The following is a 71,019-nucleotide window of genomic DNA, read 5'->3' as shown; positions in this document are numbered from 1 at the left end:
CACACACAGGCCCCACATCACACACACACACACCCCCCATACCTGCCATTCAAGGCTACTCAGCCGGCCCCGCACTCCCACCAGCACCGTGGAGAGCTCTGCCCCTCCCGTTCCCTCCCACCCAGCATCTGCCTCCTCCAGGAAGCCCCCCAAGTCCTCCCTGGATGGTGCTCCTCCTACCCATCTGACATCGATCCACATCCCTCCCAGCCCCCCACTCCTCCAGCGGTGTATCCCTGGGCTGTGCTTGCAAGGATTTATCAATTGAAAAATTTTCACACCTAACAGCAGGATAAGCCGAACAATAAGACCCCTCTTTCCACACCTGATGAGGAGCCTAGTGGGATGTGCTGAGAGGGCAGGGCCAGAACCACCATCCAGGAACAAAGCCTGGCTCTGCCCCTCCTGCCCTTTACTTCCCTGCTCCTCAGTTTCCCCATCCATGAAATGGGGACAATGGGAGCTATTATGAGGATGAATGAGCTAATTCTTGCAAAGGCTCAGAAAAGGGATGGGCCCTCAGTACTCTTATTCCTGTTGTGGGGGTGGGTGTTATTTCCCTCACCAGAACAGCTAGTATTTCCAGTATTTTCACCCGGGATCCTCAATCTGGGCTTCCCCTGTTGAACTTCTGAGTTCCCCGCGGGCAGTGAGGTGTCTGTCTTGTTCTTCACTGTTCCAGCTCAGCAAATGCTGGTGGAATGAGTGAATATGTGAATGAAGGAATGAACGAACCAGCCCCAGGCTCAGTTACAGCCAGCCCGACTCAGAAAGGCAGCCACAAGACAGGTTGGCAAGATAGCCCCAAATAAAAGGTTTGGACCAGAATGCCAGCAGACACATCTCAGGTGGTGGGGGGTTTGCTGCTAAATCTGATGGCAAAGGCAAAAATATTCTCAGCAATCCTTAAGTTGTTCGAAATGCACAGAACACGTGTCTTCCCATTCCATCTCTCCTACTGTCCCCCTTGGTTATCTGCTCCAGTCATACTGGCCTCCTGGGCCATTCTTGAACACACCAGGTACATTCCAGCCTCAGGGCCTTTGCACTTGCTGTTCCCTCTGCCTGGAATGCTCTTCCTGGTCCCCAGAAAGCTGCATGCCTCCCTCCCTCACCTCCTTTGGTCTCTGCTCAAACATCAGTGAGGCCATTCCTGACCCCACCCCACCCACTGCTGAAAGGAGAGCACCCTCTCCCCATTCAGCTGCAGTCTGTGACCTTTTCGCTGCCACTGTCCTCACCACTATCTGGTATTGTTCTTTTGTTTGGCGCAAGTCTCCCTATGAGCTCCCCGGGGCAGGGATCTCATTTTATCACAAGTTTGAACTCTAGAACCTAGAACATTGCCTGGCAAATAGTAGCAGTAGTCAACAAATATCAGTTGACCTGGTGCTCATAACACCAAGGTCCAGGGGTTTGATCCCTGTTACTAGCCATCTACCAAAAAAAGAAAAAAAAAAGTAATAATAATAAAACAGAGGCATGTTTTCAAAAAAATTTTTAATAAAATAAATATTGGTTGAATTAATAAATAAACAGAATAGAAAAAAGGATGGCCGGTTAGCTCGCTTGGTTAGAGCACAGTGCTGATAACACCAAGGTCAAGGGTTCAGATCCCCATACCAGCCAGATGCCAAAACTAGAAAAAAAAAAAAAAGAATGGAAGACTCTAGAACAGCCTAGAACACACAATAGAACAGAAACAATACAATGGAATAGACATAATACACCATGGCAACCCAGTACAACCCAGCAAAGCCAGGCTGGTCCTCAAGGCTTCAACAGGACTGAACAGAACAGCCAAGAAGCCCCTCCTCAAACCATGACCTAGACCCCAGGGGCACTGTGGGGGCAGGTGGCTGAGAGCTACATTCGGACCAGAGGTCTTCCTACATCCCATCTCCCCCAGCAGGCCTGGTCCAGCTCTCCTGGTTGAGGACTCTTCTGCCCACTCTGTCCCTGTTTCTGCCCAGCCGGACAGGTCAGGGGTGGTTTCTGATCTGGACACCGGAACACTGGTTCCCGTCTGGGGTGATTCTTGCTGAGTCACTGGCCCCGGCTCTGGCCAGGATCCCGTGGGCCTGTTCATGTTGAAGGTGGAGGAACACGGCCAGGGTATGAGACACGAAGTCTATGAGTGTGCGGGAGGTGGGGGGTGCAGGGCTGGCCACAGGCTGCTTCCCCCAGTCACCGGTGGCTTCTGAGTCGCCTGTCCCATGGTCAGCTGGCCCCTGCTCTGTTGCTCTGAAAGGCCAGCCTCTGCCCCACCAGCCACCTCCCAGGCCTGACCAAGGCCCCGGCTAGGCTGATGGCTATGAAAGAGAGGAAGAAAGAGAAAGAAGACTTGGGGGAACCTCCCCCCAAAAAGCCCTCCAAGGGGGAAGGCTGACCAGTGAGAAGCTGCCCCCTGGCCTTGGGACCCCCAACCCACCTCTGGAGCAGGTTCCTGGTCCAAGGCCTTGCCCTCATCTCAGGGCAGGGGCAAGAAGGGGAGCCCTGCCTGTCTGCCAGGAAGATTTGGGGGGCCCCGGTCTCAATGTGAACATTATCCTGGTGTCTCCCTTTCCACTTACCCTCACCCCGATCCGTCACTGAGACAGGTCAATTCTCCCCCTAACTCTCCCTGAATCTGATCGTGTTGCCACCTGTTGTTCCTCTGCTCAGGACCCTCCAGGGGCTCCCACTTCACTCGGAGCAAAAGCCAAATCCTCCTCAAGGCCTGCTGCTCCTGCCCACCCACTCGCTCCCACTCTCATCTCCTCACCTTGCCCACTCTGCTGCAGACACACTGGCCTCCTGGCTGCTCCTTGACTAGGGCAGCCATATCCCTGCCTCAGGGCCTTTGCATCTGCCATCCCCTCTGCCTGGAACTCTCTTTCTGCAGATGCTCATGTGGCTCTCTCCCTTGCCTCCTTCAGGTCTTAGCTAGTACGGGCATCTGAACCAGTGACCTTGGCATTATAAGGCTGCACTATAGCTACGCTCTAAGCAACCGAGCTAACTGGCCAGCCCAAGAGAAACATCTTCCTTAACCCATCATGGAATCCACTCCCTCTGGTGTCCCAACTCCCCCAACTGTTCTTGATTCTTCCCTGCCAACCAATATCATGGTGCATTGTACTATGTATTTGTTGCACTGTCTCCCTTGGTAGAATGACAGCTCCCTGAGGGCAGGGAGGTTGTCTGCTCTGTTCACTGTTCCATCCTATGTGCCCAGAGCAGGGTCCAGCCCACACTAGGTGCTCACTACATTTGGGGCAAATAAATGAATGAATGGGTGAGCTAGAGGAATGGCGGGGTGGGGTAAGAAGAGCACACTTTAAAGTTCAGGTGGTCAGGAACTTCTTTGAAGAAGTGACATTAAAGCCAAAGCCTGAGGTTGAGAAAGAGCCAGTCCCTTGAAGTATTCCAGGCAGGGCTGGCCGGCCGATTGGTTCAGTTGGTTAGAGCATGGTGCCGTAACACCAAGGTCAAGGGTTCAGATCCCCGTGCCAGCCAGCCACAAAAAAAAAAAAAAGAAAAAGAAAAAGAAGTAAAAAAGAAACAAAATGCTCCAGGCAGAAGACACAGCAAGTGCAAAAGCCCTGAGGCTGGCACCTGGTCAACGAACTCAAGAAGATGGTCAAGCTGAGTGCAGTGTCAAAATGCTCCAGGCAGAAGACACAGCAAGTGCAAAAGCCCTGAGGCTGGCACCTGGTCAACAAACTCAAGAAGATGGTCAAGCTGAGTGCAGTGTGTGTGTGTGTGTGTGGCCCTCTGGGAGGGGCTAGGAGACTGGGGGTTGAGTTTGCAGCCTGTAACCCAGGGAGTGCAAGGACTTCACTCTGACACCCCAGGACCCACTTCATGTCTGAGCTCCTGACAGGTGGTTATCTGTCTGCCTGGCCCAACAACGGCTACAACTGGGATCTCAGCTCTCCACCCACTCCCCCCTCCCTTTGCCTCCTCCCCACTTTCCCGCCTGGAGTGGCAGAAGCGGGAAACAGTGACTCAGGAGTCTGGCGGCTCAAGCCTCCCTCCCCCACTCCACGTCCAGGCGGCTGGGCTGGAGCCAGCCTTGGCCTAATGTCCAACCTCCTGCCCGAGGTCCAACCGGGCTCCAGCCAGGGGCGCCCTCTCCTCAGCTCAGCAGACACTCCCCAGGGAATTTTACTGGCAGCAGTGGAGGGAATCAGAGCAGCAGCCTGAACTGTGTAAATGTAACCATCTCATCGTGGTTATCCCCACGTTCCAGGGGAGGAAACTGAGGCTCGGAGAGGCCGCAACACTTTCCCAGGACACACAACAGAACTGGCAGCCTGGGGATGCGGTGCTGGAGGTGGCGGTGCCCAGTTGGCACATCCAGGGCAGCAGGCTGGGGGTCAGGGGCAAGTCTTCCTCACTGTAGACAGACCACACGCTTCCCCAGGCACCTCCCAGGCAGGAGGGACACCAGGCTGTACACCTGGCCTTGGATCCTAACACCATCCAGCCCCAGAGCTGGGGTCTCCCTTCTCTCACTGACTCCCAACCCCTACATACTCACCAAGTGCTATGGGTCAAATGTGTCCCCCAAGAGTTTATGTATTGAAAACCTAATCCCACTGTAACAGAGCTAAGAGGGTGGGAAATCCGATTATGGTATTTGAAAGTTGGGGCTTTTAAGAGGTAATTAGATTGTGAAGACTGTGCCCTTGTGAATGGGTTGATCCATTCATGGAGTAAGGGACATGGTTCTGATGGCTTTGAAAGAAGGGCACGTGAGGTTAGCTCTCTTGCTCAGCCCATTCTCACCATGTGACACCCTGGTTGCCATGGGATCCTGTAAGGAGTTCCCACCAAGAAGAAGGCCCTCACCAGATGCATTCCCTGAATATTGAACCAGTGCCCCAAACTGGAAGAAATAAATTTCATTCCTGTATAAATTACCCAGTTTCAGGTATTCAGAAAACAGACTAATACACCAAGAAAGAACCAGGCCAAGAGTCCAGAAAGGAAATACCCAGCAAAAGGGGACACGGGATGCTTCCCGTGGTACCCGTACCCTCCCTCTCCCTGTTTCCTCCATCAGCAACTCTTTTCCCACAGCTCCACCCACCCAACAGCCAGTGACCTCAGCTGGTCACAGTCACTTAATTCTGCAGAACACTAAACAACCTTTTTCTGATCTTCCTTGAAGAATGCACACAGCGGTTCCCAGTGTGGGCACCATCTGGATCTTGTCTGGGTTCAAGCCCCAGCTCAGCCACTTAGCTGTTCAACCCTGGGCAAGTGTCTCCACCTCACTGAGCCTTGGTTTCCCCATCTGTGCAGCAGGGCTTATAATAGTGCAGCCTTCCGGGGTTGTTCTGCGTGCTGATTGAGTCAGCGTGCAAATCTCAGCACCCCACTTGGCACACAACAAGGGCTCAGAAAATGTCCCTGTTCTCCACAAGCCCTGAGTTTGCACCAAGTCCCAGCAAAGAGGCTTGGGAACTGCCACCCCCATGCCCACACTGAAAGTTTGCCTGTGGAACTTCTCGGTCACCCTGTCCCTCCCATAAAGGAGGTACATATCCAGGTTAGATTTTTATTCTCTGGTGCCCATTTAACAGGCCATGGTTATTATTTCTGGCCTAAAATGTAGTGTAGTTCTGGTGAATGAACAGGCCCAAGCTACTTTCCATTCTGATGAGGTGGTGTCCAAGCACTCCTGGAAGAGTATGCACTGTTTCTGAACCAAAATGTCCAGTTGCCACATGGACACAGGACTTTGGAGGTAGACGCCACTTTACCCCTGGGCTGCCCACCCTTTCCAACCCTGTGGTCTGTGCTCCCCAAGCCTCTCTGGAGAGGAGATGATTCTGGGGATCCCTGACTCCCTTCAGCCCTCCAGCCCTACCTAAACCAAGAGCCTGGGATCCCAGGGCAGAGCAACTTGTGTCAGGAAAACATAATAACAATGCTGACCTGATAGCCACAGGGCAGCCTTCTTTTTCATCCTTTTAACAACCAGTTGAGAGCTTCCTCAGCACCAATTAATGAGAAATGGAGGCCCAGAGAGGTGAACCAGCTTGCCCAGGGTCACACAGCCAGAAAGGGGCAGAAGAGGGACTTGGAAGCCAAGCAAGCCTGATAGAGAATCACTGGCTCTTACCTCTCCCTCAGCTTCCTCCACAGACGGCAGCTCGAGAGGCCGAGCATGGACTGAAGCCCCCTTGTTCTCTCTCTCCCTTTCTTTTTTTTTTTTTTGTCTTTTTGTCTTTTTTCGTGACCGGCAGCAGGATCACAACCCTCGGCGTTGCCCCCGCTCGTCGCTCAGCCAGTGAGCGGCCGGTCTGTATGTGGGATCCGAACCCTCGGCAGGAGCGCCGCCGCGCTTCCCAAGCGGCGCACTGTAGCAGTGTGCCACCGGGCCGGCCCTCTCTCTCTCCCTTTCCAGCTTGGTTTCTAGGTGGCTTGGAATCCAACGGACCCAGCATCATCATTTCTTCCCAGTGTGACCTTGGCTCATGAATTCTACTTTCTGAGCCTCAGTTGCCTCATCTGCAGAATGGGGGCAATGCAGACCCTCCCTCGTTAGCTTGTTGTTGAGAATCTTGCAAGATCATGGATGCTTTACAAAGTGCTCAGCCGGCGATTCCTCAATAAGTTAAACAGAATTACCATACGATCCAACAATTCCACTCCTAGGTGTGTACCCAAAAGAACTGAAAACAGACATTCAGACAAATGCTTGTACACAAAAGTTTACAGCACCATTATTGACAATAGCCCAAAAGGAGAAACAACCCAAATGTTCATCAGCTGATGAATGAATAATCAAAATGTGGTATAGCCATACAATGGAATATTACTCAGGAATAATAAAGAATTCCAGATACCTGCATACCACATACATACTATGGCATGGATGAACATGTGAATGAAGCCAGACACAAAAGGCCACAGATTGCAGGATTCCATTAATATGAAATATCCAGAAAAGGCAAATTCACAGAGACAGAAAGTAGGTTTGTGGTCGCCAGAGGCTGGAGGGAGGGGGCAGTGGGGAGTGACTGCTTAATGGGAAAGGGTTTCCTTCTGCAGTGATGGAAATGTTCTGGAACTAGATAGTGGTGATGGTTGCATAACACGGTGAATGTACTAAATGCCACTGAATTGCACACTTTAAGTCGGTTAAAATGGTAAATTTTATGTGTGTTTTACCACAATAGGAAAAAAGTGCTTGCGTAGTGCCTGGCACACAGCAAGCATCCTTGAAAGCTGGCCATGATTATCATTATTACAGGGGAATTTGTCATACTCAGGGCTTGGGTCCAGAGTTGGCTTGTGAGGTTTAAGTCGAGTCAAAGCTGGGCCAGCCCGTGGCTCACTCGGGAGAGTGTGGTGCTGATAACACCAAGGCCACGGGTTCGGATCCTATATAGGGATGGCCGGTTTGCTCACTGGCTGAGCGTGGTGCTGACAACACCAAGTCAAGGGTTAAGATCCCCTTACCGGTCATCTTTAAAAAAAAAAAAAAAGATAAGTCGAGTCAAAGCTGCAATCCACAAAATACAGCACCTATCTTCCTTGCCATCCCCCATGGCACCCATGCTTCGGTCCTTGGGGCTATACTTTCCACACCACATGAGAGTCAGGAGGTAGCTCTTGGTAGCTCCCCTGGGCTGACATTGCAATTGTGGGGAAAGAAAGACAATATATTCCCACACCCCCAGTGCACAGAGACTCTGATGCCAGGTAGCGGTGAGTGTTAAGAGGTAGAGTAAAGCAGTGGCTGGTTTAGCCAGAGTCATCAGGGATGGCTCAGAGGAGGAGGTGACGCAGAATGGGAAGAGAGGGAGCGAGGAGCATAGTGGACCTCTAACTGTGACCCATGCAGCCCCACATGATGCACCCCTACCCACCTCTGTCCCCTCAGCTCCAGCAGGCTGCCCCTTGTCACTACCTTCTAACAACACCTTCTTGCCCAGGCACCAGCTGGCTCTATCCCAGGGCCTTTGCACTTGCTGTTCACGTTGCCAGGAACACTTTCCCCACATCTCTTCAGGATCAGCTTCTTCCCACCATTTGGGTCTCTGCTCAAACATCACCTCCTCAGGGAGGCCCTCCTGGACTGCCCTGTCTCAAGGGGCCCCCATGTAGTCATACTATGTCACCTCCCCTGGCTTTATTTCCATGTTAGTACTTTTCCCACCCCAAATTACCTTCCTTGTATGTCTATTATCTTTCTCCCCCATTAGGCCATCAGCTCCATGGGAGCAAGACTTTTAGCCTGTCTTGTCTCTGGTGTATCCCCTGTGCCCCATGCCTAGAACAGTACCTGGCAAATACTAGGTGCTCAAGAAATAATGTAGAAATAAAGCACAAATAAATTGAGTGAATGTATGAGTAAGTGAATGAATGAACACTTCTTTGTAGAGAGGAGGGGGTTCAGGCCCAGAGAGGGGCCAAAATGTCCCCAAGGGCACACAGGTGGGGAGAGGAGAGACTCCAGGGCCCCCCTCTCCATCCAGGCCTCACCCTGGGGTGTCAGCGAGCCCTGCATGTTGATGAGGGGCTATGGGGCAGGCAGGAAGCCACATGGCCAAGACCACCGGCCCACCCATCTCCCTTCCTCTTGATGCTGCTCCATCCGCCCACCTCCCCAGACCGCATCCTGCCTGGGCCTCCAGCCCAGCCTCCAGCCCTGGGTGACCCATAGGGACTTTCCCCGACAGGTGAGGGTGAGGGCACGGGGAAAGTGCCAGGTGGCTGCCAGGATGGCCCTGTGTTCCCGAAATTGCCATCCAGGAAGTGAGCAGAGGTGACAGAGCACCCATGTCACCTGGCACTTGAGCCCCGGCCCTCAGTCAGGGCACCTGCCTGAGTGATCCTGGGCAGGTGGACCCACATCTGTGAGACCCTGTTCCCTCCTGGGCCATCATTCTCGCCTCACGGGGCTGTGTGAGAAGATGGGGCAGCGCGAGCAACACACATCACACAGTGCTGCCATAGGGTCGCACGGGTGTGCTTACACTCACAGATACGGCATGGGACACACTTATACTAGAAAGGAATTTGTTACTTGTCTGAAATGAAAATTTTACTGGGCATTCTGGTGTTTTTCATTGTTGATGTTGTTGTTTTTGTTTTTGCTAAATCTGGCAATCGTACTCTGGCGTGAAATAAATGTTCAGTAAAGTCTGCTATATGAATGAGTGAAACTAAAAAGCATTAGCTGAAGGAATAAACGAATGAGTGACTGAAAACCCTTTTATATAGGCATTATTAGGGCATTCTGGTGTTTTTCATTGTTGATGTTGTTGTTTTTGTTTTTGCTAAATCTGGCAATCATACTCTGGCGTGAAATAAATGTTCAGTAAAGTCTGCTATATGAATGAATGAAACTAAAAAGCATTAGCTGAAGGAATAAACGAACGAGTGACTGAAAACCCTTTTATATAGGCATTATTGTTACAGTTATTGTTGTCTTCTCACTTATGGTTCAAAAGTTCCTGCTTCCGAGAACATTCTTTGTCCTATCTCAGGTTCACAACTGCCCGCTGGGGGAAGCCAAGGCTTGCCAAGGGAAGTGACTCACCCAAGGCCCTCCAGGCCTGTCTGCACCTTTCAGGCAGCTCCTGCCCTCTGCACAACAACAAAACCTGCCCCAGCTTTGCACACATGACCCCTTTAAATCCCAGAACAGCCCCACAAAGCTGGGGCAGCTGCCAATGAAGAAACTGAGGCTCAGAGAGGCGATGTGACTCATCCAAGCTGATGGAGGCACCTCTGGAACACTGCCCCTCGTCCTGGAGCCCAAGTGCTGCAGCTGGCAGAGCTCCAGACTCAGTTAACAACTGCTGAGTCCCCCAGCCCCACACCTGCCCACCACAGCCACCGCTGGAGCAGGACCCAGTGAGGAATTACTCAGCCTGGGCTTAATTTCATAAAGGAAATTCCTCCCCTGGCAGCGTCTCCGTGAGTCCGGGCTCCACAGCCGGGAACTACCTCCCCCAAGGCCCCTTCACCTCCTGGCAGGGCCAGTAGATGTGGAAACCCAGGCTTGGCTCTGAGCTGGCAGACGGTGGGCGGTGGGCGGGGCTTCTCCCAGATGCACCCCGTCAACGCAGCCAGCACTGTGTTTCATTCAGTCATTCAACAAACATTTGTGGAGGGTCTGCTGGGCCAGGCACTGGGCCCCTTCCTTGTTGATTGTTGGAAGAAGTAGATCAGATGACACGTGTTTTAAAAGAGCCCAGCACACATCAAGTGCTCTTGCATCCATCCTTCTCCCCTGAGCCTACTCTGTATACTTGGCACCACGGGTGACCCTGTTTGTCCTGTGAGGGAGACAGGATCATGCCAGGAAACCAGAGTGAAGAAGAGACCAGGAGGTTGATCAAACCAGCTAACACTTATGGCGCACAACCTGTGGTGCCAGGTGTTGTCCCATGTTTCTCTCACTTAATGCTCATAACGACACTAAGTGTAGGACCATTACTACTCCCGTTACACAGAGCTGGGAGAGAAGGCCAAGGCTCCACCATGAGCATTAGCATCGGCTTTAACATCTCCCATATTTAGGGGAAATGAGCAATTATGTAACACCTACTAATTGAGTCAGCCCCCTTCAATGCACAGTCATTTCTTTCATCCATTCATTCATTCATTCCACCAATCTTTATTAAGACCTACCACAGGCCAGGCACTGAGGACGCAGCAATGAATAAAACAAAGCTAAAACTTTACAGTACTGGTAAGAAGAACACAGGGTCTGGAGCCTGGTGCCTGAGTTCAAGTCCCAGCTCTGCCACCTACCAGCTGTGTGACCTAGGCAAGTACCTTGATCACTCTGAGCCTCAGTTTTATCTTCTTTTTTTCTCTCAGTTTTATCCTCTGAAAAATTAACAATAATAACAGCACCCACCTTGTGGGGTTGTGAGGATTCAATACATTTCTCCAAGCAAAGTGTTGAGCACAGAGCCTGGTAGATGCTAGGAGCTCAACGCCCGTAGGGCATTTTTCTTTTTAAGCTCCACTTTTCAGATGAGTAAACCGAGCTTCAGAGAAGTTATGGCACCTGCCCAGTGACTTGAATCTAAATGTCTAAGTGACTGAGAGGTCCCTTCCTTCAGGGCTTCCATCCTCAGTCCCTTCCAGCTTAGAGGGGCTCAGGTCCCCCAACCCCCTCCACTTGGACACAACTTTTAACCTTAGTTGAGGCCCTACAAGACCCTAGACACCCTCACGCAGTGTTCCAAGGACCACCTGCATCCAAATTTCCACTGGGTGTTCATCTCCACTAGCTCTGAGTGCATCTGTCAGTGCAGGGCCCTGGGATCTGCATTTTAATAGGTGTCACTGGTGATTGTTCTACTGGGGCCCAGCACAGCCAACTAAGCCTGGAATGGGGGGCTGAGATGCAGGGCACCTGGGCAGGGTAACAGCAGGATGCAGGGTGTGAGGCGGACTGGGGTAAGCTCTGTTTTATTTCAGACAGGAAGTGCAGGGGTGTAGGAGGAAGGAAGGAGGGAGGGAGAAGGGAAGAGGAGGAAGGAAGGGAGGGAGGAAGGAAAGAAAGGGGAGAAGGAAGAAAGAAAGAGAAAGAAAAGGAAAGAAAGAAGAGAGAGAAAAAGAAAGGAAGGAAGGAAGAAAAAGAAAGCTAATTTAAAGCGTGGTGCTGATAATACCAAGGTCCAGGGTTGGATCCTTATACCAGACAGCAAAAAATATACATGTACATACAAATATATATATAAATATACACACATATAAAAATATATATATATACATATATATATGTATAGAGAGAGAGAGAGAGAGAGAGAGAAAGAGAAAGAGGAAAAAGGAAAGAATTCTCATCTGTCCCAACATTGCCCAAACAGTTCAGAGCCAGACCACAGAGCTCTCATTTTCTCTCCTGATTTTTCTGCCAGAGGCAGGAAACCTTCTCCCTTGGGAAGCTCAGAAATAGCTGAGCTCAAAAACTAGGCTGGGAGAGGAGGATTCCAGGCTAGAGGGAGGGATTTACACCAAAGGGCTCTGTAGTGTCTAGAGGTTAAGGGCACAGCCACTGGCGCCAGTCGGCCTGGGTTCAAATCCCAGTTCTGCCCCTTCCTGGCTCTGTGACCTTGGATTTGGCCTCAATTTCTCACCCACAAAGCTGGAATCAATAACAGTAGCAGGGATGGCTGCATCTAGGTATTCACATTTCTTCATCAGGATTCTCTCTCTCTCCATCTTTGCTGGCTCCACTCAGTCAGGCTCCCCCTCATCCAGGCAAGATGAACCCCACAGTCCAGGTTTCCAGCAGCCCGCTTAGCAACCCCAATAGAAAGAAAGTGCCTCATTCCTCATTGGTCCAGCTAAAATCCCAGGCCTGGCTCTCATTGGCTGAGAGGATGCAGTGCTCTCTCTGATTGGTCAGTCCTGAGTCACATGCCCCCCCCCAAGATGGAGTGGGCCCCACCCAAAACCCTTGGACAGAGACCTAGAGAAGTGTGGGGGTATGCTGGGTGGGAGCCAACGAGAGACGTCCCCTGCAGGCACCCACAAGGGACAAGAATAGGAAGGAGGGCTGACAGCATTTGTTGAGCACCTAGCATGCGCCAAACACTTTATTTACATGATCCTGTTAAGCCTCCTGACAACCTTGCCCAGCAATGTTCTTTTGGGAAACAGGAAAGGGGGTCTTGGAGGAGGTGAACAGACTAGGCCAAGGCCACCCAGAGCCGGCCTCTGCCCCTGCCCTTGTCTGATCCCAACCTCCAAGAGCAGGGAAACCGCAGGGATGGTTTATAAGACACTTGCTGTGGGAAGGACAGTTGCCTCCATTTCCTCATCCCGAGGCCTTGCTGAACCTGTCCCTCTGAGCCCCTGGGAAAAGAGCTCCAGGCACATGCCCAGGCCCACACAGCAGGGACAGCAGAGCCAGGGTCTGGATCTGGAGCTGCCTGAGTCCACCCAGAACCTGGAAGGCAGGTCCAGCTCCCACTGATAGGGCCAAGGAAAGGGTGCGGGGAGCTGGATCCCTGGCCAGGCCATCTTCCAGGTGACCTCTGGGACCTTGTCTCAGCATAACATGGACCCAAGACAAAGCCTCAGCCTCTAGTTTCATCCAGATGTGACAAGAAACAGCCCAACAGCTCACCCCAAACAGGGCAGGTGCAAGGCTGTGGGCTGGGTGCTCCAGCTGTGCCCCCAAGAGGTGTCGAGGAGAGTGGGCTCTAGGGTCAGGAGGCCTCAGTTGGAACCAAGCTCTGTCCCTTAATCCTGTATGAAGCCAGCGAGGGTGAGTGCCTGGCCTCTCTCGGTGTCATCTGCCAAGTAAGCTCATGAGCTACCTACCGGTTGGGTTGTTGAGAGGCTCCTAGGAGCTAACGCTGGTAGCTGACACCTATTGAGCAGACGTGCCTCAACTCTGGGGCCTCAAACCTGGCTCTACAGCCAGATGGCCACCAGTGAGCATCTTCCGCAGATGAACTCGCTTAACCACCTCCTGCAGGCAGGAAGGTGCTGTTCTTTTTTTTTTTTTTTTTAAAAAGATGACCGGTAAGGGGATCTTAACCCTTGACTTGGTGTTGTCAGCACCACGCTCGCCCAGTGAGCGAACCGGCCATCCCTATGTGGGATCCGAACCCGTGGCCTTGGTCTTATCAGCACCGCACTCTCCCGAGTGAGCCATGGGCCGGCCCGAGGTGCTGTTCTTATTACCTCCATTTTACCAGAAGAAACTGAGGCAGAGAAGTGACTTACCCAACATCACACAGTCAGGAAGTGGCAGAGCAGGGACTAGAACCCAGGCCAGTCTGTTTCCAGAGCCCGCCTCCTGTGCCCTGCAGGCAATCGAGGTTAGCCGCCACAGCTGCTATTGATCCCGTTGCCAGCTGCCAGGCTTTCTGGAGATTGGTCCTACCCTGGGTCTGGAAACAAGGTGGGCCCCAACTTCCCAGTGTTCCACCTGAAACAGCCATCCTGTTGTGACCCTGCGGGGAAACTGAGGCCCAGAGTGGGCTGGGCGCTGCCCAAGGTTGCAGAACCCTGGGTCAGCTGTGGCTTCTCAGGGCAGCGTCCCACCCAGCCGGCATCTCCTGGACGCCCCCCTGCCCCCAACACACACACACTCCCGGGTGGGGCAGGGGCTGCCTTCCCGGCGGCTCCACGCTGGCTGCGAGACATTTGTTACTGTGTCAGTTCCAGCTCCCACCCTGACGGGGGGCCGGCAGGCAGGGGGCTTCCTGCGGCTCTGGGAGGGAGGAATGCGCCCGCCCCCGGCTCCATATGGCCTCCATCCCGGCCCATCTGCTTCCCATTGCCCGCCGCGGCCGCTGCGGGGCCGCCCGGGCCCGCCCGCAGGGGTGTGAAGTTTATGTGGCCGGGCCTGGAGCCGGCGGTGACAGGGCCACACACGCACACACAGACACACACCAGACACCCCCACCGGCCCTGGTGCCTGTGCACACACGCGTGCACATGCACACACGCAAACACGCACATCCGCCCACCCCCCCATGGGCCCCAAAATACACCTATATTCTCACATTGTCACCAGACTGAATAACACCAGAGACCTTCAACTTGAACACAGACATACCTCCAGAGACCCAACTCAGACACACACCAGTAAACACATCAAACCCTCACACACGCACACTCGCTGCCTTCCCCACAGGTACCTCCCACATTCACACCTGCACACACACACACATCTCTGCCCCAACACACAAATACACACAAGCTCACCCAGATGATACAAACACAAAATGGTGACTTACACACAGGCCTGGGACTCAGATAGGCCACCAGTTGGGGAAGGGGCCTCCTCATCCTGGGCACAGGACAGCCACTCCCCCTCTCTCCCTGCTGCTTGCCCTGTTCTGGCCCCTGCATCTCCCAAACCTGGGTGCTGCTATCAGGGGCCCAGACCCCTGTGCCAACAACACACCACACAGGCCTTCCTGCCTCCTCCTCGTCCCGTCCTAGAGGCCAAAAACAGAAGGCCAGGAGACCAGTAGCCACCGCCTAAGGTCGCCTAGGGAGTGCGGGCAGGGTCACATTCAAACCCAGTCCCCCTGGACTCTGTATCCAGTGCTCTCCCTAAACCCCTGAGGGAATCTCCATCTGACTCGCCTCCCCTCCTGGAAACCGGGACCATTCCAGAGAGACCCTGTCACTCGCCATCACCTCCAGGGGCCTAGGGTGGACTTCAGAGATCTATGAACTTGGACTAGGGAAAGTACATCTTACATTTCACTAACCTCCAACTGGAATTTGGCATTTCCTTTTCTTACACGCAGATGTGGAAAACGAACCACGGCGGCAGTCACTGGACTGTGGCTTTGTCACTCAGATCCCAGCCACTTTCATGTCTCTCTACAGTGTTGCAGAAAGAGCGTTTATCCTCTTCCCAACTTCAAAATTACCGTGGTTATCAGACCCCCTGCTAGACCTTGTTAGCAAGTGTGTTAAAGGAGCACAGTTGTCACCATTAGGCTACTCAGTAACTCTAGCTCAATATAATTGGTTTTCCTTTAATCCTATAAACTCTCACTTACAAGTTTAAATCTAAATCTATAAACAGAAAAGGGGTCCATGGCACAAAAGCAGATAAGAGCCCCTGCTCTAGGCCCAAGTGCTACATTCTTACACACTTTTACTGTTATTATACCTTTGACAGTGAGGACCACAGTGAGGTGGGATAGCTTGCCCAGGGTCGCACAGCTCTAAATGGCTGAGCCAAAACCGGAACCCAGGCAGCTGGCTCACCCTTGAGCTCTAGACTACCCTGTCTGTGGGAACCCAGTGCCTGTGCCTGCCTCCAGAAAGAGGATCCCAGGGTCTAGGAGGCCCTACCACATACACCATCCAGCCTGGGGACCTGGGAACCTCCTGGCTGGTGTAGGGCGGATCCTGCCGGCTGCCCCGTCAGAAGGGAGCCGGAGCTGGTTTACAATGTGTGAGAATTCTCACCAGTGGCAGCGGCAGGCAGAGCAGGCTCCCACTCCCAGGCCCCCTTCCCTGCTGGGGGCTCTGCACAAAGTTGAAAATGAGCTTCCCTCTGTGGGGCCCCAGGAGGCGAGAACAGCTGGTGGGCCCTGGAGTCCTCTGTCCCCTGTCCCTCTATTCACCTGACCTTCTCTGTCTGCTTGTCTGTAGCTCAGGAAACCTGTCCCCTACTAGCCAGAAACCAAGTCACCAGAAAGAAAGGGGAAGCTTTCTTTGTTCTCCACTGCCTGGCTTTGTCCATTCATCCCTTCATTCCTTGATCATTTATTGAGCGCCTACTGTGTGCCGGGTTGGGAGCAGGACTTTAGCTATGAACAAGGTCCCCGCCCTCACTGAGTTCACAGGCAGGTGGAGGAGGCAGACGGGAAACAAGCAGACACAAGGTATATAATATCGTAAAGAGAAATGCCAGGGCCAGGGGCAAAGAGAAAGGCCAGGGGCAGGGGGTGTTTAGACAAGTGGTCTGAGAAGTCCTGCCTAAGAAGGGGGCCTCTGGGTAGAGGCCTGGCGGAAGTGAGGGAAACAGCTGCATAAGGAATGGTGTTCCAGGTAGAGGGAAGGGCAAACATGAACTCCACCGCGTGGCTGCCTTGAACTCTACTACTTTCTGCCTTCTTTGAAACTGGGCCTGTGGGGGCCTGTCCCCTCCCCAAGTCTCTCATCCTGGGGATCACCTGCCTTCTTTCCTCCAATCATCCTCCCATTCCTCCCTCCTCCTTCCAACCACGGGCCCAGGGTGCTAGTTACATGCTATTTTCCTCCCTCAACAGAATCCCTCTGGAATTCCCTCTGGAATCCCCACTGGAATGGAGAGGCCCGGGGAGTCGAGCGGCTGGCGGGTCCTGCTCTCTGTTCTTTCCTCAGCGCCTGGCACAGTGCCTGGCCCATCCCCATTTGACAGATGAGAAGACTGAGGTTCAGAGAGGCGCCTGGGGTGGCTCGAGCCTCACCGTGGCAGCGCCGGGGCTGGGCACTCAGCCGTGCCCCACTTCAGGTCCTGGCCCATAACTCCGATCTGATGGCCTCCATTTTCAGGGGTGGCTCGGACCTCACCCCAGGCCCTGGAGAACAGCCCTGAAATCCGAATGGGCCCCGTCTCCTGAATTTCTCAGCCTCAACCTGCGGCCGAGTCAGTAACATCCACAGCTGCCCAGCCCGGCCCAGGCTTCCCGCGTGCCCATCTGAACTCGCTTCATCCCCACCCGCCCCGGGAGCGGCGGGCGCATGTGGCGGAGCAGCGGCGGCGTCCGCGGCGGCGTCCCGGGAGGGCCGGGGAATGCGCGGGGGCGGCGGCGCCCCCAGCCGGCTCACGTTTCCGGCCGGGCCCCCGCAGCCGCGCCGCCCCCTGTGAAGGCGCCTCTCCCTCCACCTCCGGATTTTCCACGCAGGGTTAGGCTGGCGACGCGCTGTCTGCGGGCCCCGCGAAGGCGGCCGTGTGCTGAGCTCCTCTCGCCGGGGCGGCGGCAGGGGGGGCGTCCGCGCACGCAGGGTCCCCTCCGCGGGCCACACGCATCCACGTCCTCAAGCAGCCATCGAAAACCAGCGGCAGAAAACGCGCCCAGCCTTGACTGGGCCCTCCTGAAAGTGCGTACCGTGGGACCCTCCTAGCAAGCCCGAGGTGGGAAAGGCTTCTCTTACAGGAGAGAGGAGGCGGCTCGGGGGTTGAGAAAAGGTCACACAGGACCGGGTGGCATCATTATAATGCTTCTGATCTCTGTTCAGGCTTCACTGTGAAGCACCTACTACGTGCCAGGCACTGTTCTAGGGATGCAGATTTTGCAGTGAATAGAACACAAAACTCCCTGCGCTCCCATGGCAGACATTTCAGTGGGGGAGCCAGACATTGGCAAATAAACACCTAAAATAAAGTGTCAGGTGATAGTGAGTGCTGTGGGGAAAATAAAGCAGGGGAGGGGGTTGGGGAGTGAAGGTGGCGGGAGGCACCAGCCGGGTAGGGAGGACATGAAATGGTTCATAGGATGGTCAGAAAAGGTTACTCTGAAGGTTGGAGCCATGTGGACAACTAAAGAACGTGTGTTCCGTGGTGCAGAAACAGCATGCGCAAAGGGCCTGAGGCACGAGCATACTAGCTACTGTTTCTCAATCATTTACTGTAGGTACCTTTCATGCATTCCTTCTTTCCATTCCTTTCAACCACTCTGCCACTCCAGGAATCTGTATAATTCCCTTTTTCCAGCTGAGGAAACTGAGGCTCAGAGAGGCCTTTCCCTGAAGGTGGGGAAACTGGGGAAGTCCCTCGCCCAAGGTCACGTGGCCAGGGAACGGCAGAGCTGGAATTTGCACCCAGACTCGTGCAGTCCAAACCACATTTAGACAACTACAGTGATGAAAATGATAGCAATAAAATGGCCAGCTGGTGTTAACAGCATGTTACATGTGAAAACTCTCTGAAGCCTAAGAGGAGGGTACTTTGAGGAAACAGGCTGTGCAGCAGCAGTAAAGGACAGAAGTAGAATTTGCCCCTTAATTAGACAGTGTTTCTTTTTCCACGCCCCTAACTCAATCACCTAAACTAAGGCAGGCAGGGTCTGTGGCCCGAAATTGATTAGAAGGATTGCAAAGCCTCCTAAACATCAATAAGACCACCGAATGGCCCAATAGAAAATCAGACAGAGGATATGATCAGAAAAGAAATCCCCACGGATTAGAGAAAAAAACTATCTGCAAAACACATATCTGGTTAAAAACCTTGTATCCAGAATATATAAAGAACTCTCAAAACTCAATAATAAGTCAGGGCCGGCCTGTGGCTCACTTGGGAGAGTGCGGTGCTGATAACACCAAGGCCCCGGGTTCGAATCCCACATAGGGATGGCTGGTTCGCTCACTGGCTGAGCGTGGTGCTGACAACACCAAGCCAAGGGTTAAGATCCCCTTACTGGTCATCTTTCAAAAAAAAAAAAAAAAAAAAACCTCAATAATAAGTCGATTAAAAAATGGGCAAAAAGACCAGCCCTTGGCTCAAATGAGAGAATGTAGTGCTGCTAACACCAAGGCCACGGGTTTGGATCCTATATAGGGATGGCCAGTTAGCTCACTTGGGAGAGCGTGGTGCTGACAACACCAAGTCAAGGGTTAAGATCCCCTTACCGGTCATCTTTAAAAAAAAAAAATGGACAAACGATGTGAATATTGTTTATCTTCACTCAGAGATACAGATTGTAAATAAATGCATGGAAAGATGCTCAACATCATTAGTCATTAGGGAAATACAAATTAAAACCATAATGAGATGCCATTACACACCCAATAGGATGGCTGCAGTTTAAGAGATTGGCCACACCAAGTGTTGACGAGAATGCAGAGCAACTGCAGCTCATGTCCTGCTGGTTGGGATGCAAAACGGTGCAGCCACTTTGGAAAACAATTTAAGTTTCTTATAAACTTAAGCACGCACTTATACAATCCAGCCATTGCTCTCCTCTGTATTTACCTAAGAGAAATAAAAACATATGCCGACACAAAGACTTGTTCATCAAACTTTATAGCTGTTTTATTTGTAATGGCCCCAAACTGGAAACTATTAAAATGTCCATCCAAAGGTGAGTGGTATATCCATACAGTGGTACATCCATGTAGCGGAATACCACTCACTCAGCAACAAAAAAGGAATGAACTCGGGCCGGCCCGTGGCTCACTTGGTAGAGTGCGGTGCTGATAACACCAAGGCCACGGGTTCGGATCCCATATAGGGACAGTCGGTTTGCTCACTGGGTGAGCGTGGTGCTGACAACACCAAGCCAAGGGTTGAGATCCCCTTACCGGTCATCTTTTAAAAAAAAAAAAGGAATGAACTATTGATAGACAGTGCAATGTGGGTGAATCTCAAAATAATTATGCTGAAAGAAGCCAAACTGAAAGAGAACAAACCGTGTGATTCCATTTGTATAATTTCTAGAAAATGCACACTGATGAGTGGGGGGGGGAGTTATAAAGAAGGGGCATAAGAAAACTTTTAGGGATGATAGATGTTATGTCACTATCATAATTGTGGTGATAGTTTTACAGGTGCTTACATGTGTCAAAACTTAGCAAATTTTGTACTTAATATATGGCAGTTTATTGTATGTCCATTACATCTCGAGAAAGCTGTTACACACACACACATACACTGACCTACATGTATGTGTGATCTACACACACAAACTACTCATCTATTAGGGTGACTAAAATAAAAGCTGATGATACCAAGTGCTTGCAGAACCCTCTGGAAAACAGTTTGGCAGTTTCTTATCAAGTTAAACACATATTTAATATACAACCCAATAATCCCATTCTTATATATTTACCCAGAAGAAGTGAAAATTTATGTTCACACAAAAATCTCCACGTGAATGATTAGAGTGGCTTTATTCACGATTGCAAATAACTGAAAACAACCCAAGTGTCCATCAGTTGCTGAATGAATAAACAAACTACGGTACATGCATATGGTGGAATACTACTCAGCACTAAAAAGGAATAGAAATGTTTTTCTTTCTTTTTGGCACCTGGCGGGTACCAGGATCTGAACCTTGACCTTGGTGTTATAGCACTGTGCTGTAACCAACTGAGCTAACTGGCCGGTCAGGAACAAATTTTTTTACACTCAATAATGCGATGGATCTCACAGATGTGCTGAGTAGAAGAATCTGGCTTCTGTGGGACTGGACTGCTCAGTTTCTTGATCTGGGTGCCAGTCACACAAGTGGGTTCACTTTGAAAAAAGCATCGAGATGAACACTTCTGATATGTGTATCTCTCTATACAATTGTTACATTTCATTGAAGATTAAAAAACAATTCAGACAGTCCACGAAAAAAAAATGTGACAAATCAGTCTCCCTCCTTCCCTGAACCCAAACCTCAGGTCTCCTCCACAGAGGCCACCAGACGCAGATGCTAACACACATCTGTATTTATGCTTAAAAGTATTCCAGAAGGGCCTCTACCTAGAGGAATTCCTTCCTGCCCCTTGCGCCCCTGTGCTTCTATTTTATTTTTCTAAAAAGCCTTTCTTAGGACAAAAGGTTAGATAAGGACCTATGCGGTTGGATGGGTCTGGGTTTCAATCCCTGCTCAGCCATTATCACCTGGGGGGGACCTTGGGCAAATCCCTCCTCCCTCCAGAACTCAAATCTCCTCTATAAAATGGGGCTGTGAGAGCCACAGTGCTATGCTTCTCGCAAGGGTTGTTATGATCACCTCCATTCCTGGACCCCACCGTGGCCAAGATCCCAGACAGACCTGTGCCCTTCCACATGCCGGGGTGAAGAGGGAGAGAGTCCAGCCAGCCGCACAAAAAAAAGAAAAAGGAGAGAGTGGGAGAACTTAGCCCACCTTTCCTCCAAGCTCATCTGTGGCTCCCTAGTACCATATTCTTTACCAAGATCATCTGCAACCTCTTTATTAATTCAACAAATATTTGTTGCATGCCTACTATGTGCAAGGCACTGTACCAGTACTGTTCCTGCCTCTCAGAGCGCATACTCTGGGGGGAGGAGGGGCTCGCTGAGGAGGAGACGACAGGAGAAGGGCGGTGGGGCCGGGGAGGAGGTGGCGGGGGAGTTATGCAGAGCCCAGGGCTCTGTCCATTCAGGTGCTAGTGGGAGGCATCGGAGGCCAGAGCTGAACATGGAGGAGTGGCTGTGTGTGGTGGGCCCGGGAGAGACAGCTAGGGGAGTCCATCAGGGGCCAGTGAGAAGACAATTATAAAGAAATGTCTTTCACCATTTTCCTCCCTGTCTCCTCTCCCAAGGGCCCAGTTTTGTCAATTGGCACCACTGCCTGCCTCCACGCTTTCATGCTCAAACCCACAGCCAAGAGCTGGAAGGTTCCCTCGGCCTGGTGACCTCAGCCAATCACTCCCCAACCCACCAGCCATCCGCAGAGATATCTCCCACCCGTTCTTCCTCTTGCTGACTCGGCGTGGAAGGCATGGGCCGCAGGTGCCTCCTGTCTTGTCTCCCACTTCCTTTTGGTCCCCTCAGTCTATTTCCCACAGGCAGCCAGAGAGAAGTCAGACCTTGTCACCCCTTGGCATAAAATCCCCTAGTGGCTTCCCATAGCCTAGAATAAAATCTAATCACCTGGACTGGCCAGTTAACTCAGTAGAGCCTGGTGCTGATAACACCAGGGTCAAGGGCTCCGATCCCTGCACCAGCCAGCCACAAAAAAAGAAAGAGAAAATCCAATCACCTGGTCCTTGGCTGTGGCCCACTGCCCACCTCTCCCACCCCATCTCCCACCTCTCCCACTCCATCTCCCACCTCCCTCCCCTCCAGCCACACTGACCTCCCGCCATTTCTTAAACACACCAAGGACGTCCCCACCTCAGGGTTTTTGCACTTGCTGTTCTCTCAGCTTGTAAGGTCCTCCGTCTACTCAAGTTCTCTTTGCCTGGCTAACTCGTACTCCTTCCACTTCTGGGAAGGCTCCCCTAATGTACCCACACCCCTGACTAAGCCAGTGCCTCCCTGCGGCTCTGCCACGGCACCCTGAACTCTTCCCAGGCAACGTCACTCCCCTCCCAGAGAGACAGGCTCAAATCCCTGCTCAACCACGATCACCAGGGGTGAGGGGTGACCTTTGGCAAATCCCTCCTCCTTCTGGGACTCGGGTCTCCTCATCTGTAAAATGGGGGTGTGAGAGCCACAGCGCTATGCTTCCCCTGAGGGCTGTTGTGATAACTTTCATTCCTGTACTCCAGAACCAGCAGCTTCGCTTCGGCCAAGATCCCTGGCAGACTGTGTCCTTCTCAAGCCAGGGTGAACCATCAGCTTCCTGAGAACAGGGACGTATCTGCTCACAGCTGCATCACTCATGCCTGGAACAGCCTGGGCCATACTAGGTGTCAGTCAGTTTTCTGTCACTTATAACACAATACCTGAAACTGGGTAATTCATAAGGAAAATAAGTTATTTTCTTACAATTTTGGAGACTGGGAAGTCCACGGTCCAGGAGGCACATCTGGTGAAGCTCTTCTTCCTGGTGAGACTCTCTGCAGAGTCCTGAGGTGGCCAACGTATCACATGGCTAGAGGTCTGATTGTGCTGACATACTCTCTTCTTCTCTGTATGAAGCCACCAGTCTACTCCCAGGAAAACCTATTAGTCCATTAACCCATTAATCCATCCATGAGAGCACAGCCCTCATGATCCAGTTACTTCTTAAAGGCTCCACCTTTCAAATGCCATATTAGGGATTAAGATTCAACATGAGCTCTGGAGGGGACAAACATTCAAACCATATCCAAAGGGCTCAGGGAACATGTGCTGAATGCAGGGAGGACAGAGCTACAGTCACGGGAGCTCAGAGCTAGAGCCTCAGACCTTCTGCAGACCTGCCCTCTGCCCAGAGAAGAGACCCGGATGGGAGTCAGGGCTGAGCCCCAACAGGGAACCCCAGCCTCTCTTTCCCAAGGCAGTGGGCCTTACCAGCAGGCTCGGGGTTCAAATCCTGATGCCTAACCAGAATTACCACATGACCCAGAAATGCCACTTCTTTATGTACCAAGAGAAATAAAAACTTACCAACTTTTATACTTTATATATGGCAGTTAATTGTATGTCCATTACATCTTGAGAAAGCTGTTACGCACAAGCACACACACCCTTACCTACTAAAATGACTAAAGTAGAAAATAAAACTTACAATAACAAGTGCTGACAAGGAAGTAGAACAACTTGAACTCTTTCATACATTGCTTGTAGTCCACACAGAAACCTGTACAGGAATGCTCCTAGCAGCATTTTTTTTTTTTTTTTTTTTTTTTTTTTTGGTAACTGGCCAGTACGGGGATCTGAACCCTTGACCTTGGTGTTATCAGCACCACGCTCTAACCAGCTGAGCTAACCGGCCAGCCAGCATTCTTCATAAGAGCCAAAACATAGAAACAACCCAAACGTCCATCAACCGATGAATGGATAAATAGAACGTGGTCTATCCACACAGTGGAATATTATCCAGCCATAAAAAAAATGAAATTTTGATACACGCTACAACATGGACGAACCTTGAAAACATTATGCTGAGCGAAAGAAGCCAGACACAAAAGGCCATATGCTATATGACTCCATTTATATGAAATGTGTGGAACAGGCAAATCTCTAGAGACAGAAAGCAGATTAGTGGTTGCCAGGGGCTGAGAAGAGGAGGAAATGGGGAGTGACTGCTAATGGGTGATGAAATGTTCTAGAATTAGATACCAGTGATGGTTGCACAACTTTGTGAATATACTAAAACCCACTGAATAATACCTTTTAAATGAATGAATTGTATGGTAGGTGAGTTATATCTCAGTAAAGCCTTTTTTTTTTTTTTTAAAGATGACTGGTAAGGGGATCTTAACCCTTGACTTGGTGTTGTCAGCACCACACTCTCCCAAGTGAGCCACGGGCCGGCCCTCAGTAAAGTCATTTTTAAAAATCCTGGTGCCAGCACTCACCTAATGGCTGTGTGTCTTTGTCTTTTTTTTTTTTTTTTATGTCCGGCAACGGACCGCAACCCTCAGTGTCGCACCCGCACCGGACCGGGACCGGCAACGGGATCGCAACCCTCGGTGTCGTGTCTGCACCTCGCTCAGCCAGTGAGCGGGAACCGGTCTGTATGTGGGATCCGAACCCTCGGCGGGAGCGCCACCACGCTCCCAAGCGGCGCACTGTAGCAGTGCACCACCGGGCCGGCCCATCTTTGGAAAAGTCCTTTGTTCTTTCTGAGCTCAGTCCCTGCCTCTCTCAAATGAGTTGTCACCCTACCCACCTCATTCCCTGGAATGACTGACTCACAGCCAGTAAACAGCCCCACAAGGTGAATATTCATGGTCTCAGTGACTAATGGGCCCACCTGGGTCGGAGAATGGTCTGCCCATAGACACAGAGGCCAAGGACAAATTCAGTCCACTGGCAGTGCCCAGGGTGGCCACCGAATGGCACCCAGACATCACCCCACAGTCTTTGTGAGTGATAGAGTGGCTGTGACTGCTGAGCCCTGAGCTCCGTACATCCCAGGACATCGCCACGCTTGAAACATGGTTGTTCTGTGTATATGTGTGTGTGCATGCGTGTGTGCGGACATGTTTTTGTTTAGAAAGAAAAATACATGTCAATTATAAAAATTTCAGAGATTGATGAAAAAGAAAACCCCCACACCCCGCCATCCAGTCAAATACACTGTTGACCCTCAGGGCATGTGCTTCCCTCTCTGTGAGGGTGGAGATGGAGGTAAAATTTGGCAGAAATGGGACCATATTATTTTTTCAGGCTGCTCTATGAGCTGCTTCTTTCACCTTTTGGCACATGTTGGCACTTTTTCAAGGTAGCACGTGAAAATATCATTTATCTGTGAAAATACTGATGGCTTGGTTGCAATCAAGTTCACTAAGAGATGCTCCCGGGGGAAGACGAAGTGATAACACAGACGTGGAAAAGGTAAAAATTATATAAAATGAAATGCCCTCTTCCTCACCAGCGCCTCAACCTACCCTTACAGAAAATCACTGCAAACAGTGGGTACGTATCTTCTGGATCCTTCCTTTTTTCTTTTCTTTCTCTCCCTTGATGTCAACAAGTATTCATTGAGTACTGACCACTCGTTCATTCATTCATTCATTTAATCATTCAAGAAACAGTTTGAAATGCTAATCACGTGCCAGGCTTTTTCTTTCTCTGTTCATATGATATATACACAATATATATTTTAGAGATTGTATCATCACTGACAACAGCTGCAAAGTTCTCAGAACACACAACGATTCCAGTTAAAGCCCCAGTCCCCGTGTGCTGGGCTTAAGGTTGCTGATGGCGTTCTGCTTTTCTGAAAGTACTGGGTGGAATGTGTTTATGTACTTTTTATTTTGTTATTGGGTCAAAGGTTGAACACATTTTCTTAACCTGCAAAGTGAAGCCTAGAGATGGCAGGGACTCATCCAGGGTCACTAGGTGAGGTGTCAGTGGTACTCAGACCTGCAAGGAAAGGATTGAGGGCTTGGAAAGCCCCTTGCTCAGCCCCAGGTCATTTCCCTGGGGTAAAGATGGGTTTCCTTGGGGGATCCCCATCCCAAGCACTCCCATGAGTGACACAGGGGTTTCATTTCTCCTTGTGGCTGCTCTTTCAGCCCCAATATGGCTTTTATTTCAGGCCATAACACCAGCTAAGTAGAATTGTGTTTGGGAGCACTGGGTCCCCTAACCTGTGGGCCGTCTATCTTATACCCTGAGAAAGTTCGTGAAAGACTCCAATGGAGAGTCTCCTGGCTCCTCCAGACCCTTGGCACTGGAGGTTCCAGGGGACAACACAGGATGCCAGACCCCAGGAGTCTGCAGGCCAGCTCAGACCCCAAGACTTTGTTAAGAGACACAAAGAGCTTGACACATTAGGATTATCCTCTGTGTCCTTGGTAAAACTCTCTACTCTCTGTATCTGTAAAATGGGCATAATAGCCACTGTTTACTGAAGCTTTACTCTGTGCCAGGCCTGAGGGTAAGCAATTTATAGGTATTTACTCACTTAATCTGTACAATCCCAGGAAGAAGAGGTTGTTCGTCAGATAAAGAAATGGACACTCAGAGAGGTAGAGCAACTTACTCTAGGTCACACAGCAGGCAAGCAATGGAGCAGAGATGTGAACCCAGGCAGTCTGGCTGCAGAACGCGAGCTCTTAACCACTGTAGGGCTGCCTCTTATGCCCATATTGCCTAGTGCTGTTGTGAGGATTAAATCAGATAATTTGTGCAGAACAGGTAGTAAACTGTCATGAAATGTTTTTTATTATTATTATTATTGTTGTTATTTGCCTGACAGGTTGATTTTTGCCTCACTGAGTCTTTGCTTCTCTCACCTGCTGAAGAATCCAGACCAGGCATCATCCTTGTCCCCACCACCCTTTGTATCCATGTGTCACCAAACCCCACCCTAGCCTCATCCACCATGAGGGCAGATGACTCCTCCTCAACTGTTCTCCCTACTGCCGGGCTTGGTCCCCACACAGCCACCCAAGGGATCTTTCCAAAGGACACATCCACTCAGGTCCCTCCCCTGTTCAGACCGTCCCATGGATCTCCAGTGCCCTCAGAATAAATCTGTAGTTTCCCCAGGCCTGCATGGCCCTGACCCTAATCCCAGCTGACCTCTCCCATCTGTTCTCTTGTGCCTACTCACGCTGTAACTGCTGAGATCAGGGGTTGGTGGAGCTTTTGCCCGAGGCCCTCTCTCTTGCAGGAGCCAAGGAGGGAAAATCTGACTCACTACCGAAGTCTCTCCCTAAGGGTCCCCTCCTCCAGGCCAGCCTCCTTACCCTCCCACAGGGTTGGGTGGGTGAACAATAAAAAGCTCCTGGATCCATTCCAGGCTCTGAGAAACACTTGCCAAACCTTTGGCTATAGCCACCTGTAGTAGATTGAATTGTGTCCCCAGAAAAAATATGTTCAAGCCCCAATCCCTGGAACCCGTGAATGTGACCTTATTTGCAAATAGGATCTTTATAGATGTAATCAATTTAAGATTAGGGTGGACCCTAAAGCCAATGACTGGTGTCAAAAGAAGAGTGGACCCACACAGAGAAACAGACACAGAAGATGTGAGGAAGGATTCTCCCCCTAGAGCCTTTGGAGAGAGCACAGTCCTGATAACATCTTGATTTCGGACTTCTGGCCTCCAGAACTGTGAGAGAATAAACTTCTGTTGCTTTAAGCCACCCAGTTCATGGTAATCCTTTACAGCAGCCCTAGGAAACTAATTTATCACCCAAGTGTGGGCACCCAGAGTGGGTCTGAGGCCCAGGGACATGGAGAGGGCATCAGAGGGAACTCTAGCCAAACAAACTCTTGCCAGGTGGGTAGTCCTGCCCTCATGGAGCTCCAAGTCTACAAGCCTCCCTCGTCTGCAGGGGCCACTCAAAAATGTCCTAGGGACTGAGCTCTGTCCTCCTGGTCCGCCCCCACACCCCCACAGCTACCACGGCTTTGGCTGCCTACCTGGGTGGAGAAGGATGTTTTAATTACACCCCCACCTCAAAGTTAGAAAGAACTAAATGACAGTAATAAAAGAACTCAGGGTTTCAGTCCCAGCTCTGCCACTTACTCGCTGCCACTTACTCACTGTGTAACTCTTGACAAGTTACTTAATCTCTCTGTGACTAGGTCTCCTCCTTCCTAGGTCAGACGTGAAAGTTTAATGAATTAACCTATGTGAGATGCTCAGCACAGTGCCTGGCACATAGTTAGTGTTCCAGGCTGGCTAGTTCAGTTGGTTAGAGCATGGTACTGATAACACCGAGGTCCTGGGTTTGATCCCTGTACCAGCCAACAGCAAAAAAAAAAAAAAAGTGTGTACACACACACACAGGAAGTGCTCTGTAAGAGTGGTGACCAGACTTGTAACACCAAGGTCATGGGTTTGGATCCCCGTACTGGCCAGCTGCCAAAAAAAAAAAAGGGTGGTGACCCCACGATATTTCCCATGGGCATATGTGTATTCGTCCATCATTCATTCAGTAATGTTTTACTGAGTGTGTGCACGAGGGATTGAACAGGGAACAAAGAGACAAAATATCCACCCATGTGGGGCTGACAATCTGATGGAGGAGAAAGTCAACAGAGAAACTGTGACCAGTGAAATGTAGGGTTTGTCAGATGGTGACAAATCCTATGGAGTGAAAACAACAGGGGACGGGTCTGGAATGTAAAGGGGAGAAGGATGGTGGGGGAAGTCAGCCGTGCGACTCTCTGGGGTGGAGCGTTTCTGGCAAAGGGAACCGCAAGTGCAAAGGCCCTGAGGTGGCAGCAAGCCTGGTGTGGCTGGAGGGAACGAGAGAAGGCAGAGGTGATAGGGGCCAGATCCTAAAGGCCCTTGGGGGACGAGGTGAGTGAGATGGAGCCATGTGTGCATGTACATACAGTTTTGTTTTGTTTTTTTAAGATGACCGGTAAGGGGATCATAACCCTGATTTGGTGTTGTCAGCACCACGCTCTCCCAAGTGAGCTAACCGGCCATCCCTATATAGGGATCTGAACCCGTGGCCTTGGTGTCATCAGCACCGCACTCTCCCAAGTGAGCCATGGGCCAGCCCCTCAGTTGTTCATTATTTATTTATTTATTTATTTTTTTAAAAGATGACCGGTAAGGGGATCTTAACCCTTGACTTGGTGTTGTCAGCACCACGCTCAGCCAGTGAGCGAACCGGCCATCCCTATGTGGGATCCGAACCCGGGGCCTTGGTGTTATCAGCACCGCACTCTCCTGAGTGAGCCACGGGCCGGCCCAGTTGTTCATTTTTTTATTTTTTATTATTATTTTTTTTAAAAGATGACTGGTAAGGGGATCTTAACCCTTGACTTGGTGTTGTCAGCACCACGCTCAGCCAGTGAGCGAACCGGCCATCCCTATATAGGGATCCGAACCCGGGGCCTTGGTGTTATCAGCACCGCACTCTCCCGAGTGAGCCACGGGCCAGCCCACCAGTTGTTCATTTTTTAAATCAAGAAATATGTAAACCAAGCTCTTCGCAGCATCACACTGGGGACAGAAAGGCATCAGGAGAGAATGTGTTGATCACATGTCACTTAAGCCTCACATCTCATCTTTTCATTTTTTTTTAATGAAGGAATAAGTTCCCATAACATTTGTGATATGGACAATTTGAAAGCAAAGAGCAAGGATACCCTAGATCCCTGCCTGCCAGGATACTCCCCGTCCTAGCTCAGGGGACACCCATGAGTAGCCGCTGGGTCACTAACAGGACCCAGATGTACCCAGAGTTGGCCTTGGCCCCAGATCTCCCTGCCTGGACAATTGCACAGAGATCAGCTTTACAGCTGATTTATTTCCTGGACTTGTTTTAATGAAAATCCCACGAGGAGGAGCTAATGGCCTGGCCAGATCCCAATGCTGCCCGCCCAATCTCTCCCCACCCCAGAGCTCTGAGCTCCCACCCAGACAGAGGGAAAGTTCTTCAGTAGAAAGCCAACTGGAAAAAAATAGAAGAAATGATGGAGTCAGAAAATCACCATTTGGTAACCACCATGGTTTGATCTAGGCAAAAACAACCAGTGAAGGCTGACACGCACGGGTGGACATTTGAAGAGTAACAGGATATTCATCTCACGTGGTCTCCCAGTAGTTCCCCACAAGATACGGATTAAATACAAAGGGGAGAAAGAGGAACTGCAGCAAGGAGAGACCTGGTGGACACCACCTTCATCAAGTGGTCGAAGTTGACATCAGGGACAGACAGGCTGACCTCATGGGCCTCATGACACCTTGCACTATGAAAGACACATGCCACTTCTGTGGTTCTGCCAAAAGTCCATGACCCAAATTTAATTGTGAGGAAACATCAGGAAAACTCAAACTGGGGAACATTCTATAAAACATCTGGCCTGGACTCTTCAAAACTGTCAAAGTCGGGCCGGCCCGTGGCTCACTCGGGAGAGTGCAGTGCTGATAACACCAAGGCCACGGGTTCGGATCCTATATAGGGATGGCCGGTTTGCTCACTGGCTGAGTGTTGTGCTGACAACACCAAGCCAAGGGTTGAGATCCCCTTACCGGTCATCTTTTTAAAAAAAAAACTGTCAAAGTCGTGGAAGACAAAGAAAGGCTGAAGAGCTGCTCTGGAGTAAAAGAGACTGAAGAGACAGGACAAGTAGATGCGACATGTGATCCTGGATCTCCCCCACCCCACCCTGCAAAGTGCCATGGAGGACATCATCGGGACAGTTGGAGAAATTGGATTATGACTGTGGATTACAGAACAGCATCATTGCACCAATGTGAAATTTCCAGGTTTTGAGCATGGAACCGTGGTTACGTCAGACAACGTTCCTATCCTTAGGAAATTCATGCTTAAATATTTAGCAGTAAAGTGGTGTCATGTCTACAATTTACTCCCAAATGGTTCAGAAATAAATAGTGTGTGTGTGTGTTTACAAAGACAGAGATGATGCAAACGTGATAAAATGATAACATATGGAAGAATCTGGATGAAGGATTCCAGTTCACTGTACTTTTCTCACAACTTTCGTCAGATTGAAATGATTTCAAAATAGAAAGTTTTAAAAATCTTTTAAAAGCGTCTCCTTGGGCCAGCCTGTGGCTCACTTGGGAGAGCGTGGTGCTGACAACACCAAATCAAGGGTTAAGATCCCCTTACCAGTCATCTTTAAAAAAAAAAAAAAAAAAAGGAATAAAAATAAATAAATAAATAAAAGCATCTCCTTGCTCCTCCTGTCTCCATCTACCCTAATCCCACCTCCTGCAACCCCCAGGAGAAACACTTTTATTAGTTTATTGTCCTAAACTTTCAGAGTTTCTGTGTGCAAATACAAACAAGAACGAATACCATGCTTATGAGTTCCACCCCTCCGCTTCCCATAAAAGGGAGCTCGCTCTGCCTGTTATTTCTTTTACTTAGCAATGGCTAAGTGGGGGTTGTTCTGGATCAGAACGTAGGGACTGTCATTCTTTTTTTTTTTTTTTTTAAAGATGACCGGTAAGGGGCTCTTAATCCTTGACTTGGTGTTGTCAGCACCACGCTCACCCAGTGAGCTAACCGGCCATCACTATATGGGATCCGAACCCGTGGCCTTGGTGTTATCAGCACCGCACTCTCCCGAGTGAGCCACGGGCTGGCCCCGGGACTGTCCTTCTTTTCTCAGCTTTGTAGTATCCACCCCCAAGGGGTCCAACATCCCCTTTTAATAACCCCAAATAACTGTCACCCACTAGTGCTCATGTATGCCAGGCACTGGGCACACCTGCCACAATGTTTCTTAAATCCACCCTTCATCCCCGAGGCCACTACCACCCTGGGCCAGGCCAGGTCACCTGTGGTCTCTCACCTCCCCTTACTCCATTCTCTCCAGCAGCCAGGAGGATCTTTGGATAAAGACAGAGCTGGCCTCAGCACTCCTCTGCTTAAATGCCCCAGTGGCTGTCCTCTGGGCTCATCAGGACCCCGTGAGCTCACAGGGCCTGGGCCAGCCCTATCTCCCCACTCCCCTCCCACCACCCTGGGTCTTTCTCAGGGAGAAAAGCTCATTCCAGCCTCGCAGCTGTGCTGTCCCTGCCCCCAGATCCTCCCAGGCCGGCATCTTTCTCCTCCTTCAGAACTCAGCTGGAATGACCCCTCTTCCTAGGGCTCTGGGCACTGCCTTCCCTCAGGGAGCCCCACCCCGCCCCATCACTCTCTAGCACCCTAGGAAAGCAGCTTGTGTATTTAATCACTTGTTTGTTTTCTGTCTCCCCCACTAATTTTTTTTTTTTTTTTGGTGTCTGGCCAGTATGGGGATCCAAACCCTTGACCTTGGTGTTAGAACACCACACTCTAACCAGCTGAGCTAACCTGCCAGCCCTATCTCCCCCATTAGAACATAAATTCTATAGAGGCAGAAACCGGGGGCCAAGACGGGAACAGCTTTGCGCCAGGCACCCTGAGATGATCAGAGCCAGGATGATCAGAGCTAGGGAGCTCTGACGAAGCTTCATGACCTCAGGGAAGGCCCCCATCTCTGAGCCTCATTTCCCAAAGCCCATCCCTCAGGGATTGTGTGAAGTCATCCATTCACCCATGTTAGCACCTACTGTGGGTGGTAACCTACAGGGACTACTGGGACCTAGGACACAGTAGGCTTTCAGCAATTTGGTACCCACCCCACCCCCATCCTCCCAGCTCCCTAACTTCCCTTCAGGGAGGCCGGCCACAATTTGGTGATTGTTAGAGAACGTTTTTTTCTTTTGGGAGGAAAGCTGCAAGTCATTAAGGGCTGCTCCCGGCCTGCGGGTCACCATTTCCTGTTTAGAAGAAAGAATCATCTCTCCTTTGGAACATGAAGCTCCCCCCACCCCCAGCCTGACTCTGGGGCTCTGAGGCTCCGGGATGCCTGCTCAGCTCCCCGCAGGAAACTGGCACCTTCAGCACCTTTTGTGCTCAAAAAGGACACTCATTTACTCCTGGCCCCAGGAGGCCCCCAGAGGTGAGGTCACCACCGCCAGCCAGCGGGAGTGAATTACCCCAGCCCAGGACGCAGGCTGACCATACTCCCGTCCTCGGAGCAGGAAGCTGAATGACCCCTACCCTTTGGCCTGGCTTCTCACCCTCCTGGCTCCAGCCAGCCAATTTCCTTGCATCAAAGGCCATTTGGTACCCAGCGGCCAGACGGAGGTGTGGGCCTGACAGGGAGGCCAGAATGGGGCCCCGGCCCTTGGAAACAGGAAGGACATCCTCTGTCTCCTTCACTGCATTCCATGTGCATCTGGGAGAAGCGGCCAATCTGTCCCAAAAGAGCTGCAGTGCTGGGGCAGAGCTGCATAGCCTGCCTAGTTGAGAATATCCTAGAAGCCAGCTTTGTGCCTTCTGGGCCTGCTCAGCCTCAAAATGCAAGAGTGAGAGAATAAACAACAGCCACAGTGTAAACAGTACAGGGAGCTTGCACACATACCCCGACTCCTCACCTGGCCACAGAGGTGTCTCCAATCCTCCATCAGAACCCAGGCCCAGGGGGCAACCCATTCACACAAAGTCCCTAACAGTCAAAGCCGGAACTCCAAAGCCACGTGATATTTCCAAGGGCAAGATTTAAGGCTGTGTCAGAAATACCTAAGCTCCAGGAATTTCTACCCCCTTCTCCCTTCCTAAAGACCTTTTAAAATACTCACGCCTCTGTAAGAACAAGTAGAGACTTTTTAATATATAAATTAGTCCCTTTATTGAATATCAATAAACTGTACATATAACTATACAAAATGTTTCCTTAATACAAAATGTTGCTTGCAATATAAATACCAGTGTACCTTTAAAAATGTAAACATCTTCCTCCCAGGCCCACCTGTCAGACCCCCAAAATAGTTCTGGGAGACACATAGGTCAGGCCAAAGCGCCCCACTTGGGCTGCTGACAAGTGATGGCCATTACTCACAGTCCCTTTTGAGACACTGTTAAATTGCCCGTCAAACAGGTGCCACCATGACAAACAGGAGGCCGAAATAGCTGCCGAGGGGCATCTCGGGGTCTAGACATGTCCTCTGTTGGGGTCCACCCCCGTAGGCCGGTGTATGCACCTGGGGGCGGATTATTGCATAGTCAGTCACACCTCGTGGAGGGTGGCCTGAGGGCTCTTTGGGTGGGGGGTAGGAGAGTGGGGTCCCCTGAGTGGGATGGGAGCTTCCCAGTCTCTGTTGGCTTTTGTCCTGTAGCTCAAAGCAGCTGTATCCAAACAGCTCTGGATACACAAGCCCACACAGAAAGGCCAACTAAGGAATGCTCCAGAGCAGTGGCTGCCAGGAAGGGTCTCCATGGCAAGCTGCCCTCCCATCAGCCGTCCACAGAAATGGCCACGGAAAGGTCTCTTTCAGAGCTCACTCAATCAGGAAACCATCTTCATCAAAGTCCTGTGGGGCTGACGCAGGCACAAGTGGGGAGCTCAGAAGGGAATTCCATGGCAGTGAGAACGACATGGGGTCCTCCCGTGTGGAGTCGGAGGGGGCAGCGGGGGGGAAGGGTAGGTATAGAGAGGCAGAAGGAGCCTCTAGGGTCAGCGAGGACCTCCAGAGCAGCCCGACTCCTGGTGCTTATGGAGCAAAGACATGCGGGAGAAGGTCCGGGAGCAGGTCTGGCACTGGTACTTCTTGACGTCCGAGTGGGTCTGGAGGTGGGCCCGCAGGTTAGAGCGGTCAGCGAAGGCGCGGCTGCAGTGGGGGCAGGAGAAGGGCTTCTCGCCTGGGGAGAGAAAGCCGGAGGGAGTTGATGGAGACATGGGCTGACAGCTGGCATTGACTGAAATCCCTCCAGACAGCCCCAGCCCTGAAAGAATCCCAGGACCCCAGAAAAACCAGGACTCAGTTAAGCACACAGATCCAGTGTCCAGCGGCCTGGATTTGACTGGGAGCTCCGCGGCCTCCCACTGTGCCACCTTGGGCAAGTTGGCTGGCTTCTCTCATCTCTACAATGGGGCTGTTCATCCCCCACTCACAGGGGTTGGTAGCTGAGAGAAGGCAGGATAAAGTACTTATCCACATCATGCAGGGATGTGGGAAGTGCTGGACACGCAATGATGACTGAACACTTTTACTGATCAATTCTACTGTCCTTTGATCCTACTGTGATCCTCATTTTAGAGATGGTGAAACTAAGGCACAGAAGTAGCACATTCAGGGTCATCCAGCAGGACTCCAAAGCTCTTGATTTTAACAACTATACACACTGCCTCTCAGTCAAGGGAGGCTGTGATTGGTGTTCCTTATTATCAATCCTGGAGTCATTCCTTGATTTATTTGGGGGACAAAACTTAAGAGTCAGCCGTCAGAGGGCTCCCGACCCCCATCCCCGAGCTGGTTAGGCCACTCCTGGGGCCCTGCCAGCAGCCTACTTTCCTCATCACAGCACCTACTGCACGGTAATTCCAAATCCTTGTCTGTCCCTCAGTTGGACTGAGAGTCCCATAGGGCAGGGGTCTCCCTTGAGTCCATTCCAAACTCCAGCTCCGAGACCCCCTAAAAGGCTACAGAAACCTGTGGTCCTGGCACACCATCTGCCTGGTTAAGGCTGTTAAGGAAAAGTCTTGCACATGGGGCTGGGTACACAGTAAGTGCTTGTAGAATAAGTCTTTAAAAAGAAAAAAAGCCTCAGAGGAGCCTGACCCCTCAATCACCAGATAAGCCCTTTTCATAATCCCTGCCCCAACCAAGAGAATATAGTTCCAAAAACACTGATAATGCCATGTTTTGCTTTTTTCTTGGGGGTGCAGCATTATCCAAATAAAAAGTAATAAAACAAATAGCTATTGAGCTCCTACTGTGTGCCGGGCACTATTCTGTAACACTGAATATATCCTTTTTCAAAAAAAATACAATCCTATCCTCTCACTCCCAGCCTGCTATGTCCCCGGGCGATGACCCACCCGTTAAATCCCAGGGCTGGAATTCAAGAAAAACTGGGAATAAATTAATTCCATCACCTACTGGCTGTCTAGGGCACTGTGCTGAGCCACTGGAGTGGGAGGAAGTCCAGAAGATGGGTTCCAGTAGGACCCATTCAAGAGGTACGTATTGATCCCCTGAGCTGGGCTCACTCTCACAAGGCAGGTATACAAGAAAATACCCACACTGCAGGGTGAAGACCTAGTCAGAGGACTGGGGAAGGGATGACAGAACTTCACTCTGCTATTATTGAGCACTCTCTGCATGCCAGACCTGAAGGGTTTGATGCCTACAATCTACAAAGTCTGAATCAAGTTCTTCCTCATTCACATACTCCCTTGTGAACTAAGAGCTGATCCCTTAGTTACGCAGATCTGGAAAGGGGGACGGAGTCCATCATGCAGATGGGGGTTATGATTGCAACCCTTCCTAGGGCTGAGCATTGATTGCCTCCACACAGTAAGGGCTCAAAGTATGATTATACATAAACTTGAACAAAGGGGGAAGGAAACGTGATGGGGGGCGGTCTGTGTGCACATGCAGGAGGCACAGACCCCCAACCCTCATAGATCCCCCACCCCCCAGACGCCTTGATGGTGCTCCTGGCAAGTGTGAAATCGGCACCAGGCCGGCAGAGACAAAGGCTGCCAAGGGGGGCACTGTACATGTGATACCACCGGATTAAAAGGGCCTGCCACGCCGTGGGCAGCAGCTGCGGCCAGAACAGGTGCTGGGCACCGCTGCCCCATGCACCTGCTCTGTCCCTCCCAGCCCCCTCCCACTGGGCCCACCATTAAGGCACACAATGGGAGTCAATGAGTATGGCGATGGTACATTTCAACGGTTTTTGTGTCTGACCCATGCCTTTACATCAAAACAATGTCCAGATGGGAGGGGAGAGAGGCCGGGGGCCTGTGAGAGCACCCTGAGGCTTCAGCCCTCCCAAAATAGAGCCCCTATTAGCTGGGCAGTCACTGTGAGGCCAGGCAGTTGGACCTTTATGCTACAATCAGGACGATTTGTGCACAATGTAAGAGAAATGGATAGCCTTGGTCATTAATAGCAAAGCCTGCAAAATGCCAGGCCTCCCAAACCACCTCCCTGACACTCACCACTCGAGGATCAGCCATCGGGCCAGGAAATGACAGCACTCAGTCTCCAACCCAGCCTGCCTGACCCCAAGGCTGAAAGTCATGACTCTGAACCTTCTCCCTCAACAGTCACTCTGCAAAGAGCAGCCCCAAACACGGTGGCCTCCACCATTCAAGTTCTGAAAAGATGGGTAGCTACCCTTTCCCCATTTCCAGAAAGTTTTTTACAGATCTATTATGTTTTGTACTACCAGGATGAGATTGCATTTTCTGCCAGCAAAGCTAATGTTCCCTGGTCTACATGATAGGATTGAGTAGCGGGTAGGGAGAGCAGATCTGAGAACGATTAATGGTAATAATAAATTACTATAAAATGATTAACAACCTGCACAGCCACCCTATAAAGCACGTGCTATTATAATCCTTTCTGAGGCTCAGAGAGGTTAAATTGCTTGCCCAAGGTCACACAACATGGAAGCAGAGCAAATATCAACTACCACTTTTGTGAGAGCTTATTATGTACCAAGCATTTTGCCAGATGCTTTCTGTACATAGTCTTTCATATAACCTGCACAGAAACTCTGCCAGGTGTCCTTATGCCCACTTTATAGCTGAGGAAACTGAGGCTCAGAGAGGTGAAACATCAGCCTGAGGTTTGAGGAAGTTCTTAAAACAAGATTCAGAGCCAAGTGGGGGGTCTGACAACATCCTGTCTGGCGAGGGTGGGGGTGGGCTGGGGGAGGGTGGAGCAGGGTGGGCCCCTTCACACCTGGCAGTAACAGCAAGGTGTTGGCTGCACCTTTCTGATATCCAGCTCTAACCCATTTGGCTGAGAAAGAGACTGCAGAGGGGCCTGTAAAGGTTTTGACTTTCTCCATCTGCTTAACTGATGAATGAGTGTTTCTGCCAAACATTTGCAGAGAGCCAGGCCTCTGAACTTGAAACAGAAGTTAGGAGATTTAGGGCCGCAGTTTCCACAACTTTGAAAACAAGAACGGCAAGCCCAGACTCACAAAAGCTGGTAGGGAAAGCAGTGGGGAAGGGGAGAAGGGCGGCCAGACTACAGGGGTACGCACCGGTGTGGGTTCGGACATGTCCCTGCAGCAGCCAGGGCCTGGAGAAGGCCTTCCCACAAGTTCCACAGACGCAAGGCAACGTGTGGCTTCGGATGTGCATCTTGAGGGCGCCCAGGCTGAGGTATTCCTTGTTGCAGTATTTGCAGTTGAAGGCCTTGCGAGACTGGGGGTCCTTGGCCTCGGAGAGCTGGGCCAGCTGCTTGGGCACTTGGCCCAAGCCTGGGAAGGCAGCATAGGCCTCAGCCTCCAGGGAGGAGGCTGAAGTGGAAGAGAAGGAAGAAGGAGCTGGCGAGGCGGGGCTGGGGGGCTGGGAGCCTTTCCCGCTGTCCTCATCCGACAGGGAGGTCAGCTCTGCCACCTTGGGGCTCTCCTGGGGACGAAGGGAGGCCCAGCCAATGGGCTGGGCTTGGGGCACCAGGAGGGAGTCCCAGATGAGTGTGGGCAGTGAGGCCGTGGGGTTGAGGACCTCAGGAGGTGGGATGGCTGCCAGCAGGTGGGCCTGGTCGTAAGGCTGCTGGAAGGTAAACTCTGAGGGGAAACAGAGAAAAGGGCAAGATCAGGCATTAATTAGATCATTGGGTCAGTCAACAAACAGTAAACCACTGTCGGCCATGGGCTAAGTGGGGCTGGCACTCGATATTTACTAGATGAATAAAAGAATTAGGAACCAGACTAGGTTCCTGCCCCTGCACAGGCCCCTCCTCACCCGGGTCAGCCAACTCGGGTCTCTCATAGGAAGGACCCCCCCTACACTTCCCAGCCCCAGCTCAAGGGGGTCATTCCCAGGTCTCCTTCCCTCTGAGTCCCCCAAGTGCCCAGCCTGAGGGAAGATTCCAGCTACACCAGCCCCCAACCTCCCCAGCTCAAGAGCCAGCACCCTGCCCCAATCCCCCTCCTCATACACATCTCTTCTCCCAACCCTTCCCCCAAGTCTTCTGGACTCCGGACTCATCCCAGCCACTGGCCGGCGGGCTCCTCCTCTCGTTTCCATACTTGCGGAGCTTCTCTGCCTCTCGCCGGCTACCAAGTCCCCTCAGCCCGAGACCACTGCCCGCTACACGGCCCTCCCCACAACCGCCCAGATCTGAGACTCTGGATCCACCTGCCCCAGGTCTCCCGAACCCTCTCCCCACCCTTCTCCACAAAACATTTTTTCACTCGACTTTGGTCCAGGCTCCCTTCCCCAGGTGCCCCCCCCCCCAGCCTTCGCTTGTCTCCCCCAAACCTCTCCCCGGGGTCCGGCACCCCACTACTCACCTAGAGAAGAGTCTTGCAGCTCGCTGTAGTTGGGCTTCCGGCGCGAGCCGGAGGACTTCCTGACGAGGAAAGAGCGCGGCATGGTGGCTGAAGCAGCCAGGGATCGCCTGGTCACGCAGGGGTCGCAGGACGCTCCACCCGCAAAGCTGTGCCGCGAGGATGTGAGTGTAGACGCGCCGCCAACTCAAAGCTTTAAGTACTCCAGCCGCGGCGGGGGCGGGGTCGCGGAGACCACGCCCCTTTGTCACAGCGCGCCAATCAAGGCGTGCCCCTGCCAGAGGCCACTCCCCGAGCAGGTGCGCCGGGGCTGGCGGGGCTCTCGCCGCGTGGCGCTGCGGGCCCGGGTTGGGGCTCCTCCCAAGCCTAGCCGCAAGCGCAGCACGGATCGCCCCCGCGGCGGGCTGCTGAGGGCGGGACGCCGGGCGCAAGGAACCCCCCGTAAGCCGGGACCCCAGCGGGACGCCGCGCGCCCGCCAGCTCAGCGCCCTGCGGTCTGATCGACTCTGGCGCCCTCTGGTGCTGCGCGCTGCCGATCCGGACACTTGACCTTCTGAAACTCGCCTTTAGCTTGGGCTTGGGGAGGGGGCGGAAATTTCCTCTTGCCCGGCTGGCGTCTCACAAATAGCGTGGCATTGACGAGGGACAATACAAACTGGAGACTATGCGAGGAAGTGGACACCCTCACGTGGCTGCTGGACGTGTGAAATGCCACAGCCTTTTTGCAAAGCAATCTTGCCTGATCTAGCAAAATGCATTCGTTCCTTCACTTCGCAAATGTTTACCAAGCGCCCACCAAGTGCCAGGCGCTGTTCCTGGAGTCGGGGATACAGCCCTAAACAAAACACTCAGGGTCTCTCTGAATGGTAGCTCCCCGTCCGGTGGGGGAGGCAGACGGAGTAAACAGACAATTCTAATGCAAAGGGAAGTGTGCTTTGATGGGGGGTGGGAGGAGAGACAGGACGCTGTGACAGTCTGGAGGCGGGTCACCTGACAGGGGGTCGGGGGCGACTTCCCAGAGGAAGTGAAGAAATATCAAGGGGGAAGGCCCAAGGTAAGAATCAGAAACTGCTTCAGAGCTTTTGAGAGCAGCTTCCAGGGAGGGGGTGGGGTGGTCGGGCCTCCAGGGCCTCAGAGGAGTTTGGACTTTGCCTCAGGGCACTGGGGAGCCACGAAAGGATTTTCAGCTGAGGAGAGACCCGTTGGAGTTTCGTTGAGAAAGATTACCCTAGGCAGGCAGGAGAGCGAAACAGAGAAGGGCAAGGAGGCCTGGGGCGAGTCTCCTCACCTCTCTGAGGATCATCTACCCTATGTTTAAAGGCTCTAACTTGGCTCCACAGAGGACACTGACTGATCACATGTGGGATGGGCCCAGGGGAGGGACAGCTGTACACTCACTCCAGCTCCCCTGGGAGGCATGCCAGACCCGATGGGTGGGCACAGAAATAAATCCCACAGGTTCCGCTGTACTGGTTTCACCTGTGAAGCAAGGACTATAAAACCTAAGTCCCTTGGGCCGGACCCGTGGCTCCCTCGGGAGAGTGTGGCACTGGTAGTGCTGAGGCCGCGGGTTCGGATCCTATATAGGGATGGCCGGTGCGCTCACTGGCTGAGCGTGGTGCGGACCACACCGTGCCCGAGGGCTGCGATCCCCTTACCGGTCAAAAATAAATAAATAAATAAAACCTAAGTCCCCCCATTCACCAGCTAGAACGAGGGCAGGGACTGTCTGTTTTGGTCACTAGGTGCAGGGGATAACAGGTATGAACAAAATCATCCTCTCCCTGTGCTATTGGTGAGTGGGGGATGGGATGGGGGAGACAGGCAATAGGCAATTAATAGGCTGAACACACCCGCCCTCACCTCCCACGTAATTTAGTTCCCATCATGATTTTCCAGGAGAAGCCAGAGGGAACAGTCAGACCTCCCTCTGCTCAAAACTCTGTCTCATTCAGAGTAAAAGCCAAAGTCTTCACCAGGGCCAACTCAGCCCTGCTGATCTGACCCCTGCTGACCTTGTCTTGAACCCCTCTCCCTACCCAATGCACAATCATCCCCACCCTAATCTCTCACTGTTCCTCTAACATCCCAGCCCTTTCCCACCACAGGACCTTGGCACCTGCCATTCATTCTCCTTTCCCCCAAAATCTCTGTTCTAGATTTTTACCTGTCTGGCTTTTCATTCTTTGTTTCAGTAGCAACTTCACCAACTGCTCAGCCTCATTGGTAATGAGAAAAATGCAAATTAAAACCACAGTGAGATACCATTTCACACCCATCAGGACAAAAATTTGGTCAATATCAAGTGTTCGTGAGGACGTGAGGACTGGTGAGAGTGTCAATGGGCATAGCCGCTTTGGAACAGTTTGACATCAGCTAGTAACAGGTGACTCCTCTCCCAGCAAGTCTCTTCCAAAGTCAACTGGATCCCAGGGGTTCTCAGCCCTGGCCACACATTAAATTCCCAAAGGGAATGTTTAAAAACATTGAAAACACCTGGGCTCCACTCCCAGCCCCACCCCTGCACACATCCTGATTTAATTAGTCTGGGGTGGGGCCTCTGACATTAGCATTTTTTAAAACTCCCCTAGTGATTCTAATGAGCAGCCAAAATTAAGAACTGCCTAGCCCCAAACCCAGAAGAAACAAAAGAGAATATTCACTGCACCCTTGTTCCTAATAGCAAAAACAAAAACTGCATATAACCCAAGTGTTTATCAACAGTAGAATTGACTAAGAAACCATGGTGCAATCCTATAATGGAATACTATACAGCAATAAAAATGAACTACAAGAGAAAAACACACACGAAATGGAAAAAAACAAAACAAAAACACCCAAACAAACAAACAAACAAACAAACAAAAAAACCCAACTACAACTCCATGCAACAGTAGGGACAAATCTCTAAAACATAATGTTGAGCAACAGAAGTCGCAAACAAATGCATACAGTTAGTTGGATTTATGCAAGGTTCAAAAGCAGGCAAACTAAACCCTATATTGTTTAAGAATGTATACGGAAGTGGGAAAGCTATAAAGAAAAGCAAGGAAATGTTTAGTACAAAATTCTGAAGAGTGGTTAGCTGGGGAAGGAGAGGCCACACACCGAGCTTCCAGAATCCTGGTAACATTGTGTTTAAACTGTACATAGACCACTTACACACTTTGGAGTATGAATAATACATTTAACACAAAAAAAATTGAAGTCATCTCCTCAAGGGAGCCTTCTCTGATCACCCCAGCCGAAGTAGGACCCCACCCCACCCGCAGGACCCACTTTCTATCCTATCACCCTATTCTGTTTACTTCAAGGCTCGTAGTGGGGATTCAGTCAGTACTTGTTGAATGACTGGTTCCCGGCTCCACCTCGTCCCAGCTGGGTCACCCTAGGCCAGTTACCTAGCCTCTCTGAGCCTCAGTTTCCTCAACTGTAAAGAGTGGGTGGTTCCTGTCTCCTGGAGATGCCGGGATGGGGAGATGCCCCACCACTGGCTGGGCCTCGGACTTTCCATTTTCCTCTAATCGGTCGGGCACGTGCGCCAGGCAGGGGATAAACAGGTGAAGGGGCCTTTCTCGGATCTGGGCTCAGGTCTGATTGAATTATCCCCCGCCCCCCACCTCCGGGTCCGCCCTCCCGTTCCTCCCTCCCGCCTGGAGGTGATGCGGTGACCACGAGGTGGGAGGAGGCTGCGGACAAGGCCCCAGGGCCGCGGACCAGCTCTCGGAGGTGCGGCCCCGGGCCCGGGAGAAGGCGCGGGCCGCATTGCAGGGGACAGAGAGGTGACAATTTTGATGTTGTGGTGTCAGGTTCTCCCGGAAATGGGAGACTTCTGCAGTGGACCGGCCTGGACAGGCCCTCCTTCCCTGCCGAAGGGGTCTCTCCCCACGCCCCGGGGCGCGGTCCTTTGGCGCCCTCTGCTGGCCAAGATGCCCCTGTGCGACCGTCGCGGGATGCTGGGCGCGCACGCCTTCTTTCATAGGGTGAAAAATGGAACTGCTGTGGAGAGCAATTTGGGAGTATCTAATGTGACCAGGGAGGGCTTCTGGAAGTAAGATAAATTTGAATAGATACCTGCATTTTCTTTTCTTTTTTTTTTTTTGCAACTTGCTAGTACAGGGAACGAAAGACGCCTGCAGTTTCTACAGGTGTCTATCCCTCACTACAAGTAAAACCAATAACTAAAAAATGTGATTTGCAATCAACCAACAGAAGAAGAAAGTCTCCCAGTCTCCCTCAATCCCGGCTCTCCACTTTCCTCCCAAAAGGCAATTCTTTTTGCCAGTGTCTTGTCTGACATACCAGAAATGTCCTTTGTATAGACAAGGAGATATATATGTATGTGTATATTAACACCCCTTTATGTACCACAAGTGGGAACTTCCACACTAGCCTATACCTTGCTATTCAATATTCAGTGTTTTGAAATCATACACCCAGCTTCCTTAATCTTTTGCAGGACTGCAGACTTTTTCATTGGATGGATTATCCCATAATCACACGATTTATCCAAAAGGGGACTCACGATGGGCATTTAGGTTAGATTACTTTTTTTTTTTTTTTTTCTCTTATTCCTCTTTAGATTACAGTTTTTTTGCTACTACAAATAATGTGGCAATTTCAATGAATGCACATCTTTGCACTCCAAGTTAAATGGTCTGATATATAAAATGTTGATACATTTGTCCAAATGTCCTCTAACAAGGTTAAACTAAATTATACTCCCACCAGCAGGGAGTTGAGGGCTCCTTTTCAAAATTTGGCCAACACAGGACTTTGTCTAACACTTTTATTTTTGCCCAACTGATAAGGCCAAGTGGGATCTTCTCATTGCAACTCACATTTCACATGAGTGGGGTGGAGTGCTTTTCACATGCTCTAGAGCCACCTCTGTTTCTGTGTTCTGAACTATTCCTTTATGTCCTTTCATCACCAGTTGATGATTTTTTTTTTTTTTTTTTTTGGTAGCCGGCCAGTAAGGGGATCTGAATCCTTGACCTTGGTGTTACAACACCATGCTCTAACCAACCGAGAACCAACCAGCCCTGAACTTCTTAATATCTTTTTTGGGGTGGCTAGCTGGTACAGGTATCTGAACCCATGACCTTGGTGTTATAAGGCTTTGCTCTACCCAACTAAACCAACAGCCAGCCCTCTGAACTTCTTAATTTCTTTTTTTTTTTTTTTCTAAGATGACCAGTAAGGAGATCTTAACCCTTGACTTGGTGTTGTCAGCACCACGCTCAGCCAGTGAGCAACCGGCCATCTCTATATAGGGATCCGAACCCGTGGCCTTGGTGTTATCAGCACCTCACTCTCCCGAGTGAGCCACGGGCTGGCCCTGAACTTCTTAATTTCTAAGAGTTCTTTGTTTACTAGGCTAACTGGCCCTTTGTTGATTAGATCATTAATCAGTGAATGGATCAATCGGGAGTTGGAGAGTTAATCTTGACTGGGAGGTAGAGATTGTTCAATGATTGAATCAAGGCTCAACTTCCACCCTCATCCTTGATTCAAAAAACAAAACCTCTTCCAAAGTCTCACACTTGCCTGAAAACAGTGACTCAGCTTTGAGCCTTGCCCAAAAGACCCTCTATGAAGGAATCAAAGTGACCATCCCAGGATACAAATTGCTTACAAGGGAAATTTCTGGGTCAGGGTCTAAGTCTGTTGGGAAGGGCCCAGAGCTGGGGGCTCCAAGATAACATGTACAAGCCTTTTTCATCAACATTCACTGAGTACCTGCGGCATGCCAAGTTCCATGTAGGAGGCTCACCCTTCAGGTGTCTCTAGAGCATCCCAAAGTGGTATTCAGTGTTCCTGCATGAGGGCCAAGGCCCACACGGGGACCAGTCAATGCATTACGGTGCAGTCATATTACCCATCTAACAAAAAGGAGAAAGCTCTAGAAGTAATGGATATGGAATCATATCAAGATATTAAGTGCTAGAAAGCAAGGTGCTAAATGGCATGCACAATATGCTATCTTTTGCATATAAAAAAAGGAGAAATATTTAGGTATTTCTTAGGGACATATAAACCATCTCTGGAAAGACACACAAGGAACTGGTAATGTGGCTGTCTCTGAGGAGGGAAGCTGGTAGCTACCAGCAGGGATGGGAGGGATATTCTTTACCATGTTTTGATTACTTTTTCAATCATTTGCAAGTATTAATAGTGTTAATTTTTTTTTTTCTTTAAAAGATGACCAGCAAGGGGATCTCAACCCTTGACTTTGTGTTGTCAGCACCACACTCACCCAGTGAGCAACCGGCCATCCCTATATGGGATCCAAACCCATGGCCTTGGTGTTTTCAGCACCACACTCTCCCGAGTGAGCCACGGGCCGGCCCCAACAGTGTTAATTTTAATTGGGTAGCAAAAGTTGTCCATCACAGAGGACTTGTTAAATATATAACTATCCAATCAACGGAATCTTGTACAGCTGTTAAAATGATGAAGCCCTTCCGTGTGTACACAAACCCTTCCTACTCCCATCTCTCTCATAGGAAAAGCCAAAGACGTCACCACGGCCCACAGGATCTGGCCCTTTGTGGCCCCTCTGAGCTGCCTCCTGCCCCTGACGCTTCCCTTCACCCTCGAAGCTCCAGCCACAACGGGCCACATCACACATTCTCCAGCCTCATATCAGAACTCTGCCTCTGATGCTCCTTTTCTCTGGAATGTTCTTCTCCCAAATGGTCACAAGGCTCACCCCCTCATCTACTCAGTGGAGCCTCCCTGGCCACCGTTTCGTCCTTCCTCTCCCCTCCCCTCTGGCACTCCTTACCCCCCTCCCTGCTTGATCTTTCTCCACACGCTCACACTCTGACATAGTGTATCTGTAGTGAATTGAATTATGTCCTCCCAAAACTCACTAGAGCTTGAATTGTGTCCCCCAAGTTCTATGTATTAGAAACTTAGCCCACACTGTGACTGTTAAGAGGGTGGGAAATCCTAAATGGTAATTGAAAGATGGAGTCTTGAAGAGGTGATTAGATCATAGGAACATGCTATAGTGAATGGATTAAAAATGGTGATCAAGGCATGGTTCTGAGGGATTTAAAAGAAGAGAATATGTCTCTCTTGCTTTCTGCTTCCATCATCTGGCAATGTGAGACCCCTGGGTCACTGTCACCACCACCAGATGGACTTTGGACTTCTCAGCCTCAGAAACTGTAAGCAATAAATGTCATTTTTCTCTATAAATCACCCAGTTTTAGGTATTTTGTTATAAACAACAAAAATGGACTAATACAGTATCTTTTACTTATTTTGTTGATTGCCCTTTAGACCAGAAGTTGGCAAACTATAGCCTTCAGATCAAATCTCACTTGAGGTTTGTTTTTTTTTGTTTGTTTGTTCTTTTTTTAAAATTTTTTTACCTGAGGTTTGTTTTAGTATGGTCCTCGAGCTAAGAATGGCTTTTAGGATGAACATTTGCAATTGATTTGATAGGTAACACTAACTTAGAACCCCAATTAAAAGTGAAATGTTGGGCCAGCCTGTGGCTCACTCGGTAGAGTGCGGTGCTGATAACACCAAGGCCACGGGTTCGGATCCCATATAGGGATGGCCGGTTCGCTCACTGGCTGAGCGTGGTGCTGACAACACCAAGTCGAGGGTTAAGATCCCCTTACCGGTCATCTTTTAAAAAAAAAAAAAAAGTGAAATGTTAACCCGTGCATGTTAGTCCCATGCTTCTCATTAGTAGACCCGTATTAAAAAGTATATGTGTATTGTAACAACATACCGTCCCCCACAAATACGTACAAGTAAATGTTAAAAAAAATTAAGGGCTAGCCAGTTAGCTCAGTTGGTTAGAGTGCTGCCTTGTAACAACACCAAGGTCAAGGGCTGGAATCCCCCATATGGCCAGCCAACAACAACAAAAAAAACCAAATAAATTTTTAAAAATTGTACTCAAATATTATTGAGTTTTGTCAAAAAATTTGTAAAAATTTGTTTTCTCTTGTTATATAAGTATCTCCATAATATCCTTGCTATTTGGGCCCACAAAACCTAAACATTCTCTCTCTGATCCAGACAGATCCACACAGGCGGGAACTATGTCTATCCTGTCCACTGCTGTGACATTAGCACCTAGAACAGGACCTGGTTTAGAGTAGGTGCTCAATAAACATTAGCTGAATGAAACGAATATATATGAATATAGATGAACTGATATATTTTAAATGAAAAAAATCAGGTGAACAGCATAGCTAATAGGCTGCTTTCTGTGCAGAAGTAAATAAATAAGGTAATATCTACTATGTAGGCCTAAGCTTCTCTGAAAGAGACCCGAGAATCGGATTGCTTCTGAGGAGGGGAATGGGACAGGGGTAGAAAGAAGGCTTCTTTTTCTACAAACTTTTTTTGAAGAGTATGAATGTTTTATTTCAGTTGTACATGTTACCATTTCAAATAAAGTACTTTTTCATGAAAAAAACCCAATCACAAAAACGAGGCATATCCTGATGGCCCCTGAGACCCTCTTTCTTACTCTTCCCAGTGGAGTAATAAGTAGGGTGACCACCTGTCCTGGTTTACCCAGTACTGAGTAGTTCTGAGACAGTCTTTTGCAAACCGGGATGAGGTGGTCATACTGGAAAAAGGAAGTTGTCCAGGGTCTTGAGGGTGGATGTGTGCTCTGAGTGTGGCCCAGAAGTCAGGCCTCTCTGCACCTGCGTGACATTTCTGCCGGAGCCCAGCCTCACACCTGGGAAGGCCACTCCCCTGGAGCTCAAGGCCTGAGACAGGCCATGGGATCTCACTAAGGCGCGGAGTGCACTTTCCCCAGATAATCTCCACACGGTCACACGGTGGGTGGAGTCAGGGGCTCACAGGGCACTCTATCTCTCAGAAGATCTCACATGCTATCTCAGCCTTTGCAGCCTCACCCTTCAGACTGGATCAAGGAGCCCTGTTATCTCTGTCTTCCTGACAGAAGGCTGTATCTGCCTCCAGGAAAAGTCCCCCAGGGTCTTCCTCTCCCCCACTGCACCAACCTCTCACACCTCCAGACCTTTGCACATTTCAGCAAGGAGGGGAAAGTGAGAGTGAGCTATTTTCTTAAGTCAAAGTTAGCTTTTAATTTCGGACTCAAAATGCAAACCCTGCTCATGGCCTAGAAGACGCCCATACCCAGGAGCTCACCTCCTTCCACTCTCCGCTCCAGTCTCGCTGGCCCTCTTTCTACTCCCCATTCACACAGGTTCTTTCTCATCGCAGAGCCTTTCCCGTTGCTGTTCTCTATGTCTGGAACAGCCTTCCCCAGAGCTGGCCTCAGTTCAAACATCATCTCAGAGATGCTATTGTCATTTCCCTTTCCCATCTCTGTCACACTGGCCCATCTGATCCCCACAAGAAGCCCTGAGTGGTAGGGCAAGATTATCAGCCCCATCTTTGTTTTTTAATTGTTTTTTGGAGGCTGGCCAGTACAGGGATCTGAACCCTTGACCTTAGTGTTATAACACCATGCTCTAACCAACTGAGCTAACCAGCCAGCCTTATTAACCCCCATTTTACAGATGAGGAAACTTAAGGCTCAGAAAGGTAGGTGATGTACTAACATACCCAAGGTTACAGCCAGCAAGCAGTGGACTGTACCCGACCAAATGGGCTAGGATACTGTGATAAACCAGCCGGGCACAGACAAGGTCCCTGCAGCCATGTAGCTCACAGTCAAGGGAAGAAGACAGGTAACAAGAAATTCAGCAGCCATGCTGTTTGGAGCAGTCCAGTGGCACTCAAGGCAAATCTGATGCAGTTCACTCAGCGAGTGGGATGCAGACTGATTCCAGGTTGAGGTCACAAGCAGATGACAGAAGGAGGATGAGAGGTCATTTCAGGTGGCAGTGACTGGTGATTGTGATCATGATTAAAAAGCCCAGGGTGATCATGATTAAAAAGCAGCTGAGTGTTCCAGGAAGTGAAAGTGTTGAGAACCCCAGGCCCCTTAGAGTTTGTGAGTCTGCCAGTATTTTTTTAAAACTGTAAGTGTTCAAATGGAGTTTAGAAAATTGTGGTCTGCTTTTCCTATTTTTATTGAATACATTAACACTTTTACCACATATACACATATTATGGCAGAGCACAAAGCCTGGGGTGGAGCCTAGCCCTGCCATTGCTGGTGGTGTTACCCTGGATAAGTCCCTTCACATCCACTGTAACCACACCCAGGTCAGGAGCTAGAATCTTGACAGTCACCTCAGAAGCCTCCATGCAGGTACATACCACACCCTCACAAAGAGTAACCCTTATCCTGACCTCATCTGGCTTTTCTCACTTATCTTGGAGATAAGGTTGCCAGATAAAATGCAGGTGCCCAATTACATTTGAATTTCAGATGAACAACAAATAAGTTTTTAGTATAAGACTGCATAGGACATACTTATACTTTATCTAAAATTCGAATTTAACTGGGCCTCCTATGGTTTTATTTGGTAAATCTGGCAGCCCTACTTGGAGATTGGCTCCTATAAGCGTTTACAGCACAATCTATAACCAGTCCCCTATTGATGGGCAATTAGGTTGTTTCTCATCTTCTGCTTTCCAGAGACAATAGCCCCATGGAAATCCTTGCACAAAAGACTCTGACCTCCTCTGCAATTTTATCTGTAGGGTGTGTTCCTAAAGGTCACTTAGTCACTTTCCTGCCTGGATCCTGTGGCCAAGCTGTTGGGGACCCCATGACTCAGACAAGTTTCTTCTCAGTCTCCATGCAGAGGAGCTCCCCTTCTCTCTCCCAGTCTCAGTCTCTCTTGACCTTGCTCTTTCTCCTTGTCTCTCTCCATCTCCCTTTCCCACCTTTTGTCTCTCTGGGTGTCTCACTGTCTTTCCTTGGGACTCTCTGCCTGCCTCTGTCTCTCTCAGCCTTTCTTTTGACCTAGCAGCTCTGCATATAAAACAATCAGAAAAGTTGGCAAAGATGTACCTGTAAGGATGCTCACTCTAGCACTGTCTATAATAGAGTCAAACTGGAAATAACTGGACCTTGTCTGTAAGGATGCTCACTCTAGCACTGTCTATAATAGAGTCAAACTGGAAATATGACCCATCTTTTCCAGAAAGCATCATGCAGCCATTAAAAATAACACCACATTAACATGGACAGATGTTGATGGATGTTACAGAGGGAGTGAAAAACTCAGATTATAGACAGGAAGTAAAGCGTTCACCCATTTAAAGTTTCAACCAAAAATATGGTGATGCAAGGACATGTGAGAATTCCACTATTGACTGAAATGGTCCTCTTGGTTGTCTGCAGAGGGTGGGAGAAGAGGCTTCCACTTTTTGTTTTATATTTTTCTTCTCTGTCATTTTTTAAAAAAAACAAGGAGCATCATCTGGTTGGTTAGCTCAGTTGGTTAGAGTGTAGTGCTGATAACACCAAGGTCTAAGGTTCTTCGATCCCTGTACCAGCCAGCCATCAAAATTTAAAAAAAAAAGCATTATAATTTTTAACACCATGCATATTTGCTTTATATTCTATCTGTGTGTTTGTGTATATTTATTTATTTATATATACATACACTATTTTTTTCTGATCCATCTTAGAGTAAATTGGAGTTTGTCAGGCCTCTTTACCCCTATACTGTTCTCTGTATATCTGCAAGGGACAAGGACATTCTGTTATGTAACCATGACATAATTATCAAAATTGGGAAATCTAACATTGATAAAATGCTGTTACTTATTCCACAGTCCATATTCAATTGGCCCAATAACATCTTTTACAGCAACCCCCATCCCATCAAGGATCCCATTCAGGACATTGCAGCACTGCAGTTAGTTGTCATGCCTCTTCAGTCTCCTTTAATCTGTTCTTGACATTTTGGAAGAATTTGGGCTGTTTTGTAGAATTCCCTTCAAGTTGATTTGCCTGATGTTTCCTTATGACTAGACTTAGGTTGTGTTTTTTGGCACAGAAACCACAGACACAGTGCTGTGTCTTTATTGTGTCCCATCAAGTCATGCATGCTTTGTCTCATTATGTGTGACACTAACTTTGAGCATTAGGTTAAAATAGTATCTGCTAGATTTCTACACTGCAATGTTCCTAATTTTTCCTTTGTAAATAATTCTTTGGGAGAACATCTGAGACCATGTAAATAGGCTAGATTGTTTTCATGATCAGAAAAGGTAATCACTACTTTTTTTTTTTTTAAAGATGACTGGTAAGGGGATCTTAACCCTTGGCTTGGTGTTGTCAGATCCACGCTCAGTCAGTGAGCTAACCGGCCATCCCTATATAGGATCCGAACCCGTGGCCTTGGTGTTATCAGCACCACACTCTCCCGAGTGAGCCACAGGCCAGCCCCAGTATTTTTTTTTTTTTAAAGATGACTGGTAAGGGGATCTTAACCCTTGACTTGGTGTTGTCAGCACCACGCTCAGCCAGTGAGCAAACCAGCCATCCCTATATGGGATCCGAACCCGGGGCCTTGGTGTTATCAGCACCGCACTCTCCCGAGTGAGCCACAGGCTGGCCCCGGCCCCAGTACTTTAAATTCTTGCAACCAATAAGGACTGAGCATGTCCACCTGATTCTAACAGTCAATAGAGTCATTGCCCCACCCCAGCTACAATACATTTGTTGTAACACTAGCCCGTCTTACATTACGCAAGGACTCCCTAAATTAGCCTAAGGATGCGTTTTACCTGAAACTCTTTAAAAAAAAAACAGATTCCCAGTTACCATCAATCAGAATCTCCAAGGGAGGGGACTGAGAATTGATTCTGTAGCAAGTGCCTCCCAGGTGATTCATCTCCTTGGGCCAAGTTTGGGAAACACCTCACTTAATAGTAGCATTTAGTCATCAAACATTCACAGCTAACCTACTTGGGTGGTGCCAGGCACTGGGAGGTCTCAGGAATGGATGAGACGACAGTAGTGACATTGGTATCTTACATTTATTAAGCACTTATTTTGTGCCAAGCTCTGTTCTAATGCTTTGCATGAATTATTTCAGTAGGTTCCCACAACTCTATGAGGAAGACACTTTTTATTAGCCCCATTTTACTAAGGAAGAAACCAAGGCACAAAGAGATTAGAGTAACTTGCCCAAGGTCAAGCAGCTAGTGAATGAGGATGCTAGGAATAGGAGACTCCACGCGTCTGAGCTGGACACTATGAGTTTAATCACGCCTCTGCATTGTAAGACCAAGTCGTTCACTTTGGGGCCTCCAGTCCCTCATCTGAAAAATGGAATGCTATTAGTACCTCCTCTTGCAGAGCTAAGAGGATTCAATGAGATTGACTTTTCCAGAATAATTTGCCTGGTTTTGATCACCTTTCAGGGGCTAAAGGAGGGAGGATTAAACCAAAATTATTGTCAGGAACCAAGGATGAAAATAATTATCATCATTGTCATTATTCCTGTATTCATGGTACCCCGGAGACACTGAAGGACGCCAGGGGATAACAAGAGAGGGATAAAGGCAAAAAGGTGTCAAGGGCCATCAAAGCCCTGGACAGGTAGGTGCCCACCTGGCAGCAACCATCTTGGCCTGCCCACCTGAGTCTTGACCTTTCTGCCTTCTAAGATCCGGCTTCCGGTGCTTCCGGTTTGATGACCCACCTCCCTACGGTGATGCACAGTGGGACACCAGAACCTCAGGGAGACACTGCCCCCTTCAGGCTCTCCTTACTGCTGCAGTGGACTCTCATTCCGGATGGAGTGACCTTACAAAGGAAGTAATCATTGGAAAAGGCCCCCCTTTTAGTTCTATTTCAGTTTCAGGAATATTTACTGAGACTACTCCAGGGCCAAGTATGGAGGCCAGTGGTGCACAAGACAGACACAGTCATTGCCCTCAACAGTGTAACTCTTCATTTGTGAGACAGCCATTAAAACAAATAATCGCACAAATAATTTGTTTTGCTTTTGATGGCTAGCCGGTCTGGGGGATCCGAACCCTTTGACCTTGGTGTTGTAACACTGCACTCTAACCAACTGATGCACAAATAATTTAAGAAGAAGGTGTGAGTTGCCTGGCACATAGTTCAGAACATTTATTCTGCTAATGTACATTGAGTAGGATTGCCAGACCTAACTAATAAAATACAGGAGGCTCAGTTAACTGTGAATTTCAAATAAACACATTCTTATTATGAACATTCCTGGCATTCACTTCCTGGCTTCGGCAAATTACATTTCCATGCAATATTTAGGACATATTTATACTAAAAAATAACCCATTGTTTGAAATTCACATTTAAATAGGAGTCCTCTTGTTTTATTTGGCAACCCCAATGCTGAACGATGGGGGTTACAAGAGGTAAACAAGACAGCCATGAATCCTGACTTCGAGGAACTTACACCTGATTTATAAATCAGGGTTTAACAAATGCCAAATGTCCAGATTAATACTATGTTTCTACACTTTTATTTTTCTTGTTTTGTTTTTAGTACTAGAGGTTTCTACAGAGACACATACATGAAATTCTGAGCTAGACATCCAAACTGCAATTGGGAGGCAAAGGCAGGGGTGGGGGCACCAAATATTCCAGAGGGAAGGATGTTAGTGTAGTCCCCGAAGTGGGGAACATGACCCCTCTGAGGTGCAGAAAGAAGGCCTGTATGGTTAGAGCACAGAGTGCAGACGTAGTGTCAGGAGCTGGGGCTGGAGGAAGGCAATGGGCAGAGCACACAGGGGCTCTAGGGCCATGTGAGGTGTTGAGACTTTGAGGGTAATTGAAGCTGCTGAAGGGTTTTAAAGGATATGATCACGTTGGGATCTCTGGCTGCTTGGTGGAGGACGGATTGGGTATCAGCCAGACAGCAATGGAGAGAAGCCAAATGGAAAGTTGTAGCAATAATTCAGATGAGATCGTGGTGGCTTTTAAGATGCTGGAGGCAGTGGGATGGTGAGAAAACACAAATGTGTTATTCAGGAGATAAAATCACATGGGGTCTTAAGGTGGACAAATGAGCTAACGATGGTGTTTGGGTTAATTCTTGAGCAACTGGAAGGATGATGGTCATCTGCAGGGAAAGAGAACCCTAGCATGTGGCATGGGGTAGTAAGAGGTGGAGAATGAGTTTAATTTAAGCCATGCAGAAATTAAGATGCCTTTAAGTCACAGAGCTGGACAGGTCTATGAGGAAGATGGTTCTAGGAGCCTGGAGCTCCGGAGAGTTCCCTCGCTAGAACTGTTGATCTAGGTACATTGATGTATGGATAGTAATGAAAACCAAGTGCAGAGTGGTGACTGGTTGAGTCTACCCAGGATGAGGGTGTAGGGTAAGTGGAAAGAGCAGAGCCCTGAGGAATTCCAACAGCTAAGAGAAGGGAACCAGGAGGAGCAGGCTGCAAGGAAATGGGAAAGGAACATGGCAGAGAAGTAGGAAGAGAAACCAGAATGGGTTCACAGCAGAAGCAATTGTTGCTAAAAGGAGGGAAGGGATTAAGAGCAGTAAATGCATCGAAGATGAAGCTAGACAAGGACTGATACCTGCTGGGTTTAGGGACATGTCTTGTCTTTGGTGACAAGTTCAGTTTCAGTGCTGAGGGTGGGGTGCAAACGGCAGGTCAGAGTTGTTTGAAGAGTGAAATTGGGAAATAAGGGAAACTGAGGCAGTGAGTGAGGCCAACCAGCTCAAGATGTTTGGCTGTGAGGAGAAATACAGGCCAGTGGTTAGAGGGTAGGAGAAACCTAATCATGTTCCGATGTTGTTTGGGAAGAGTAATAGCAAGAGACACTGAGGTCACAGAAGAGAGGAGAAGGCACAAGTGGAGAAAGGAGAAAAGGTCCAGATGCTACTGTAAGCCTCTGAACTACTGGTTTCCAATTTTTTTATGGAGGAAGAGGTAATTTACTGTTTATTAAATAGCTACCATTTATTAATCCCTTACCATGAATACTTTCCAGTTCATAATTATATTTTGATTAATGTGTGAATCCCCAGTGTCTAGCACAGTGCCAGTGCATAATAACTGCTTAGTAAATACCATATATACCTAAATATAAGAAAATCAGCCATTTTTCCAATAAAGTAATTAAAAAAGAAGTTTTCTGGCCAAATTGTAAGCACTTTTACCACTGCAGATGAAATAGTCAAACATGTACTTAAATTGTATACTTAAAACAAATTTAGAAATATTGCTTTTGTCTACTCACACATTTCAATAGAGCTTGATTTACATTTGTTGTTGACAGAGTAACTGATATTATCAGTTACTTGTAGAGTTATTTAACTCTAGGCATTAAGCACTCTAGGTATATCCTATTCAATTTCCCTAAGTAGCTTGAGTTGACACTTTCTGTATCTGTGCATGATGCTAGAACTTGAAGCCTTATCCTAAGTACAAAGTACCAATTCATAAACATGATTCCCCAAACTCTTCTTGGAGTCTTTCCCAACTCAGAAAGACACCTCCATTCACCCAGTCTTTCAGGCCCCAAACCTTGCAGTCACTCTTGCTTTCACACCTCACCTTCGAAACATACCTGACCAGATTGGACCACTTCAACAACCCCACTACTGCCACACAGTTCCAAGCCACCATCATCCATTGCCTGATTCCTGCAGCAGCCACCCAGTCTTTGCTCCCACTTTTTCGCTGCTGTAGCCCCTTCTCCACAGGCAGCCAGGATACTATTGAAACTAAGCAGGATCATGTTACATAGAACCCTCCAATGGTCCCAACTCAACCAAAGAAAAACCCAAGCTCTGCCACTCACTGCCCTACAAGACCCTCTCCGACCTGCCTTCCACACACACCACCACTGACTCATCCTCTCCACCACAGCCTTCCCAGCCTGCCCCTCACTGCAGTGCCTAGAGTGTAACACACATGCTCCTTAGAGTCTTTGAACTTGGTTCCCTCTGTGGGGAATGCTCTCCTCTTCATGGTCACTGGGCTTGTCCTTGTTTCACTTAAGTCTCAGTTCAAATGTCACTTGACCTGCTTTGGTATGACAAGGGATCTCATTTCCAATGGATAATGTTAGACCTCAAAGGGACAGGAGCACAAATTGCAACTGACTTGTAACTAGTGTCAGGGATTCAACTAATACTTTGGTCAAAGGAACCCACATGGATGTAGGGGAATAAGAGGACTCCCAGGTTTCTCGTTTGGGTAGTTACCGCCACAGTCCACTGCAAGATGAAATAATATGAGGGTATTTCAAAAAGTTAACGGAAAAATAGAATTGGAAGAATCTTTTCATGAACTTTTTGAAGTGCTCTTGTACAGAAGAGGGAGGGGCATGGGTGAAGAGTAGAGATGCTGAGCTCAGTTTTGGCCATGTTTAAGGTTCCTGTGGGATTGGGATCAGAATGAAACAGCCCAGGAGACAAGCACAGCAGCCAGATCCCACAGGGAGTACCCACAATGCAGCACCCTGCCAGGGTTCTGCACGCATTGCTCCTTGAATCCTAACATCCTTAAGAGGCAGATACTATTATCCCCACTTAATAGTAAGGAGACAGTTTCAGAAAGAAGTATTCGTCAGATGTCCCAGAGCTAGTGGCAGAGCGCAGGACTGAAATTTTAACTTGCAGACCCCCTTCATTACAACGTCTTGGCACTGCTACTCAGTCATCTGAATGTAGCTAAAGCTCCGTGTCTAAAGCCTTGTCCTGTGGAGCACTGTTAACTCCTCGCCTCCCCAGAGCCTTCCAACTGTGGGAAGTGGGGTTGTGTTCATTTTCTAGAAAAGACAGGCCCAGAGAGGCCCAGCTGGTGAAGTATCAGAGCTGTGATTAGAAGCCAGATTGGACTCAGTGACAGACAAGAACTTCTGTTAGAGTAACAATCTTCTGGAAGCTCCCCAGGATCAGACTTCAGCAAATTGTGTTTAATGAAAACAGGCATTACAGCTTACCAGTTGGATAAATTATGAAATTTATTTATATTTCACCTTTTAAAAGCCAGAACATAACAAATTTCACTTTCTGGAAAGTCATCTTATTAGAAATACATGAAGTGCACTTAATACAAGGAAAGAAGTTTCTTGGTACCACCAGTGAAATGGACATGCTCTCATCAGTCCCCTCAAAAGGTTTTGTCAAACTTCCCTCCAAACTTCTACTGAGATGACCTCAATTCAGGGAGGGTGGAGTGAACTTATCCAGAAATTACAGTGAAGCAGCTGACCTTAACATTTGGGTCCTCCCAAGTAATAGCACATTAGGAAAAATTATTTTGCCCCAAATGGGCCCATCTTCACTGGTTACTAGGTATCTGCAGCTCTTTACTGGCAGGCAAGGAGAGGCCCACAGCAGCAACATAAAGGCAGAAAGCCCAGTGTCACTTGCAACCTCAGCCACTGACCAGAAAACAATTTCCATATTCAGACTAAGGATGTGTAACATGAAAGGGCAAACCTAAATCCATATATCTTTTGGTCAATCAGAAGTTTTGCTCCTACAGATCAGGCTGACAGCTCTTAGCCTTATATTTATTAACCTTTGTGAAATGTTGAACTTCAAGCTTCTTGAGCTAAAGCAAGTCTCCAGTAGACAGCTTTTATTAACTACTACTCAAAAGGTATCCACAGAGACAAAGACATATTTGAGTTTTCCAAAAGGAGCGTAATGGGTAACATGAAAGGGCAAACCTAAATCCATATATCTTTTGGTCAATCAGAAGTTTTGCTCCTACAGATCAGGCTGACATCTCTTAGCCTTATATTTATTAACCTTTGTGAAATGTTGAACTTCAAGCTTCTTGAGCTAAAGCAAGTCTCCAGTAGACAGCTTTTATTAACTACTACTCATCAGATCTACTGTGCCTTATAAACAGTGTGTCTTGTCAGAAGAGACAACAGGGTGTGATCCTGGATTTCCTATAGCCTTCCTTACTCTGCATTTTAGAATGCAGGTTTTCAAACACAGACCTACATGTTGAAACCAGTGTCATAAGGAAACCATGTGGGACATAAAAACAATGTTCAGTTTAATCTAAGTTATCATCTAGAAGATAAAAGTACTAGTATCCATTGGAGCATCCAAACCCTTCCTTCTTATTTGAGACTCTTTTTCGTGCTTCCAGGACAAAAATGTAAGCAGGCTTCCAAACAAGTAAACATGACCCACTCATCTGAAACTTATAAACAAAAATCTATGGCCCTCCTACCTCTCTTGGCTGACCCTCCTCCCCACCTGTGGATAAATGGATTTTAACTTTCCTAACCTAGAAATATTTCTACTAAAAATAGATGGTTATACCTTACTCTAAAAAGGCACCATGCAGGCATTTAAGACTGAACCAGTTAACTCTAAGGGTGTGCAGGAGTAAAAGGAAAATATCACTAATCTAAACTTACAGCATCAAATCATGCTAAACCCAGAACATTCACCCAAGAGGACTTTTGAAATGTTCCCTGGGATGGCAACTCCAGCTTCTGGCAGCTGCTGCCGATGAACCACTGACAAGCAGCTCTGCAGCACCGCAGGAGCTTCAGCACTGGTCAGATGCACTGCTGCCAGAGTTCACATACCTCAAGGACAAGGAAAGGAGATGCTTGTTTGATTGTGCTATTCATGACCCAGAAAAGGTCCTGACTGGCTCAGAGGACCTGAGAGATGAACACTGAATGGGAGGAACGAGTGTGAAACAAGAACAGGTGGAGGTGGAGAAGCTGAGTTCTCTTCCAGAAGAGGAGGCAGAAGCTCCAGGAAGAAGCTGGGGCCAATAAAGACTGGACCATGTAACAAACGAAGTTAAGGTATAGGAAGACAGCTTTGGCAAGAACCAAAAGGAAAGGAGAGCTCTGACCTGGGGACCTGTTTCCGTTTCCCCTGTCAGAAGTGACCCTGTCCCAAAGCCATGGCTCATTTCCAGGTCTGTTGTACAGTTAAGGTGTAGGAGTCAAAGGTTTCACGTTTAACACATACTGGAAGCTCTGGAAAATGAGATGGATGGCACAGACTCTGCTCACTGATCAATGATGGAGCGCTGCAACACCTGATTCATCATGTCCTCTTCATCGACATCATAATCCTAAGGGCAAAACAGACACGTAGCCTCAGCAACTGTTCACAGCTGCAAAGAAGCACTTTCAGTAAGAGAAGCAAGACAGCCTAGCAGTGGGACCTGCGGAGGGCTGCCAGGAACCAAATCCCAGTTCCATCATTTGCAACGCTAGCTATGTAACTCTGGGTAAATTACTTAGTATCTCTGCCTCTGCTGCCTCATCCTTAAATTAAAATAATGATGCCTCCCTCAAATGGGGATTGTGAGGCCGAGATAGCATATGAATGGGGCCTGGCACAGGCCAAGTGCTCAACACATTTCCTTTAGTTTGTTGGGGCAGTGGGCAAACACATGCACAAATGTATTCAGCTGAAGTGTCGTTCCCAAGAGACTAGTGCAGTGCCCAGGACAGGTGTTTTTAGGGCCATAAGGTACAGCAGAAACTGTAGTGAAACAAGTCTAATTTAATGAGGCCAAATGATCTCCTTGGGCATTTTTAGGTATAACATTCATCTTTATAGCATTAACAAAAAGGATAGTTATCATGAAGTCTGAGTTTCAGAAACTGTCAGACTGAGAATACTTTTTGACAACTTAGAACAAGCTTTCCTTCTCAGATCCTGAAACACAGCCATTAAATACTTAATGCTACTCTAAAATAACTTAACACATATATGTAAATAAAAGGTTTACTTCAAGGAGTTGGCCAAATTTATCTATCACTATGATGCCGGGATAACATGTGCCCCTCCAAAACCATCCAGCTCTAGGGAAAGAATACATACTAAATGGCTATATTTGGCTGGTGGACGTGTTCTGTTTGACCTGAAGTATTCTTATTTTTTATTTATGATTATCATTATTTTTGCAGAACTAGAAGGCTTCACGCCTGAATTATTTTTAAAAATAATTAATATGCATGATACTTCATATGAAATTCTGCATTTCCTGCTTTGGAAGCCAGGGGAGGCAGCAGATTGGCAATACTGTACCTGTATTTCCATACGATGACAGTCAGCTGGAGTTGATGGCACCATGACACAGGTCAGGCCCTGTCCAGCCTATAAATCCTTATAAGGACCACTTCTGTTACTTCCCTGGTCCCCATAGGCATCTGAGGTTGAAACTAAGTTCTATAATACTCTGGCCACCAGCCTGGCCCACAAACAGAAACTGCCCAACTGCTATTCTAGAGACTGGGAGCCCATCGCATCAGTGACAAAGCTTAACAATGGGACCCCCTGTTCCCCTTTTGAGAAAAGGGAGGGAGTTGTGATGATCCCATAGGAAACGATCAGAGCCTGGGCTCCAAACTCACCACAAAAGTGTCATAAGAAAACTGGTGCCGGCGCTGGATGTGCTCTATAAAGTTGGCGCTGCGGTAGCTGGGGTCTCCCCAGGGCATCGAGGCACATATTGGACAAACCTTTCAACAAAGAAGCAAAGTCTTAGGTGCCTGATGTCTGAGCTGACATCAGCTCTCTGTGGCCTGCGTCTGGCCTCCTTTCTTCCAAGACAGCTTTCTGGACACACCAGTCCAGGGCTTGGTCACTCCTTCCTGTGCACATCAGCATCCCAGGAAACACTGCAAGTCTACTCAAGTCCAATGACACATGGGAGTGGGTAAAGGCTCAAGCCATGATACCACCTTTTCTGATTCCCTATTGTAGTTAGGAAAGTGGGTCAGCCCAGTGGGGGCCTAGAATATGGCCTTCCGACCCAGCACACCAGATGACCCAAAAGCACAAAGAAAACCAATAATCAGATGAGCAATGTTCCAAGGAAATAAAACAGCCTTATATACATACCAACAAAGGAAATGCTCAGAGGAGAGGGAATCAGGAAAAAAGTCCTCGTATGAGGGTATTTCAAAAAGCTCATGGAAAAATGAAAAGATAATATAAATCTTTCCACGAACTTTTTGAAGTACCCTCTTATGAAAGGTTGATTTGGACTTTGAAGACAGAGAGGTATTTGGAAAGGCAAAGAGAACATGAAGGTGCTCCAGAAGACGGGGCAGTAGCGTGGAGAAAAGGCCAGGAGGCAGCAGTATTATAGGCAAATGGTCAGACTAGCCAGAATGGAAAATTCGTGTGGGGGTTGGTGGGATGTGCATAAGTGCTCTGGCTCAGAGATGGAACTCTACCCAACTGCAAAGAGGACAGTGACAAAGGGGTACGGCAAGAGATATATCTGGAATGGTAGAAAACTCTGAGTGGAAGAGGTAGGCAGGCAGCTGTAGCTGTGGAGCTAGAACACAGGTCAGAACCAAAAACGGAGAAGGTGACGGCTTCCAAAGGGAAGGGCTGCAACATCAAAAGCCAAGGAGTGGCCAACGTTACCATCACAGTGCAAAATTTTAACCTAACTTTTGCAGTAACTGACAGAACAAGCAGAATTCCCTCCACCAAATCAGTAAAATTACAAAAGATTGAACACAATTAACAAATTTGACATGACACAGGACACAATACCCAATAAATGCAGAATGCATATCCTTTTGAGGTCCAAAACAAAAACGTACCAAAACTAGATAAAGGATGAATGGTAATGAAAGTCTTGACAAATTTCAAGACATTGAAACCGTTCAGAAGACGTTCTTTAACAACAGTGGAATTAAGATGGAAATCAACAGCAAATAGAAACTAAAAAATTACCGGATATTTATAAATTAAATAATGCACTTATAAATAGTCCATGGGTCAAAGAAGAAATCACAATTGGAAGTATAAAATATTGTGAACTGAATGATAATGAAAAAGACATCAAAACTTGTGAAATATAGCTGAAGCAGTGCTGAGAGGGAAAGTTTGCCCTTAATTGAATTTAACTCACAAGAAGGTATGAAAATCAATTATCCAAAGATCCATTTGAGGAAGGTAAACCACAGACAAAATAGCAAATTAAACCCAAAGAAGAAGAGCTGAAATCAATGATACAAAAAAGATACAACTAGGGCCGGCCCGTGGCTCACTCGGTAGAGTGCGGTGCTGATAACACCAAGGCCGCGGGTTCGGATCCCATATAGGGATGGCCGGTTTGCTCACTGGCTGAGCATGGTGCTGACAACACCAAGCCAAGGGTTGAGATCCCCTTACCGGTCATCTTTAAAAAAAAAAAAAGAGCTAAAGGAAGAGAAGACTTTTACAGAGACAAAATAATCAGAAGGATTTCAGGCAGCCAAAGGAAGGGAAAAGAGAAAAAAAATAGTCTGCAGTACCAGAAACTACAGGGTTTAGCAATATCTATCAAAGTTATGAGTGCAGGTAACCTTTGATCAAATTAATCCATATCTAAAACTTAATCTTATAAACATACATAAATATAGGCAAAGATATGTCTCAAACAGGCTAGTTATATCTTAAGATTTATGGTAGAGAAATAAAGAATGCTATCAGGCCTAAGAAGATTAGCACTGATAGCTGCTCTAGTACCCTTACAAAACCCCACGCAAATTCTGAAGTCTGTTTACCATCTTTTACAGCAATGGAGCTTAAGACTGCCCATACAACTGGGTGTATAGTTCAAGTGCAGCAGTATGAGATAAATGCAAAACTATAGAGGAAGTATACACACTTAACTACATAGGAAGACCTAGTCTGTCAATCACATTAAGAAGGAAAGGTAACGCACTACTGAGATGGACAAAATTCAAGCTTTTTAAAGAAAATATATGCCAGTCTGTGATATTTAAATAAAATGGTAAAGGACTGGTAAGCCCTTTCCAAGTAATTTCAAGAGGATTTATCTTTTCCCACAACTATGAAGAAGCTACTCACAAAAGGAAAATGGCAGCTTTATGGAGGAAAAACTTGGTGGACACCAAAGGATCCAAGTTAATGTTACCAACAACAGGACCACCAGACATCACATAACCCTTAATGTGGCACCCAGAGGAAACAGCACTTACCTACCATCCCTGCCTTCTACTTGTAGGGAAGAGGAAATCGCTATGAAGTACAATACAACTGTTAAAATTTAAACATGGATTTCACATTAGATATTAGATTGTAACAATGTTAAATCTCCTGAATTAACTAACTATACACACAAAAAATGTGATTTTGTAAGAAAACGTTCTTGTTCTTGGGAGATATATGCTGAAGTATTTAGGGGGCAAAAGGTTATGGTATCTGTAACTTATTCCCAAATGCTCAGCAAAAAATATGTATATGTACAGAATGGTTAAGCAAATATGGTGAAATGTTAATAATTTGTGAATCTAGGTGGAAGGTACACAGTTCATTATACTAATCCTGTAATTTTTCTGTAAGTTTGACTTTTCTCCCATAATAAAGTTTAAAAAAAAAAAAAAAGTAACTCTTACCACAGGTTTGGTATCCATGCTATGGGATAATTTGCAGTGTTCCACAAGTCCTTCCTGGTCAAAGTTCTTCTCAGGACAGTAAGGACAAGGAAAGGTATAACGGTTTGGGACATTCCTGGAAGAAGAAAGCAAGGGGGAAAAAAACCTCTTTGAGTACCTTTCCAAGCAACTTCAATCACTGTACACTACAAAAAATAGCAAAGTTCACAAAATGTATTATGACAAGGATTCTGATCATTTCAGAATCAGGTCAAGTGTTGTGAAAATAATTTAATAGCACAGCTAACATATAAAATGAACAGAGTCCTCCCCTGCATACCCCACCCCCCAAAAAAACCCGTGTATCAGCTTTAGCCAGCATAAGAACTATACGTTTACTTTCCCAAACTTGAGCATGCAAAGTGTCCAATGTCTCTGTAGCAAAGGATGATCTCCACTTGAGGGGGTGATTGAGTCATTTACCTTGGCTGAAGGGACGCATCCTTAGTGGTGGCCTTCACACCTTCCATGATGTAATTCTGGTATTTGGAACAGGTAGCCACATGGGCCCGGATCTTGGACAGGAAGAACTTGAACAGGAAGAATCAGAGCCCACTAGTTAGTGAGGACCTTGTACCAGGCCAAACATTGTCCCTAAGCATGGGCAAGATGAAAACTAGACCTACATCACCCTGGCAAACAACCTCACCAGACTCCTGACTATGCAGATGGGACTAAAACCCTGTCTATTGAAGATTTTCCATTAATACCAAGGCTGATGTTTTACTCAACCAAATCAGGACAACTGCTTCCACTCTAAAATAACTCTCCTAGAGGTTTGTTTTATTCATGATATGCTCTCTGCACACAGACATGTGCCAAATCCAGTGACATTTTAAAAGTTTTCTTTTCTTATTTTTTTTTCCTTTTCGTCTTTTTTCGTGTCTGGCAATGGATCGCAACCCTCAGTGTCGTGCCCGTACCGGACCGGGACCGGCAACGGGATCGCAACCCTCAGTGTTGCTCCCACACCTCGCTCAGCCAGTGAGCGGGAACCGGTCTGTATGTGGGATCCGAACCCTCGGCGGGAGCGCCACCATGCTCCCAAGCGGCGCACTGTAGCAGTGCGCCACCGGGCCGGCCCTTAAAAGTTTTCTACAGTAGCATTTAAACTAGTCTCCTGACAGCAAGCCAAGAACCACATTCTATTATATGAAGCTGAGAAAAATGATCATTTAAGTAAAAGGGATAAAGTCTAGTAACCCTGGTCAAAGTATTAATCACTAGATTGTGATAAATGATCTTAAAAAAACTGAAATTCAAATTCTACCTTTCATATAAAGTCTACGGTGTACAATAGTAAGATGGAAAGAGAGAAGAAAACCCAGAGAAGAGTGCCTCATCACAAGTGTTCTAAAAAGAAAGAAAAAGTGTAAAGAATGAAGAAAGAGGGGAGGTAAAGTGAAGAAAAACATTCTTAGAGGTATGCCCACAGTACAATCACTAATCTTTAAAATGGAGAAAAATCTAAAGCATATAGAAAAACGAAAACAAAAAAATTCCACCAAGCATGCATAAAAAAAGATGAAGGTAATGGGAAATTTTATTTCAGTATCTTGAGGGTCTAAACTGAAGCTGCCAACTGAGGAGCCCCCAATTAAAAGGACTGGGAAATAGCCCCACTGTGCATCCTTAACAACAAATCACTCTGAAAGGAAGGAGATAATAAAATATAACCATACTATGGCTATCCATACTGAGGTGTTAAAAATAATGAAACTGACATGCAAGGCTAATCCAATAAGTCATTAACCGAAAAAGAATTTTTGAAAGTGAGAAAAAGTTGAAGGAATATATATTATGGTATCCCATTTTTGTAAAAAATCCTACATCTGTGTTTGTAAAAACTCTACATCAGGGCCGGCCCATGGCTCACTCAGGAGAGTGTGGTGCTGATAACACCAAGGCCACAGGTTCGGATCCCTATATAGGTTAGCTCACTTGGGAGAGTGTGGTGCTGACGCTAACACCAAGTCAAGGGTTAAGATCCCCTTACCGGTCATCTTTAAAAAAAAAAAAAAAAAAAAAAAAAAACTTTACATCTGTATTTTTCAAAGGGTAGAAAACGTTAGGCAGCCTTCTAAATTGAACCACTTTTGGGCTGGCCCATGGCTCACTCGGGAGAGTGTGGTGCTGATAACACCAAGGCCACAGGTTCAGATCCCTATATAGGGATGGCCGGTTAGCTCACTTGGGAGAGCGTGGGGCTAACATGACCAAGTCAAGGGTTAAGATCCCCTTACCGGTCATCTTTTAAATAAAAATAAAAATAAAATAAACTGAACGACTTTTGAAGCGGTAATCTCTGGAGTGAAGAACAACCTATGTTATTTTACATTTTTGTATTGTCCAGAATTAACAAAATTGTAATGATTTTACAACTAATAAAGCTATGTTCTTCTCTTAGAAAATAAGACAACAGTATTTATCTTTTCCAGTAGCAGTTATAACAAATATGAAAATATACTTGAATGTAATATGATTATACAAAAGAGCATTGATGCATTTCTAATGTTAGATATTGCTATAATAATGATACGATTTCATATTGACTTTTACATCCTGATTCCTCCCTGTGAAGTGACAAAAAGTTGAAACATTAAATTTTATATCTCTAATGACAAAAACTATGAAATTTCCCCTCAAACTCATTGCAACAGATAACTTTTTTGAGTACTGACCTCATTTTATATTTTAAAAAATTATGAAATATCATTCATTGTCATTATATTCTAATTAAAATTACATATAATACTTTTCAAAAAAATGGGTCTTTTATAAGAAAAAACTAGGATTTCTGCTTTCTATGGCTTTCGAAACTAAAATATATGACATTCTAAACCAACTCTCAAAAAAAGAAACAACTCAGTAAGGTTATGAAAATGAAACAGCCCAGCCATCACCACAGATACCTAGCATGCACACATGACATCAGTCACCTAGTCATGCTCTAACTTCACAAACGACGAGGCAACCGCTCTACCTTTACCCATCTCATCACAGAAAGACAGTGACTCTATGTTACTTCCACATACATTCTTATGGCAGCCATGGCAAGAAGTCTCTGTGTTCTCGATCTGCCGCTCGAGCTCCACGGCTCGGACGCCAGGTGCCAGAGGGCTGCGACACACCCCACAGACAGGTTTCTTCGGCTTCAGACATTCCTGCAGGCATGCAGAGCAAAAGCTAGAACAAGACATACAGAGAACTTCCGTCATGCATCATGGAGACAAGACGACAAATATGGATCAACTTTTAAAAAGACATCAATGGATAATGTATTAAAAACAACTGGCTCCCAACTCCCAAGTCAAATACGAAGTCCTTCTAGGCCAGAAAAACTGGGGCAGGGGGTGGGGGATGGAGGCTGTGAAGAACACACAGGTCCAGCAACAGAAACAAATGCAAACTACCATGATACATGGCGAAAGGTGTTATGGCAGAGGCTTCCAACCTTAGCGGCAGGCGCCACTGAGGGATCTTGGTGGGGTTTTCTGAACCTCAGTTTTCTCCTCTGTGAAATGAAGGTATAATACCTACCTTTAGAATTGCTGAGAGGATGCAATATGTATAGTAGACCTTTAGTACAGTGCCTAGCACATATGAAATACACAATTAACAGGAACTGCTATCATTAGAGGTGAAGGTAAAGCACTATGTGATCACAAAAGAAGAACTAGCTGTGACCTGAGCAGGACAAGACTGGTAAGACTTCGAGGTAGCATCCATGATGAGCTGTAAGAGTTCAGCTGGCTTCAAAAAAGGGGAGAAAGTGGGAAGGGAAGTTCAGCTGGCAGGCCCTTAAGGCTTAAAATTCATGATACAGCTGAGGAAATAATCTAACAGACTATTCCTCATAAGCAGCAGGGAAAAGGGTTTAAATCAAGTTATCAACAAGACCAAATCCAAGTTTCAGACAAATAACTCCAGTGCTATCATGGACAACAGGGTTTTGTTGTTGTCTTAAGGTAAGGAGAGATAAGAAGAGACAAAGTAGAAACCAAACAGATGGCTAAAGACAAAGGATTGTGAGGGCATGACTGAGGCAATAGAGAATGAATTCAGGAGATGATTCAGAGGCAGAATCAATAGGACTTGGTAACCTCCTGAATTTGGAGAAGAAAAAAAGGAAAATCAAAGATGACTGAGTTTCTACCCTGAAGCCTAGGCAGGTGGTGATGCTGAGATCAGGTACACAGAAAGAATGGATAATAAGGCAGGCAAGTAGCCCAGTGTGCTTGCACCCTGACAGATTTAAGGCAGGATAACAAAATCTGCTAGGAAGAACTCAGGGTATATAATCAAAAGCAATCTTCTTGACAATTTTTTACTGTCTCAAAGAATTTCCTTCCTCTTTGTGATTAAGCTAGATATGTTAATGCTGCTAGGCAAAATTCCAGACCAGGTTGGGAGGTGGGGGACCTATTCATTCACCATTAAGAGCAGAGTGGAAACTAGACAAAGTGTAGCCCTATCCTCATGAAGCTTATATTCTAGAGTGGAGGAAAAGACAAATGTTAATTTCAGATAGAGATTAAGTATATCAAGGAAATAAAACGAGGCAAGGAGATCAGCTGCGGTGGTCAAAGAAAGCTTCTCATACACCAAGGTCAAGGGTTCAGATCCCCATATCAGCCAGCCACACACACACACACACACACACATACATACACAAAACAAACAAACAAAACAAAAAACAACCTTCTTTGAGGAAGTGACATTTGAGCTGAGATCCAATTGTAAGGACAGCCACACACCTGGACACAAAGAAGTCCACAGAGAGATGACACCAAAAGCAAAGGAGTGTTCAGAAGGCAGAAGGGACTTTGAGGCTGTGAGGTGGTAGACAAGAGCAGAAGGGCAAGCCAGGAGGTAGGAGAGGACGGCAGGGCTCATGGCCATTACTAGCTGTATTGCCTCTTCACAAAGGCAGACCACAAGATTAACCCATTAACCCAAGAGAACACAAGAGGGTCCCAGAGAGTTTAATGAAACCAAACCCAGCATGTACATAAAAGGAGCTCAAAGTATTCCCCTCAAGCACATACTAAGGGTCAGCTCCATCTATCAAATGTTCCTGAGCTATTTTGTGCCTGAGTCATGCCCAAACAAAAAGCATGCTCTCAAATGGTTCATAAATCTTGGGCTGGCTTTTAGTTCCTATTTCCTACTTCTGGGTCTTTTTCTAGTTCAGCCTTCTGGATGCTCCACCCTTTTTGTCACAGTGCTATGTTGAAACTCCCTTCTCTCTGCCCGTCTATAGCTGTATTCCACTAGCTGGAGAAGGGTGTACTTAGGGCCTGAAACAATAATTTTATAAAAATCTAATGCCCCAGCCAAAGCTACAGTGATGCTCAAGTACAAAAGTTAAAAATCAACTAGGCACAGCAGAAAGCACTCAGATGGAGCTAAGGAAGACTTTTGCTGCCCACAGAGGTATTTCCATTGGGTCTTCAATCAGCACTGAACTGCTGAACACATGGAGCTAGTATGGTAAGTATAGGAAAGAGCCAAGGTTTGAATCCCCAAATGCTTCTTGTCCATTGACTTAGGAAATGTTCACTTGGCTCAAGGATACCTTAAATTTTGCTGTTCTTCAATTGGTAAACCATGCTGGGGCAAGCCTTTTCACAAATGTTAATGGTAAATGAAATGCACTGAATTAATCCAAAATTAAACCTGATCCAAGGATAACCGGATTGAGTGAAAAAGCCACGCAGACCCCACTTCAACTCTCAAAAAGCTTGCTTCCATCATTAATTTCTTAGTTTATTCATCCATTACCTGATCATCCCCCTGACCCATATACAGGTTTGATCCCTGTAATATCCACCCATTGCACAATGAATTTTCACAACAGTTTGAACATTCACTAGTACTTATCAATTCACTGGACTCTAAACTCTGTGGGCAGAATCACCTTCTTATTATACCCCAAGAATGTGGCACATACAAATATTCCAGTCAGTTGACCGTAAGATTGAAATATGGATGCTCAGACACTGCACTGGGGACACAGTGAGAAGCAAAAAAAGATATGGTCACTGCCCTCAAGATCCCTAAGTTTTGCTTTGTGCAAGGAAGAAGTGAGGAAGCACCAGGAGAGAAGTGGGGGAGGTAATTTAAATGGGGATAATGATCACGGAGGTAACTTAAACTAAGATTTGAAGCCTCAGAAGGATTTGGGGGTAGTGGTGGGGGAGGTATGGCTGGGGCAAGAAAAGTTCCAGGCTAACTGAACTGCAAAGAGGAATTGGCCAAAGCCGGAAAGAGCTTGAAGAAGCAAAAAGCACCCAGTGTTGCTGGGGAAACCTTGCCAGGTGCCAAGCACTGTTCTCTGGGCTAGCAAAACAGACACCTGCAGTACATTTGGGAAGAGTTAAGCAATGTGTACCGGACATTTTCACACACAGCTGCTTTAAACATTGTAACCAATCTGTTAACAGTATTCAGGCCGTAAAGGCTTAGTTAAAAATGGAAGAAAACCTCATAACCAAGTAAGCAGGAATCCTAACAATTCCTATATGCCAACCCCTACCCCCTGTCACACTTAAGGGCATACTGGCCAGATCTACATAAAGACTTCCTTTTTATTCCTTTATAGTCTAGTTCAGCGTTTCTCCAACCCTAGTGCACGTGAGACTTACTTGGCAGAGCTGGACACATGACGCCAAATATACTATACTTTAGAAGCAACATACAGACTACTCAAGGGAAATTCTGGCTCTCCAAGGATGAACTTTAGACCCTAGCTAACCCCCAGCAAGGTGCGACTTCACTATCACGTGTGGGGAAGTGCCTGACAGGCCGCCCAGAAAACGCAGGCGCTCAACGGACTGTAGCAGAGCGGCGAGAGAGAAGGGCGCCCCACCAACTTCCACAGGCCTTCAGGACCCCAGGAGGAGCCCTCCAGGCCGGTCCTCTCGCTCCCGCCCCAGGATCCTCCTCGTCGGGGCCTTGCTCCTCGGTTCCATTCCCATCCCAGTCAGGCGTCCCCGACCAAGCCCGGGCTCGTCGCTTACATGTGTCCGCAGGGCACCCGCACCGGCTTCTCGTACACCTCTAAGCACACGGGACACGTGAAGCGACCTAGCGGGTCGGCCTCCGCCGCGGGCCCTGCCAGCTGCGCACCACCCTCACGGACCCGCTGTTGCGCCGCCATCTTGCTACCTCTGAGGGCCGCGCGACGGCAGCCGAGAAGGAGCCCGAGGGGGCGGGGCTTGTGGGCGGTACGCGCGGGTGGGGGCGGGGCTCGCTGGTGGGCCACGCCTCCTGGCCTCTCTGAGGCGCGGGAGAGACCGAGGGAAATCTGGAAAATGTGGAAGATAAATCCAGAGGCTGGCTGGCTTTGTGGCGTGGGCCACTGTTTCCCAAATTTAAATGGTTATTTCAGTACCACCTGCTCTGTTACTCAATCCTTCTCTTCGAATCGATTTGCTTTT

General features: G+C 48.2%; 2 protein-coding genes and 1 non-coding gene across 5 annotated transcripts; all 3 read right to left on the bottom strand.

Annotated features, from left to right (window-relative positions):
- Positions 1-23,735: 23,735 nt before the first annotated feature.
- On the bottom strand, positions 23,736-23,810 carry TRNAI-GAU. The gene has a single exon. It is a non-coding gene; the product is annotated as a tRNA-Ile (tRNA).
- Positions 23,811-33,626: 9,816 nt separating this feature from the next.
- SNAI1 (snail family zinc finger 1) lies at positions 33,627-39,446 on the bottom strand. The gene is made up of 3 exons (XM_008571847.1): positions 39,286-39,446; positions 38,029-38,556; positions 33,627-34,662 (listed from the first exon to the last, which is right to left on the bottom strand). Exons 1-3 carry the CDS (start codon positions 39,365-39,367, stop codon positions 34,478-34,480), a joined length of 795 nt encoding a protein of 264 aa, XP_008570069.1. The 5' UTR covers positions 39,368-39,446; the 3' UTR covers positions 33,627-34,477.
- A 17,675-nt stretch (positions 39,447-57,121) lies between these two features.
- On the bottom strand, positions 57,122-70,749 carry RNF114 (ring finger protein 114). 3 transcript variants are annotated; one of them, XR_550418.1, is made up of 7 exons: positions 70,600-70,749; positions 66,613-66,763; positions 64,001-64,107; positions 63,539-63,653; positions 60,530-60,637; positions 58,003-59,238; positions 57,122-57,769 (listed from the first exon to the last, which is right to left on the bottom strand). XR_550418.1 is itself a non-coding variant. In XM_008571844.1 (6 exons), exons 1-6 carry the CDS (start codon positions 70,737-70,739, stop codon positions 59,173-59,175), a joined length of 687 nt encoding a protein of 228 aa, XP_008570066.1. In that variant the 5' UTR covers positions 70,740-70,749; the 3' UTR covers positions 57,919-59,172. The 3 variants fall into 3 exon arrangements, 2 of the variants coding, with proteins under 2 accessions (XP_008570066.1, XP_008570067.1); XM_008571844.1 differs by lacking the exon at positions 57,122-57,769 and having other exon boundaries at positions 57,919-59,238; XM_008571845.1 differs by lacking the exons at positions 57,122-57,769; positions 60,530-60,637 and having other exon boundaries at positions 57,919-59,238.
- Between the last annotated feature and the right edge of the window lie 270 nt (positions 70,750-71,019).

The sequence above is a fragment of the Galeopterus variegatus genome, unplaced genomic scaffold, assembly GCF_000696425.1.
Source record: "Galeopterus variegatus unplaced genomic scaffold, G_variegatus-3.0.2 Scaffold729, whole genome shotgun sequence".
Classification (NCBI taxonomy): Eukaryota; Metazoa; Chordata; class Mammalia; order Dermoptera; family Cynocephalidae; genus Galeopterus; species Galeopterus variegatus.
Note: the sequence above shows the minus strand (reverse complement) of the source record. Positions and strands in the feature narration are given on the sequence as shown.

Coding starts and splice junctions, on each gene's coding strand:
- SNAI1 (XM_008571847.1), bottom strand. CDS start 39,367: ATGCCGCGCTCTTTCCTCGTCAGGAAGTCCTCCGGCTCGCGCCGGAAG. Junction 38,557..39,285: donor GCTGCAAGACTCTTCTCTAG/GTGAGTAGTGGG, acceptor GTTTCCCCTCAG/AGTTTACCTTCCAGCAGCCT. Junction 34,663..38,028: donor ACATGTCCGAACCCACACCG/GTGCGTACCCCT, acceptor TTCTCTCCCCAG/GCGAGAAGCCCTTCTCCTGC.
- RNF114 (XM_008571844.1), bottom strand. CDS start 70,739: ATGGCGGCGCAACAGCGGGTCCGTGAGGGTGGTGCGCAGCTGGCAGGG. Junction 66,764..70,599: donor CGGGTGCCCTGCGGACACAT/GTAAGCGACGAG, acceptor GTCTTGTTCTAG/CTTTTGCTCTGCATGCCTGC. Junction 63,654..64,000: donor GATGCGTCCCTTCAGCCAAG/GTAAATGACTCA, acceptor TTCTTCTTCCAG/GAATGTCCCAAACCGTTATA.